Genomic DNA, 70,528 nt, shown 5'->3' with positions numbered 1-70,528 from the left:
GAGTCCGGCACCGTCTGGTGTGTGGTCGGACGTACTGAGGGATCTGCTAGAGCGAGCGGCTATCTCAGAAGAGCACTTCACGTTGATGGGTACGGTGATTGAAAGGATTTTGTCCACCGAAAGCCGGTTGCATGAAGCCTTTATGAGTCTACTAACGGGTTTTGAGGTACGCGAAATGATGTACATTTTTGACAGTACAGCACATTTTTAGATGTGCCATGTGTAGATAGTAGCCCCTGAGACTCTGGGTGCTGTCGAAGACGACGGCGCACAGAGGATCATAGTCCCAGGAATAATCGTGCCGCCTTAATATGTAGGTGGCGGAGGGTCCGGTGGCCAGCCAGACTGATGAGTTTGCCGAGCTAAAGCGGCAGCTTGACGTGGCAGATGCCGACATCGTACTTGTCAACAAGGGGCTTGACGAGGCACAGGGTATGTGATTCCTTCGGCGACACATGGAAGAGGAGCATGATGCCAATATCTATAACATGTGTGTGAATGCAGATGGAGCTGCGGCCGTGGAGAACCTTCGAGCGGAACTTGCCCGAGCCAAAGAACAAGCCAAGAAAAGCGATGCGGCTGCCCTAAAGGCAGTTAAGGAGCTGAAAGCCGAACAGGCTGCTCACTGCCAAAGCAAGGAGGAGATAGCCAGGATGGCTGTGGAATTGAAGAATGCCGCTGACCGTTACGAGCGTCTTGAAAAGGAAGATCGAGCGAATAGGACAGACCTGGAGAAGGCCACGATGGCGACCAAAGACACCCGCTCTGCAATGAGAGCGATGAAGGAGGAGCTACGTCAAGCCGGGGATATCGTGGCTGGGAAGCCCTTTATGCTGCGGATGAAGTTCGGAGATTGATACGTCTCCAACGTATCTATAATTTTTGATTGCCCCATGCTATATTATCTACTGTTTTGGACTATATTGGGCTTTATTTTCCACTTTTATATTATTTTTGGGACTAACCTATTAACCGGAGGCCCAGCCCAGAATTGCTGTTTTTTGCCTATTTCAGTGTTTCAAAGAAACGGAATATCAAACGGAGTCCAAACGGAATAAAACCTCCGGGAACGTGATTTTCTCACCGAACGTGATCCAGGAGACTTGGAACCCTGCTCTAAGGAACAAAAGAGGCGGTCACGAGGGTGGGGGGCGCGCCCCCCTGCCTCGTGGGCCCCTCGGTGCTCCTCCGGCGTACTTCTTCCTCCTATATATACACACATACCCCCAAACGATCAGAACAGGAGCCAAAAACCTAATTCCACCGCCGCAACTTTCTGTATCCATGAGATCCCATCTTGGGGCCTATTCCAGAGCTCCGCCAGAAGAGGGCCGTCATCACGGAGGGCTTCTACATCATCCTAGCCTCTCCGATGAAGTGCGAGTAGTGTACCTCAGATCTTCGGGTCCATAGTTTGTAGCTAGATGGCTTCTTCTCTCTCTTTGAATCTCAATACAAAGTTCTCCCCCTCTCTTGTGGAGATCTATTCGATGTAATCTTGTTTTTGTGGTGTGTTTGTTGAGACTGATGAATTGTGGGTTTATGATCAAGTCTATCTATGAATAATATTTGGATCTTCTCTGAATTCTTTTATGTACGATTGGTTATCTTTGCAAGTCTCTTCGAATTATCCGTTTGGTTTGGCCAACTAGATTGGTAGTTCTTGCCATGGGAGAAGTGCTTAGCTTTGGGTTCGATCTTGCGGTGTCCTTACCCAGTGACAGAAGGGGCAGCAAGGCACATATTGCATCGTTGCCATCGAGGATAACAAGATGGGGTTTATTTCATATTCCATGAATTTATCTCTCTACATCATGTCATCTTGCTTAAGGCATTACTCTGTTTTTAACTTAATACTCTAGATGCATGCTGGATAGCGGTCGATGAGTGGAGTAATAGTAGTAGATGCAGAATCGTTTCAGTCTACTTGTCACGAACGTGATGCCTATATACATGATCATGCCTAGATATTCTCATAACTATGCTCAATTCTGTCAATTGCTCAACAGTAATTTGTTCACCCACCGTAGAATACTTATGCTCTTGAGAGAAGCCACTAGTGAAACCTATGGCCCCCGGGTCTATTCTCATCATATCAATCTCCATCACTTTAATCTTGCTTTGCTTTTTTACTTTGCCTTTACTTTTTACTTTGCATCTTTATACCAAAAATACCAAAAATATTATATCTATCAGATCTCACTCTCGTAAGTGACCGTGAAGGGATTGACAACCCCTAATCGCGTTGGTTGCGAGTAGCTATCGTTTTGTGCAGGTACGAGGGACTTGAGCGTGGCCTCCTATTGGATTGATACCTTGGTTCTCAAAAACTGAGGGAAATACTTACGCTACTCTGCTGCATCATCCCTTTCTCTTCGGGGAAAACCAACGCAAGTTCAAGACGTAGCAGAGATCCTAGGTACGCCCCTTTGGACCGGCTGTGGAGTTCTGCGGACGCATATCTGGACTTAGCGGCGAGTGCTGCCGATGCGGCCGAATACTTCCGAGATCAAAAAGATCGCGAAGTGGAAAAGTTGTTCTAGTCACAATTTAACGTTCTAGAGCGTCTGCTTCCATTGACTGATCGGTTGACCGAATGGGCCGAGCTGAATAGGTTGTCCGGACTCGCCATGAGGACTGTTGTGGATCATCTGTGGCCGGAAAGGCCAAAGCCGAACAGTTATTTTAGTTTGGTGCAGCAGTTCCTTGGTGCAGTGCCGCACATCAACGCGATGAAGAGGTCTGCGTGCGTAGAGGGTGCGCGGATGGCCCTTGCCCGTGTGAAGACATACTGGGCAGAGATGGAGGCCACCGCCATTGCAGCCCAAGATTCGAACGAGAGCCGAGTACCAGCTGAGCACTACTTTCGAGAAGTTCTTGAGGGCGCTCGTTCAATAGAAGCGCAGTGCTCGAAGAATATTATGTTCTAATGACATGTGTTCCCATTGAAAAACAATGTTTTACTGAATTGTAAAGGCTATTTTATACTTGTGGCTAAAAGAATTATAATACCTCCTGTGCGGCCGTTTATGTATATATGTATATAACCTGAAAGATGGCAGTCGTCGGATTCAGCCCCCACGCATATAATGCGGGGGTGCTCGCAGAAGACGCATGTTCACACTTGATCCAACGTCTTGGTCCATTAAGGAGGTGATAGCGCAGCGAACTAGGCAATCGGACTATAATGCTTTAACACTTTCACTTAGCCAGAGGAGTTTGACAGTGGGGCTACCATATAGCCCCTAGTGGCTCCACGCTCATCCGAATTCAGGGCGCGTACATGCCTGGCCGGGAAACGGCCCTTCGTTAAGGCGGAGGAATCCCGAAGATTCCGCTAGGTCATCGAGTGGTTGACCAGTCTCACACTATATCATGACAGTCAGTTTTCGGCTTTCTCTACTAAGGTGCTCGTCCGGATGAACCAGGGCACAATCGCAGTAGTTCTCCTGGTGCCGCCTTAGCCGATAGAGCAGAACGTAAGGCAGCAAAACACAAGAGCCGGGCAAACCCAACATTTGACCAAAGACATGATTCGGAGCTGATGCATATAAGGCCAAACTCGCGACGCCGAACACTCCCTAAGGTATTCGGTCTTTATGATGTAAACCGGGCTAAACAGTGCCCTTTGTAATAAGCCCCTGGTGTCCAGGTACGTGCAATATTCTGACGTGGACACATGCCAATACATCAGCATCCTTCTCAATTGTACTGAGAATTCGGGGGATGTGTATCAACAAGAGACAGTAAAAAAGGTTTACGCAGGGTCTTAATCTAAAAAGAATCTTTGGAACGGGTCCCTACTGCACGTCTGCGCCTGTGTCTCCGTTGTACCGTATCCTAGACGGGTGTAGCACAATGGTCATCTATAAAAGAGAGGAACTTAGCTGAAAAGTTGTCGTGCAAAAGGTAAGTTATACTAAATAAACCATGTACAGTTCAAGATGAGTAAAGTTGAGCCTAATTGTCACTTGTTTACACACGCTGAGGCCCTTGTATTGTTATAGGGGTATAGCCATCAAACCTGTATCAATTATATATAGCTACACCGGACTCATCTAACCGCGTCCGTGGTCTTAACGACCTGCCAGATGCTCTAGTTGGTGAGGCCGTTTAGTGTGCGGCTGCCAAGGCAGCCGCACGGTCTTCCACGCGCAAGGAGCGCTCAATATTTCCATTTACTGTAATGATGCCACGTGGACCGGGCATCTTAAGCATGAGGGAAGCGTAATGCGGTATTGCGTTAAAGCGAGCGAAAGCTTCGCGTCCGAGTAGTGCTTGATAGCCACTTTGGAACGGAGCAATGTGGAAGGTTAACTTTTCGTTGCAGAAGTTATCGGGAAAGCCGAATATAACCTCTAGTATGTAACACCCTCGATGCGACTATATCTCCCACGTGTCGAGGCACGACTTAGAGGCATAATCGCATTGAAGGCATATGTCGCAAGTTAGGCAATCTTCACAACATCCCATGTAATATGAATAATAAAGGGGAGATAACATAGTTGGCTTACACTCGCCACGTCAAACAAGTACATAAATAACATTACATCATCCAAACACTCATGGCCCGACTACGGCGCCAAAATAAAAGAGAACCCAACAAGCGACACGGTCCCAATCACCTCCAACTGGGCACCACTACTGATCATCGGGAAAGGAAACATAGTAACGTTGAGAGTCTTCGTCGAACTCCCACTTGAGCTCATACGCGTCTCCTGGAGCGGAATCAACAGGCCCTGCATCTGGTGTAATAGTAATCTGTGAGCCACAGGGACTCAGCAATCTCGCACCCTCGCGATCAGGACTATTTAAGCTTATAGGTATGGCAAGGTAAAAATATGTGGAGCTGCAGCAAGCGACTAGCAAGTATGGTGGCTAACTTATTCGCAAAAGAGAGCGAGAAGAGGAGGCAAAGCGCGTGCGAGAAACTAGAGAGCAGCCTGCGCAAACATTACTCCAACACCGTGTCCACTTCCCGGACTCCGCCGAGAAGAGGCCATCACGGTAACACACTCAGTGGATTCATTTTAATTAAGTTAAGGTTCAAGTTATCTACAATCGGACATTAACAAATTCCCATCTGCCCATAACCGCGGGCACGGCTTTTGAAAGTTCAAATCCCTGCAGGGGAGTCCCAACTTAGCCCATGACAAGCTCTCACGGTCAATGAAGGAATAAACCTCCTCCCAAGACGTTCCGATCAGACTCGGTATCTCGGTAATTCAAGACACTTCGACAGGTTAAAACAAGACCAGCAACACCGCCGGAATGTGCCGACAAATCCCGATAGGAGCTGCACATATCTCTTTCTCAGGGCACACTCAGATTGTCTTAGGTACGGGTAGGCCAGCCCAGAGTTGCCTCTGGTGGCCACCGGTAGCTGACAGGTGGACCAACACTCAGAGGAGCACTGGCCCGGGGGGGTTAAAATAATGATGACCCTTGAGTCTGCAGAACCCAAGGGAAAGAAAAGGCTAGGTGGCAAATGGTAAAACCAAGGTTGGGCATTGCTGGAAAACCTTTAATCAAGGCGAACTATCAAGGGGTTCCCATTATAACCCAACCGCGTAAGGAACGCAAAATCCGGGAACATAACACCGATATGACGGAAACTAGGGCGGCAAGAGTGGAACAAAACACTAGGCGAGAGGCCGAGCCTTCCACCCTTTACCAAGTATATAGATGCATTAAGATAACAAGATAATATAATGATATCCCAACAAGTAAATAAATGTTCCAAAAAGGAACGGCCTCCAATCTTCACCTGCAACTAGCAACGCTATAAGAGGGGCTGAGCAAAGCGGTAACATAGCCAATCAACGTTTTGCTAGGACATGGTGGGTTAGAGGTTTGACATGGCAATTTGGGAGGCTTGCAAGCAAGTGGTAGGCATCGTAGCATTGGCATAGCAAAAGGGCGAGCAAACTAGCATAACAAAGATAGTAGTGATTTCGAGGGTATGATCATCTTGCCTGCACAGTTGTCAGAGTTGACTGGATCCTCGAAAGCAAACTCAACGGGCTCCTCGTTAGCGAACTTGTCTCCCAGCTCTACCCAAACAATACAAACAAGCAACAAGGATACAATCAACCACGTGCAAACTCAAATAACGCAATGCAAAGATGGTATGCTAAGCGTGATGCGATGCGGGATGCGAAATGCAAGATATGACAGGAAATGCATGAACCTGGACTCAACTTGGAAAACCAAGTGTGCCACTGGAAAGATGAGATGAAATCGCTTGAAAACAATATAAAGAACGCCGGAATCGGAGTTACGGTTTGGAAATGGCAAGCGATACAAAAATGACACCGGTCTGCGATTTACAGCAAGTAGGCATCTAAATGTAATGAGATGAACATGCTACAGCAACCGAACATGACAACAAAATACATGGCAGGTATGCACACAAATGCTTAACAAAAGTCTATCACTAAGCTACGGCCAAATCATCCACTAACAGGTTCAAACAAGCATGGCAAAAATGCATCTGGAAAACAGATTTCAGACTTAGTGAAATTAACACTTGCCTGGAATTTCAGATCAGGTAGCACCCTTTGGAGCATGAAAACTACATGCTACAGGACCTGAACATGGCAAAGTAAAGCATGGCATGGAGCTACTCAAAGAGCTTAACAAAAGTCCCTTAGTGACCTTGAGCCAAAAGGGATCAGAAAATACAATTGCAAGCATGTGAACATAGCAAAAACATAATCAGTTTTCAGACTTAGTGAAAACTGACACATGCTGAAATATAACTCAAGTAGGCATGTTTACGAGCTCGATGCACTCACTACAGAGCAAGTCATGGCAAGACAAGCATACACCCATCAAGAAGGCACAAAATGCAAGCTAGACATGGCAAGAACAATAGCATAGCATGCACGGATCAACTACAACACCATCGGCAAAATTGCAAACAAGTTGACAATCTGCCCAGATTCACAAAGTAGCAAAAGTGGAGCTCGATTGACTCAAGCTAGGGTGCTCCATAATTGCAAACAAAGACATGGATGGATATAGAACTACAATATTAACAAAACATCCTTAATGATCATCCTCAAAAGAGGCACGGATCACTAGGAAACAACATGAACATATGGCATCATGAGATAAACAGCTCCAGGACTTAGTGAAATTACTAAGTCCCTGAAAACAGACTTAGCAAGTGCACCACTTTGCAAGCTTGCACAAGTCACCACACACATCACAAAAATACATGGGTTGCACCTCTGGAAAGATGACAAAACCCTTAACAAAACACATGTAGAGCATCAGGGCATATCATGCACACATTAATCATGGCAAAAATGACAAAAGTGCTAAACGGAGTAACAGATCTGGCAATTAACTCAAGTAGCCCTCTTCTAACAGCATTTTGGGCATCAAGATGAGCTCAAATGAAAATGATGCAATGGAACGAAATGATGTACTCTCTGAGATGAACATTATGATATGCTATATGCATGAATCGGAGCTACGGATACAAAGTTACGGAGCCGTGAACATGAGCACTTGGACTGAGAATTTCGGGACTTAGACAAAAAAAATCAACCTCTAGGGTTTTTTGGATCTAGATCTCGCCAAAAAAATCAACCTCTAGGGTTTTTTGGATCTAGATCTCGCGCACGGAAATCGAGGAACTCCGGCGAGGAACTGTAGCTGCCGGAGAGGAGGAGGTTGTTGGCGACGAGGGGGAGGCCGGACGGTGGCGGCCGGCGGGCACGGACGCCGGTGGCCGGGGGCGGCGGCGCAGGGCGCGGTGGCGGCGACTGGTGGTTGCGCCGGCGGGCGGAGTTGGCGGGGCCGGCGAGGAGCTCCGGGCGGCGGTGGCGGCGCGGCGCCGGCGCGGTGGCGGTGCGGAGGCGGCGAGCGGCGCGCGGGGGAAGACGAGGCGGGCGGCGGCGCGGCGCTCTGGCCTGAGCGGCGGAGGAGGAGGGCCCGCTCCGGGCCTGGCGGGCCGGCGGGAGTGGCGGCGGCGGGCGATGTGGGCGCGCCCGGGCGGACGAATCCCGGGGCGCCACGTGGCGGCGGAGAGGCGGGCCGGACAATGTCCGTCGGCAGGTTTTCGTCCGGCGCGGCGCGGGGACGATTTCTAGGGTTTCGGAGGTAGGAGGAGATCCGAAAATCGGGGGGGTGTTTAAATAGGCATAGAGGGAGCTAGGAGAGTCCAAATGAGGTGCGGTTTTCGGCCACGCGATCGTGATCGAACGCTCTAGATGATGGATCAGAGTTTGGTGGGTTTTAGGCCAAATTGGAGGGGTGTTGGGCTGCAACACACACGAGGCCTTTTCGGTCCATCGGTTAACCGTTGGAGTATCAAACGAAGTCCAAATGGTACGAAACTTGACACGCGGTCTACCGGTAGTAAACCAAGGCCGCTTGGCAAGTCTCGGTCCAATCCGGAAATGTTTAGTCCCCACACACGAAAGAAGGCTAGAAATGACCACCGGAGGAGAACGAAGCGCCGGAATGCAAAACGGACAACGGGGAAAATGCTCGAATGCATGAGACGAACACGTATGCAAATGCAATGCACATAATGACATGATATGAGAAGCATGACAACGACAACAACACACGGAGACAAAACCCGAACCCGAGGGAATAAATATAACTTAACGCCGGAAAAGGCAAGAGTTGGAGTACAAATTGGGAAAATTACATCCGGGGTGTTGCAACACTTCACCACTACGAAAGGATCTCGTCCCGAGATCTAGGACTGAAAGAACACCGGGTACTCAGAACGGAGGTGATCCTCGCGTTCCCAGGTAGCTTCGCGGTCGGAATGGTGTGACCACTTGACTTTGAGAAATTTGATTGACTTGTTGCGAGTCTTGCGTTCAGTCTCTTCGAGAATAGCAAGTGGGTGCTCACGATAGGAAAGATCTTCTTGGAGCTCAATGTCCTCGAAGTTGACGGTGCGGTCAGGAGTCTTGAAGCACTTTCGAAGCTGAGAGACATGGAACACGTCATGAACATTTGCAAAGTTTGAAGGAAGCTCGAGTTGATAGGCGAGGTCGCCTCTCTTGCTGACAATCTTGAAAGGTCCCACGTATCTAGGGGCAAGCTTCCCTTTGATACCGAAGCGACGAGTACCTTTCATAGGAGAGACGCAGAGGTAAACATGATCTCTGATCTCGAAAGCCAAATCACGGTGCTTACTATCATAGTAGCTCTTCTGACGGGATTGGGCTGCTTTGAGGTTATCATGAATGACTTTGCACATTTCTTCTGCTTCTGTGATTAAGTCATTACCCAAAAGCTGACGTTCACCGGTTTCAGACCAGTTGAGAGGGGTACGGCACTTCCTGCCATACAGAATTTCAAAAGGGGCCTTGCCCGAACTTGCTTGAAAACTGTTGTTGTAGGAGAATTCAGCATAAGGAAGACAATCCTCCCACTTCATGCCGAAAGAGATCACACAAGCCCTGAGCATATCTTCAAGAATCTGGTTGACACGCTCGACTTGACCGCTAGTTTGAGGATGGAAAGCTGTGCTGAAGCGGATGATCATGCCCATGGACTTCTGAAAAGAATCCCAAAACTTCGAGGTAAAGATGCTGCCACGTCTTAAGAGATCACTTGAGGAATACCGTGCAGAGAGACAATTCGAGAGGTATAGAGTTCCGCCAATTGAGCTGCAGTGATCGACTCTTTGATAGGCAGAAAATGAGCCACTTTGGAGAGTTTGTCGATGACAACGAATATAGCATCATTGCCACGCTTGGACTTTGGAAACCCAGTCACGAAGTCCATTTCAATGTGGTCAAACTTCCATTCTGGAATGGCAAGTGGTTGGAGGAGACCTGCTGGCCTTTGGTGTTCTGCCTTCACTCTTCTGCAGACATCACATTCATTCACGAATTGAGCGATCTTGCGCTTCATTCGAGTCCACCAATAAGCTTGCTTAAGGTCCTGATACATCTTCGTGCTCCCAGGGTGGATGGAGAGGAGAGAATTGTGAGCCTCGTTCATGATCACTTTACAGAGGTCACCTTTGGGTACCATAATACGATCCTCGAAGAAGAGAGTATCCTTGTCATCAAGGCGGAAGCACTTGTACTTGGACTGACTCTTGGCAATCCCAATCTTCACCTTTTTCACCATAGCATCAAGAAGCTGGGCTTGGCGAATCTGGTCTTCCAAGGTAGGAGAGACTAGAAGGTTGGCGAGGAAACCTTGAGGAACAACTTGCAGATTAAGTTTGCGGAAAGCTTCACAAAGCTCGGGTTGATAAGGCTTAAGAATTAGGCTGTTGCAGTAAGCTTTCCTGCTCAAAGAGTCAGCAATCACATTGGCCTTGCCTGGAGTATACTCAATACTCGGATTATACTCTTGAATCATTTCGACCCATCGAGTTTGCCTGGGGTTGAGATTAGGCTGAGTGAAGATGTACTTGAGACTCTTGTGATCAGTGAAAATGTCCACTTTTCTTCCCAATAGAAGATGTCTCCAAGTCAAAAGAGCATGCACAACTGCCGCCAACTCGAGATCATGAGTGGGGTAGTTTTTCTCATTAGGCTTCAACTGACGAGATGTATAAGCAACAACTTTCTTCTCTTGCATCAATACTGCGCCAAGACCTTCGAGAGAGGCATCACAAAAGACCTCGTACGGCTTGGATTCATCAGGCGGAGTTAGAACTGGAGCAGTGATCAATTTCTCTTTCAAAGTGTTGAAAGCAATGTCACACTCCGGAGACCAAACGTACTTGACGTGCTTCTGGAGAAGATTAGAGAGAGGCTTCGCGATCTTAGAAAAGTTTTCAACGAATCTTCAGCAATAGCTTGCGAGACCGAGAAAACTGCGGAGTTGCTTCACGTTCTGAGGAGGTTCCCAATTCACAATTGCAGACACCTTCTCAGGATTCACGGCAATGCCCTTAGCAGAGATGATATGACCAAGATAAAGCACTTCATCAAGCCAAAATTCACACTTGGAGAACTTGGCGTAGAACTAATGTTCTCTGAGCTTATCAAGAACCAAACGCAAGTGCTTGGCATGATCTTCCTTATTCTTGGAGAAAACCAGAATGTCATCAGATAGACCAAAACGAAGTCATTGGTGTAGGCGTTGAAGATGAAGTTCATCATGCGAGAGAACGTCGGAGGAGCGTTGACGAGGCCAAAAGACATGACAGTGTATTCATATGAACCAAAGCTTGTCCTGAAAGCCGTCTTGGGAATATCTTGCTCACGAATTCGAATCTGATGATAACCCATACGGAGATCAATCTTGGAGAATACTTGGGCACCTTTGAGTTGTTCAAACAGCTCATTGATGTTGGGAAGTGGGTATTTGTTCTTGATGGTCTTCTTGTTCACTGGACGGTAATCAACACAAAGTCGGTCCGTTCCATCCTTCTTCTTCACAAAAAGAACACCACAGCCCCACGGAGAAGAACTAGGCCGGATGAGACCCATTTTCTCTTGAATAACGAGTTGCTTCTTCAGCTCCTTCAACTCTTCAGGTCCGAGCTTGTAAGGACGCTTGCACACCGGTTCCGTGCCAGGCTCAAGATCAATAACGAATTCAACTGGCCGGTGCGGAGGCATTCCTGGAAGCTCTTCTGGAAAGACGTCTTGATATTCGCAAACGACTGGAATTTGCGAGATGGCATCGAGTTCACCCTTCTCATTAAGAGAAAACAGACGGATGGTATTATCCCGAGCGGCAAAGACAATTACATCCTCAGATGAATGAGTCAATTGAATCTGCCTGGCTGCACAATCAAGCTGAGTCTTGTGCTTAGAAAGCCAATCCATTCCGAGAATAAGATCAATATCCGAGTCACCAAGAACCGTAGGAGAAGATAGAAACTTGTAGTCTCCCAAAGTGATAGTAACATCTGGAGCAATGGAGTTAGCATGCATGTGCTTACCGGGAGAGACAACTGCTAAAGGACTAGGCAAAATTTGCAAAGGCAAACCATGCTTAGATGAAAACGGTCTCGAGATGAAACAATGCGATGCACCCGTGTCAAAAAGAACTTTTGCAGGAACATCGTTAACAGGAAGGTTACCCATGATCACATCTGACGAGTCCTCTGCCTGAGCTGCATTCATCAAATTGACCTTGGCGTGCTTGGGGTTATGCTTGACCACAGCTGTACTTGCCGATCTGACAGGAGGAGGAGGAGGAAGACGCCTCTGGTTGAAACACTTGTTGGCATAGTGACCCTTCTGTTGGCACTTGTTGCACGTGACCTCTGAAAGCGGACGGTGATACGGAGCACTCGATCTAGGAGCTTGAGACGAAGTCTTGTTCTGAAAGCCAGGGTTGGGTGGGTGGGAAGAACCACTGCCACCTTTGCTCTTCTGCTGATACGGCTGACGGAACGGAGGAGGAGGAAGCCAATACTTCTGCTGCTTGGCCACTTGAGTAGAGGAAGAAGGAGTAACATCTCTGACTCGCTTCTTGGAAGCATCACACCTCAACTGAGCAGCCTCTTGCTTCAGTGCCATGTTGTAGAACTCATCGTATCTCAAGGGCTCGAAAAGAACAAGAGCTAGCTGAATTTCTTCTCTGAGACCACCCCTGAACTGGTATATCATGCTCTTCTCATCAGGGACGTCCTGCTTGGCAAAGCGGGCGAGCTTCTGGAACAACTTAGACAAAAAAAATTCGGGACTTAGACTGAGAATTACGGATGCAAAGTTACAGAGCTACGGATGCAAAGTTACGGAGCCGCGAACATGAGCACTTGGACTGAGAATTTCGGGACTTAGACAAAAAAATCAACCTCTAGGGTTTTTTGGATCTAGATCTCATGCACGGAAATCGAGGAACTCCGGCGAGGAACTGTAGCTGCCGGAGAGGAGGAGGTTGCCGGCGACGAGGGGGAGGCCGGACGGCGGCGGCCGGCGGGCACGGACGCCGGTGGCCGGGGACGGCGGCGGCCGGCGGGCACGGACGCCGGTGGCCGGGGGCGGCGGCGCAGGGAGCGGTGGCGTCGGCTGGTGGTGGCGCCGGCGGGCGGAGGCAGCGGGGCCGGTGAGGAGCTCCGAGCGGCGATGGCGCACGTCGGCGGCGCGGCGCCGGCGCGGTGGCGGTGCGGAGGCGGCGAGCGGCGCGCGGGGGAAGACGAGGCGGGCGGCGGCGCGGCGCTCTGGCCCGAGCGGCGGAGGAGGAGGGCCCGCTCCGGGCCTGGCGGGCCGGCTGGAGTGGCGGCGGCGGGCGATGTGGGCGCGCCTGGGCGGACGAATCCCGGGGCGCCACGTGGCGGCGGAGAGGTGGGCCGGACAATGTCCGTCGGCAGGTTTTCGTCCGGCGCGGTGCGGGGACGATTTCTAGGGTTTCGGAGGTAGGAGGAGATCCGAAGATCGGGGGGGGGGGGGGTTTAAATAGGCATAGAGGGAGCTAGGAGAGTCCAAATGAGGTGCGGTTTTCGGCCACGCGATCATGATTGAACGCTCTAGATGATGGATCAGAGTTTGGTGGGTTTTGGGCCAAATTGGAGGGGTGTTGGGCTGCAACACACACGAGGCCTTTTCGGTCCCTCGGTTAACCGTTGGAGTATCAAACAAAGTCCAAATGGTACGAAACTTGACAGGAGGTCTATCGGTAGTAAACCAAGGCCGCTTGGCAAGTCTCGGTCCAATCCGGAAATGTTTAATCCCCACACATGAAAGAAGGCTAGAAATGACCACCGGAGGAGAACGAAGCGCCGGAATGCAAAACGGACAACGGGGAAAATGCTCGAATGCATGAGACGAACACGTATGCAAATGCAATGCACATAATGACATGATATGAGAAGCATGACAACGACAACAACACGCGGAGACAAAACCCGAACCCGAGGGAATAAATATAACTTAACACCGGAAAAGGCAAGAGTTGGAGTACAAATTGGGAAAGTTACATCCGGGGTGTTACATAGTAGCAGGGAGCCCGTGCAATGGGCTTCTAGGCCTGGCGTTACTCCTTTAAAGGTAGTATTGCTATGTCTGATTTTTGTTGGGTCTATCCCCATTTTGCGGACTGTGTCCTGATATATCAGGTTTAAACTACTGCCGCCATCCATCAGGACTCGTGTGAAGTGGTATCCGTCAATTATCGGGTCTAACACCAAGGCAGCCCATCCCGCATGCCGGATACTTGCCGAGTAATCCCGATGGTCAAAGGTGATCGGTTGGGACGACCGGTGGCAGAACTCCGCGGTGATAGGCCCTGGGGCATGTGTCTCTAGGAGTGCCTCTTTGTTTCTCCCCTTCATCACGTGTAACACGTTTACTGTTTTGACTTCTGGTGGGAATTTCTTCTGTTCCCTAGTGCTTTGCTTGCGAGGCTCGTCCTCGTCTTCACTTGGTGTATCCTGCCCCTTGTGTTCGGTGTTGAGCTTGCCAGACTGCTTGAAGACCCAACATTCTCTATGGGTATGATTTGCAGGTTTATCGAGGGGGCTGTGGATCTGACATATTTTGTCCAGAATCTTGTTTAGGCTGGACAGTTCGTCTCTGTTGCCTTTGGAAGGCAGCTTTTGCTGACCTGGCCGAGAGCTTCTGAATCCGGCGTTTACCGCCGTGCTCTTCAGGCTGTCTTCTTTATTCCGGCGATTGTTTTTGCTGCGTCGTGGCTTCCCGTTTCCGTCCCTGACTTCAGATGTAATTGGGTCACTGGTGCTACATCGGACTAGCCAGCTGTCCTCGCCCGCGCAAAAGCGGGTCATGAGGCTTGTTAATGCTGCCATTGTTCTTGGCTTTTCTTGGCCGAGGTGTCTGGCAAGCCATTCATCTCGAACGCTGTGCTTGAAAGCTGCTAAGGCTTCGGCGTCCGGACAGTCGACCTTTTGGTTCTTTTTAGTGAGAAACCTGTTCCAAAGCTTTTGGGCTGACTCTCCGGGCTGTTGAGTTATGTGACTTAAATCGTCTGCATCCGGTGGTCGGACATAGGTCCCTTGAAAATTTTCCCGAAAAGTGTCCTCGGGCTCTTCCCAGCTTCCAATGGAGTTTTCGGGGAGGCTTTTAAGCCAGTGCCGAGCTGGTCCTTTGAGCTTGAGGAGTAAGTACTTGATGGCATGGAGATCGTCTCCTCGAGCCATGTGGATATGGAGGATGTAGTCCTCAATCCAGACCCCAGGGTCTGTCGTTCCGTCGTATGCCTCTATGTTTACGGGTTTGAATCCCTCTGGAAATCTATGGTCCAGCACCTCATCGGTGAAACATAGGGGGTGTGCGGCACCCCTGTATTTGGGTGTACCGTGGTGTTCAGATTTTTGTTGTGTTGCATTGCTTGCTGGAGCGCGCTTGCTTGGCCCGTAGATGGATCTGGTTGCGCTGTCGTTTTGATGCGCGTCCTCACGTGGATCGCTTACTGGCTTGTGTGCGGCGTCGTTTGCCGCTCTATGTTGGCCACGAGGTCGTCTATCCGACCGGATGGCTGTTTTGTTTTTTGATTGCGGGGGCTCTAAGGCCTCATCATCGAATTCAGGTAGCAGCTTTCGCTTCGGGTAGCTCTTTGTGTGGCGACTGCCGCCGTACTTTGCTGTGGTGTTGAGTACTTTACTCCATCTAATTCTGAGTATGTCTTGTGCAACCCTGAGCCTTTGCTTCTGCTTTTTCAGACTCCTCGCAGTGGCAACAAGCCTTTGATGGGGATTCTGTTGCTCTGGGTGCCTGTCCAGTGTGATGTCATCCGGACTGCTATCTTTGCCGGAGACGGGTTGTTCGGTTTGATTCTCTGTGTTGCTGTGGTCGGACGGTGGTTGAATGCCGTGTTCGTCGTCCGCTGGCTCACCCTGCTTTATTGCTGGGTCTATATGATCGTTGTTTCTGCTGAGGCGGGATTTGGAGCGGCGCTCACGCCGCCGCTTTGTCTGCTTCTCGAGGGATCGATCCTTCGCTGCATCCTTCTGTTCCTCGTCGTCGTTTTCTTTGGGTGTGTCCACCATGTATACATCATATGATGAAGTGGGCGTCCAGTGCCTTGTGGGTAGTGGCTCCTGTTCATCTCCTGCATCGTCGTCCATACCGTCGATGTCTTCGGAGTCGAAGTCGAGCATGAAGGTCAAATCATCGACAATGGCTACTAAGTGGGTGGTGGGTGGGCGGCGAATTTCTTCGTCATCCGCATCCCAATCCTGCCGGACATAGTTCGGCCAGGACTCTCCTGACAAGGAGAGAGACTTTAATGAATTCAGTATGCGCCGAAGGGCGAGTGCTGAAAGATATCCGCGGAGGTGAACTCCATGATCGGCGCCCAGTCGGATTCGATAGGCATGGGCGCAGGCGGTTCGGAGTCCGTGGCCGGGGAAGAGTCCGACAGTTCGGCGTCATGGCTCCCGTGAAGGGTAAGGTCGGTATTTGGCTCGATCACCACTGAAGATGCGGCCTCCGTGACGGGGTCTATCCACCCGTCCTTGGATGGCGCAATGGGCTACGAATTGAGGGTCGGAACGGTCACCGGTGCGATCTCCCGAACATTGTCCGATGGTAGAGCTAAATCATGCTCATCATGACCGTGCGGCGCACTCGGCAAGGGCTCGAATCTGCCGAAGATCAAGTCTCCGCGGATGTCGGCCGTGTGGTTTATGCTTCCAAACCTGACCTGGTGGCCAGGGGCGTAACTCTCGATCTGCTCCAGATGGCCAAGCGAGTTGGCCCGCAGTGCGGAGCCGCCGAATACAAAGATCTGTCCGGGGAGGAAAGTCTCACCCTGGACTACATCGCTATCGATGATTGAAGGGGCCATCCAGCCTAACGATGATGACACATAGGAACTCTCAATGAAAGCACCAATGTCGGTGTCAAAACCGGCGGATCTCGGGTAGGGGGTCCCGAACTGTGCGTCTAAGGCGGATGGTAACAGGAGGCAGGGGACACGATGTTTACCCAGGTTGGGCCCTCTTGATGGAGGTAATACCCTACGTCCTGCTTGATTGTTCTTGATAATATGGGTAATACAAGAGTTGATCTACCACGAGATCATAGAGGCTAAACCCTAGAAGCTAGCCTATGGTATGATTGTTGTTCTTGGTCCTACGGACTAAACCCTCCGGTTTATATAGACACGGGAGGGGGCTAGGGTTACACAGAGTTGGTTACAAGGAAGGAGATCTACATATCCATATTGCCAAGCTTTCCTTGCATGCCAAGGAGAGTCCCATCCGGACACGGGACGAAGTCTTCAATCTTGTATCTTCATAGTCCAACAGTCCGGCCAAAGGATATAGTCCGGTTGTCCGGATACCCCCTAATCCAGGACTCCCTCAAACGTTGATAGAATTTCTCTTGATGTTGATTCTTTGAAACTTAGATCTATTCCACCTAAGCATGATATCAATGAGTCTCTCAAAGCCATGAAAATTTCCATTGATGAGTGCAAAGAAAGAACCGCTAGGATGCGTGCTAAGAAAGATTGCTTTGTGAAAGTGTGTTATTCTAGTTTCTATGAAAATAAAGATGAATATCTAAAAGTTATTGATGTGTCTCCTATTAAATATTTGTTTTGCAATATGAATCTTGATAATGATGGGACCGAAGATGAGTCACCTTTACCTAGAAGGCGTTCCAAAAATTCGGAGTTTTTAGATCTTGATGCAAAAATTGATAAAAGTGGGATTGAAGAGGTCAAAACTTTAAATAGCAATGAACCCATTATCTTGGATTTCAAGGAATTTAATTATGATAATTTCTCTTTGATAGATTGTATTTCCTTGTTGCAATCCGTACTAAATTCTCCTCATGCTTATAGTCAAAATAAAGCTTTTACTAAACATATCATTGATGCTTTGATGCAATCTTATGAAGAAAAACTTGAGTTGGAAGTTTCTATCCCTAGAAAACTTTATGATGAGTGGGAACCTACAATAAAAATTAAAATTAAAGATCATGAGTGTTATGCTTTGTGTGATTTGGGTGCTAGTGTTTCCACGATTCCGAAAACTTTATGTGATTTGCTAGGTTTTCGTGATTTTGATGATTGTTCTCTAAACTTGCACCTTGCGGACTCCACTATTAAGAAACCTATGGGAAGAATTAATGGTGTTCTTATTGTTGCAAATAGGAACTATATGCCCGTAGATTTCATTGTTCTTGATATAGATTGCAATCCTTCATGTCCGATTATTCTAGGTAGACCTTTCCTTAAAACGATTGATGCAATTATTGATATGAAGGAAGGGAATATCAAATTCAAATTTCCATTAAAGAAAGGCATGGAACACTTTCCTAGGAAGAAAATTAAATTACCATATGAATCTATTATGAGAGCCACTAATGGATTGCCTACCAAAGATGGCAATACCTAGATCTATCTTCGCTTTTATGCCTAGCTAGGGGCGTTAAACAATAGCGCTTGTTGGGAGGCAACCCAATTTTATTTTTATTCCTTGATTTTTGCTCCTGTTTAGTAATAAATAATTTATCTAGCCTCTGTTTTGGTTGTGTTTTTTTGTGTTTAATGAGTGTTTGTGTTAAGTAGAACCGTTGGGAAGACTTGGGGAAAGTCTTTTTGATCTTGCTGTAAAAAACAGAAACTTTAGCGCTCACGAAAATTGCTTCCATTTTTATTTGGAGAGTGCTATTTAGTTAATTCTTTTTGCAGATGATTAATAGATAAATTCTCACGTCCAGAAATTTATTTTATAATTTTTGGGTTCCAGAAGTTGCGTTAGCTACAGATTACTACAGATTGTTCTGTTTTTGACAGATTCTGTTTTTCGTGTGTTGTTTGCTTATTTTAATGAATCTATGGCTAGCAAAAGAGTTTATAAACCATAGAGAATTTGGAATATAGTATGTTTAACACCAATATAAATAAAGAATGATTTCAGTACAGTACCTTGAAGTGGTGTTTTGTTTTCTTTCGCTAACAGAGCTCACAAGATTTTCTATTTTGAGTTTTGTGTTGTGAAGTTTTCAAGTTTTGGGTAAAAGTCTTCATGGATTATGGAACAAGGAGTGGCAAGAGCCTAAGCTTGGGGATGCCCATGGCACCCCAAGGTAAAATTCAAGGACACCAAAAAACCTAAGCTTGGGGATGCCCCGGAAGGCATCCCCTCTTTCATCTTCGTCTATCGGTAACTTTACTTGGAGCTATATTTTTATTCACCACATGATATGTGTTTTTCTTGGAGCGTCTTGTATGCTTTGAGTCTTTGATTTTTAGTTTACCATAATCATCCTTGCTGTACACACCTTTTGAGAGAGACTCACATGATTTGAAATTTATTAGAATACTCTATGTGCTTCACTTATATCTTTTGAGCTATATAGTTTTTTCTCTAGTGCTTCACTTATATATTTTAGAGCACGGTGGTGGATTTGTTTTATAGAAACTATTTATCTCTCATGCTTCACTTATATTATTTTGAGAGTCCTTTAGAACAACATGGAAATTTGCTTTAATATAAAAACTTTCATAGAAGTGCATTGAATACCATGAGAAGTTTGATACTTGATAATTGTTTTGAGATATGGAGATGGTGATATTAGAGTCATGCTAGTTGAGTAGTTGTGAATTTGAGAAATACTTGTGTTGAAGTTTGTGATTCCCGTAGCATGCACGTATGGTGAACCGTTATGTGATGAAGTCGGAGCATGATCTATTTATTTATTATCTTCCTTATGAGTGGCAGTCGGGGCGAGCGATGGTCTTTTCCTACCAATCTATCCCCCTAGGAGCATGTGCGTAATACTTTGTTTCGATAACTAATAGATTTTTGCAATTGTGGCAAAGCCACCGTTCATAATTCTTCATACATGTCACTCATGCATCATTGCACATCCCGGTACACCGCCGGAGGCATTCACATAGAGTCATATTTTATTCTAAGTATTGAGTTGTAATTCTTGAGTTGCAAGTAAATAAAGTGTGATGATCATCATTATTAGAGCATTATCCCGGTGAGGAAAGGATGATGGAGACTATGATTCCCCCACAAGTCGGCATGAGACTCCGGACGAAAAATTAAAAAAAGAAAAAAAAGAAAAGAGGCAAAAAAAAAGAAGGCCCGAATAAAAAAATGAGAGAAAAAGAGAGAAGGGACAATGCTACTATCCTTTTTCCACACTTGTGCTTCAAAGTAGCACCATGATCTTCATGATAGAGAGTCTCCTATGATATCACTTTCATATACTATTGGAAAATTTTCATTATAGAACTTCGCTTGTATATTCCAATGATGGGCTTCCTAAAAATGCCCTAGGTCTTCTTGAGCAAGCAAGTTGGATGCACACCCACTTAGTTTCTTTTGTTGAGCTTTCGTATACTTGTAGCTCTAGTGCATCCGTTGCATCACAATCCCTACTCACTCACATTGATATCTATTGATGGGCATCTCCATAGCCCGTTGATACGCCTAGTTGATGTGAGACTATATTCTCCCTTTTGTCTTCTCCACAACCACCATTCTATTCCACATATAGTGCTATATCCATGACTCACGCTCATATATTGCGTGAAGATTGAAAAAGTTTGAGAACATCAAAAGTATGAAACGATTGCTTGGCTTGTCATCGGGGTTGTGCATGATTTAAATATTTTGTGTGGTGAAGATAGAGCATAGCCAGACTATATTATTTTGTAGGGATAACTTTCTTTGGCCATGTTATTTTGAGAAGACATGATTGCTTAGTTAGTATGCTTGAAGTATTATTACTTCTATGTCAATATTAAACTTTTATCTTGAATCTTTCGGATCTGAACATTCATGCCACAATAAAGAGAAATTACATTGAGAAATATGTTAGAAAGCATTCCACATCAAAAATTCTTCTTTTATCATTTACCTACTCGAGGACGAGCAGGAATTAAGCTTTGGGATGCTTGATACGTCTCCAACGTATCTATAATTTTTGATTGCTCCATGCTATTATATTATCTATTTTGGATGTTAATGGGCTTTATTTACACTTTTATATATCATTTTTGGGACTAACCTACTAACCGGAGGCCCAACCCAAATTGTTGTTTTTTGCCTATTTTAGGATTTCGAAGAAAAGGAATATCAAACGGAGTCCAAACGGAATGAAATCTTCGGGAACGTGATTTTCTCAACAAACGTGATCCAGGAGACTTGGAGTGGGCATCAAGAAACGATCGAGGAGGGCACGAGGCAGGGGGCGTGCCTACCCCCTGGGCGCGCCCTCCACCCTCGTGGGCCCCTTGATGCTCCACCGACGTACTTCCTCCTCCTATATATATCCACGTACCCCCAAACATCCAGGAGCACCACGAAAACCTAATTCCACCGCTGCAACCTTCTGTATCTGAGATATCCCATCTCGAGGCCTTTTCCGGAGCTTCGCCGGATGGGGCATTGATCACGAAGGGCCTCTACATCAACTCCATGGCCTCTCCGGTGATGTGTGAGTAGTTTACTTCAGACCTTCGGGTCCATATTTATTAGCTAGAAGACTTCTTCTCTCTCTTTGGATCTCAATACAAAGTTCTCCTCGATCTCCTTGGAGATCGATTCGATGTAATCTTCTTTTGCGGTGTGTTTGTCGAGATCCGATGAATTGTGGGTTTATGATCAAGTTTATCTATGAACAATATTTGAATCTCCTCTGAATTCTTTTATGTATGATTGGTTTATCTTTGCAAGTCTCTTCGAATTATCATTTTGGTTTGGCCTACTAGATTGATCTTTCTTGCAATGGGAGAAGTGCTTAGCTTTGGGTTCAATCTTGCGGTGTCCTTTCCCAGTGACAACAGGGGCAACAAGGCACGTATTGTATTGTTGCCATCGAGGATAAAAAGATGGGGTTTATATCATATTGCATGAGTTTATCCCTCTACATCATGTCATATTACTTAAAGCATTACTCTGTTCTTATGAACTTAATACTCTAGATGCATGCTGGATAGCGGTCGATGTGTGGAGTAATAATAGTAGATGCAGAATCGTTTCGGTCTACTTGTCGCGAACGTGATGCCTATATATATGATCATACCTAGATATTCTCATAACTATGCTCAATTCTATCAATTGCTCGACAGTAATTCGTTTACCCACCGTAATACTTATGCTCTTGAGAGAAGCCACTAGTGAAACCTATGGCCCCCGGGTCTATCTTCCATCATATTAATCTTCCAACACTTAGTTATTTCCTTTGCCGTTTATTTTACTTTGCATCTTTATTTCTCTTTATCATAAAAATACCAAAAATATTATATTATCATATCTATCAGATCTCACTCTTGTAAGTGACCGTGAAGGGATTGACAACCCATTTATCGCGTTGGTTGCGAGGTTCTTATTTGTTTGTGTAGGTGCGTGGGACTCGAGCATGATCTCCTACTGGATTGATACCTTGGTTCTCAAAAACTGAGGGAAATACTTACGCTACTTTGCTGCATCATCCTTTCCTCTTCAAGGGAAAACCAACACAGTGCTCAAGAGGTAGCAGTGGCGAGCCATTGTTCATCGACGAGCTCACCCAAAGAGTGGAAGCACAAAAGAAGAGGAAGAGCATTCGCACGGGTTCATATACACGAGATGAGGACAAGTTGATTTACCAAGCTTGGATGGTGATTAGCCAAGATCCGAGGACCGGCGCGCAACAAAAGGGCATTGTTTTTTGGACGAGAGTCCATAAAACATTCCATGAAAGGAAGATGTTTGAGCCCTACCAAATTACAAGCAACCGTGGCATCGACTCGATTCAAAAGAGGTGGTTGTTCATCCAAGAAGAGTGCAACAAGTATTGCGCCGCATTTGAGAGCGTTGAAGCACAACCCGTGAGTGGTCTCGGCGTTGGGTACATGGTATGCTCTCCTCTTCCTAGCCCTTTCCTTACTACGGCCATGACACTTCGGCCGTGTATATGTTTGCATGTTCAATTGTTGTTGATCATGTCGTGTAGGCATTTCAATCTTTGGAGGCATTCAAGGCCCGGCACAATGACAAGCCATTCACTCTTACGCATTGTTGGACGATCATCAACAATTGCCTTAAGTTCAAGGACCAATACCGTGAACTACAAAGGAAGAGAGGACTGAAGACGGCCAAGTTCACTGGAGGTGGAGATGGCGAGGCGTTGAAGAGGCCGAGGGGCAAGACCAACTCCAAGGTTGATGACATACGTGATGCCTCATCCATGTCATTGCATGACACTTTGCATGGCATGATGTCTCAAAAGGATGTGAGGGACGAGAAGAAGCGCAAAGCAAGGACGAGCAAATGAACCAATACCTAGACCTTTAAAGAAAGAAGCTTGAGATGGAGGAGGTGGCCAAGAGGAGGAAGATCGACATGGAGGAGGCGGCCCGACAAAGGTAGCTCAACATGGAGGAGGCGGCCCGGCAAAGGCAGCTCGACATCGAGGCCGACAACGTCAAGGCCAGGCAGAGGCGGCTCGACATCGAGGCCACCAATGCCGCCACCAAAGCGAAGGAGGTGGCCCTTGCGATCATGAGCGTGGACTTGTCGAAGATGAGTGAGAAGACGAGGGCCTGGTTCGAGGCCAAGCGGAAGGAAATGCTCGACGCCGAAGGCCTGAACTAGGTCGTCCGATCGGCCGTGGCCGTTCTTTTTTGGAGGTTGGCATGGGTGTCGCCCGCCCGCTGGGCCGCTGGCAGTGTGCCGGCGAGAAAACATTCATTTTGGAGGCCGGGTGTGTTGCCGGCCGCTGGCTGTGTTGCCGGCAAGGACAACTATTTATTTTGGAGGCTGGCTGTGTTGCCGGCCGCTGGCTGATGCTGGCGATGGACGTGTAGGCCGCTGGCTCTGTTGCCGGCGTGATGAACTGAGCCGCTGGCCTGATGAACTAGGGCTTGGCATTTGAAAGTTGTTCCTTTTTTTAAATTAGACACAGACAGGATGAGGCAAACGGATGCGGCCGCGCGCTGGACGCACGACCACCGCATCCCAGGACACGCCCGGACACGACCCCGTTGCCCTACCCAAACGGACAGAATTCGAACAAAACAGACGTCCGTTTGGGGTCGCGCGGTGAAGTTGGCCTAATAATCATTATTATGGTAATTTTAGGTTAAACAAAAAAAAAATCACTCTAACAGTGTCGTCCGACTTCATCTTGCCATAATTTATAGAGTGCGCTTTATATCAAGCCCATGAGGCTTCGTATTTGGAGACTCCGGTGTTGCTTGAAGCACGCTTCATCCATCAACTGCTTGTGCGGGGGAAAGCTTCACCTCCCTTCGCAGTCTTTCATGTGGTCATCTTCTCTGCTCGCCAGTAACGCGGACGACCATGTCACCGGGAAGGATGGCAATTAATAGCAATCATCACGTGTCAATTGTTTTTGGCACCCCCAGCACATTTTCCCGGCACCCACTCGCTGGCGTGGCCATAAAAGAACCGTCCCTTTGCCGAATAGCTCACAACCTTCACTTTCAACACCGCTGCACTAGCCACTTTGTTCCTCCTTGTCGTCATGTCGCTTCCCTTGCGACTGGACTAGTTGCCGGGAGGAGAAGCGAATAGGATATCTAGGCAAGTACCACCGTCTAAGGCTAGGTTAAATCTATTTTTTCTGAAAAGGATTTAAATCTATTATATGTTTAGGAGAAGTACAAAACATCTCAAACATGATAAAAATTACATCAGTGTTCCTAGACAACTGAATGACCACTGCCACAGTCAGAACAAGCTGTCAACGCGTCGATGTCGCCGCTCTCCTAATGGAGCCGGCTTAACCTTCTCGGTGACAACTGAGAAGTCTTCGCACATGTGCCACTAAAGACCGGCGCCTTGGAGCCACAGTCGTCGCCATTAAACCCTTGAATAGACTTGAAGCACCTAACATCAAATCTCGTCATCAGGCACGTATGACGAGAAACTCTAACCTTGTTGTCCTAAGAAAACGGCGGGAAACTATGTCGGAGCTCCATCGATTGCGTCTAGATGGACAGATTTGAGGAGGATCGAAGTCCGAAAAACAAACCCGAAAAAGAAGCGTCGCTATCCAACCGAGCGCCACATCTATGAAGACTAAGAAACCCTAACCTAAACTATTAGCCGGAGCTGAGGCACCGAGATTCCCCTCCCTGCCACCGATCGCCGGAGCGGCGGACAGAGGGGAGGCCAATACATGGACTCATTAATGAGGCTTGAAAGGGAAAGTTTGCTCTAGCACGAAGGAGAAGGAAAGAAAATGCTTCACGGGGCAGAGTGCTGGGTTATTTACTCGCATGGAAGTACTTTATGGATGACATTTGCTCAACAACACACGCACCATAGATAACCCAACCACCTGCTGCTGTTCAGACTTGCGCATGGATGGTGCGATGTGGCACGTCGTGCAAATTCCGGCTGGCAAGTGTTCGGACTTGCGCATGGATGGTGCGATGTGGCACGTCGTGCAAATTTCAGCTGGCAAGTGTCGTCTGCATAGCACTGCTCTTACTTGTATGGCTAGGTTGAAACTGTGTTTGCATGTGGTGCCAATAACAGACACAAACACATCTAAAAAAATACACTAACACTACTACTCGTATGAGATAGTATTGGTTGTTTCAGTTCACCATGTGTTGGAACTTCCGTGACATGAACACCTTGGGCAATCCCTTGTTCAGCCTTCCAAGTATCACTTGCATCTGTCATGCCACCCCCCCCCCCCCCCCCCCCCCCCCCCCCCCCCCACCCCCCCCCCCCCCCCCCCCCCCCAAAGTGCCACCCTAGGGCCACTTTCTATGCGCCGACATCGTAAAAGGGGCAAAAACAACCTACCCAATACCTCATACTAGCGCCGGCAAACCCAGCCCAGACCCAATGCGCTGGAGGGCTTCTGGGGCGCCGGTGGAGGCAACGGCCAATTCTACTCCTCCACGCATTCTTTTTCCTGGCCCACCCAAGCACTTTGTGTCCAGCGATTCTTCTGAGGACGCCAACGACTGGGAACACAGGTTCATGGAAACGCCGGCGGAAGCGTTTTGCCCCCCAAGACGTGCTATTTTCGGTCCGGCGATTGTTCTGGGGGGCTCCAACGGCTGGAGATGCCCTAAAGAAATACTAGTTAGACTCGAAAATACCCCACGGAATCTCCTTCTAGGCGCACCCATGTTAAAAGATAATTTTAAAATAGCAAAAAAAGTCAAATAATTTTGAAACATTTTTCAGTGTGAACATGGTCCAGTGTTATACTAACATGTAAAGTTTCACCAAGAAGTGGTCTTCTGCGCGAAAGAAAATGAATTCGGTTCTATATAAAAATTACTCTCTTCGTAAAGAAATATAAGAACGTTTAGATCACACGATTATATTTCTTTACAAAGAGAGTACTGTTTAAGGTTTTTGAAGTTGCAATTTTGTTCTTTTCCCCAAAAGAGCACGGAAGTCATTTCTTCGTCAAACTTCATACATAAGTAGAACACTTGATGATGTTTGTCACAATAAGTTATAGAATTGTTTGTTTTAAACATGTTTCAAAATTAATATGGCTTAGCGAGTGCGCTGGACCCATGTCCCAAAGACCTGTATCGTGGTTAGACTCATTTTTTTTGGGCGAAGAATGCCAACAACACATCCGGAGACTGTTTGCACTCTCATCTCTACAATTGCAACTATGATTCTTTTTTTCTTTTTTGAAAAACTCAAATCTATTCACAAACATCGTGGCAGTATAAAAGAACACGAACAATAATTACATTCATATTCATAGACCATCTAAGGACAACTATAAGTACTGGAGCGAGCCGAATTCGTGTCGCCGTCGTCACCACTCCCTCAGCGGAATCGGACAAACCTCGTTATACTAGACAGTCGGAGTCTTCGTGCTAAGACCTTAAAGGACCAGCGCACCAGAACAAAAATCGTCGCTGATGGAGAATCGTAGATCGGAAGGATCCAACTATAGACACATGAACATAGACGAATAAGACCAGATCCACGCAAATCCAACGAAGACAAACACCAACCGAAATCTTGTGAAATCCACCAAAGACACACCTCCACACGCCCTCCGATGACACGGACGCACCACCGGAACGGGGCTAAGCGGAGAAAACCCCTATTCCATCTCCAATGAGTCGTCGTCGCCTCGCCTTCCTAAACAGGACACAAACCCTAAGCAGACAAAAAAAAACACCTAAAATCCAAGCATGAGCCCTTCAGCCGGCAAGGACCGAGATCCACCGCGTTTCGATGACCCTAAGGCTACAAGAGATGAGGTAGATCGACGACAGCGCCAGTAGGAGGCAAGAAACTCTAAACGCCTATGAGTATTTCTTTCTTTATCGGGAAGAAAGAATCATTTGTGTATAATTACAATTAGGATTGACTTGCTAATTACAAGCTGCAAAGGTTTAAATTCTAAAATTCCTTTATATAACCTTTGCAAAATAGGGGAAATTAGGAAGACCTATTCCAAATATGTGATTGCAAATGTGAATTGTGTCTATATGTTTTAGGCTCTATATATATACCTTCCTCATACGGTTTTATGGTGTCTTCCTTTTAAAAGGATTTCATCATAGTTTTTGTTCCTTCGATTTTTCTTTTATGGGGACTTGTTTGATATTTTATGCTTTTACTCATAAATTCTTTTTTTCTTCCTAAGAGTGATACCCCCTCCGTCCCATAGTGTAAGACGTTATTACTTTCCTATAGTTTAAAGGAAAATAAATCATTAATTGGCAATGCTACGCGTCCGTTAAGTGATAAACCGATAAAATCAGCCACCTCGACAACCGTCGAATGCCGCCCAAAACAGCCGTCCGATCTATCGTCCCAGCCAATTGGGACCCTTGAACAACTAGCTTGTTACGCTCATGGCTTTACAATAAGGACCTTGTTGCAAAGGTCCACCGAGATAGCACCACTACCTCGCCATGGCTTGAGCGCCTTAACCATGGAGCATCGCCGCCCGCTGGAGTTGTCGCGCCTCCTCCGACCCAGAACCCCGAGCAGCTACCTCTACTCCAGCACGCCGACAACGAACTCTCACACCAGGCAGTCCTCTGGCGATTTCTGCAATCGAAGCTATGTTTCTGAAACTCGTACACTCTAACGCGCGGCGCTTTCTGCAACCGGGGCTATGTTTCTGAAACAATACCTCTGTTGCAGAAGAGAAAATATTTTGAAACAATATAAATTTTCTTTTTTTTTAAACAAGACCTCTGTTGTAAAAACTTTCTGAAACTAGACCTTATTATGAAAAGAAAAACTTCACCACCAAACCCTTTTTTTCTTTCTGAAAACAAGATCTCTATTGCAGGAAACTTCTGAAACAAGACGCTTGTTACAAAAACAACTAGCTGCACGGCAGCACGGGACATGTAGTCAGCGCGAGTGCTCGATCAAAATCAATCTAACGGCTATGCAGGCGGCGGATGTTGTGTGTGCATCCGCCCGCTTAAGGATAGCGTTTTTTGCCAAAAGAACCTCATTATTTTTGTTTTCTTTACAGCTATGGCACGCACGTAATTTTAGAAACTTATATTTACCGTGTGATGCAGATAAATGTGTTCTTTATTCTGTTTTAATAACTGCAGGAAGCATGTTTTTTTTTCCTAGTCCTTATTGATTTGATTTGGAACTCCGCGAATCGATGATGACTCAGAGTACACCAGACTGCCGCTGCTACCTGCCTTCCTTCCTTCCTCTTCTTCCTTCCGCCGCCCGCCTCCTCCCCCTCGCCCACCCGCCATGGCCCATCACCACCTCCTCCCTTTACTCCTCCTCCTCCTCCTGCCCCTCTTCGCCTCCGCCGCGGCCACCGGCGACGAGGCGCACCTCTCCGCGGTGATCGGCGACACAGGCCTGGCCTTCGCCAAGGACGTGCTGATCGGCGAGGCGGTGCGGTCGCTCACCCCGCTCCGCCTCCCCGGGGCGGAGAAGGCCTTCCGCGTGCCCTTCCTCGGCGGCATCCGCGCCGCCGTCTCCAACATCACGCTCTTCCACCTCGACGTGGGGGATGACTCCGTCGTCCGCCTCGGCGACTCGGCCCTCGTCGTCGTCGCCTCCGGCATTACCGCCAACATCAGCATGGCCTGGAGCTACTCCTACTACTCCTGGTACTTCCCCGTGGAGATCTCCGACAGAGGCACCGCTTCGATCCTGGTAATCGACTAATTTCCTTTGGCTATTGCGGGCCAGAAGGGGGCGGGATTTGGTGTCGAATGTGCTAGATTTGGTTTGCCATTGTCGTGAAATTCGGTGTGAACTCTGGTTGATTTATTTTGACGGCATCATTGAATTTGTATGCTAGCACTAGTTTGACACCAGAACATAAGCGCCCGGGCTTGGATATTTCTAACTTCTAACGGTGGTTATGTGAATTGTGCGAGTTCCGTGCTTAAGAACCGCGACCTTTAGTAGTACTTTTGTATGCCTTATGAGTTTGAGTTTACCTAACTGTCTAGTGTATTGAAGTGTGAGTTAGTTCCTGACAATCTCTTCAATTTGATGGCTCAAAGAATGGACAGCAGGGGTATAGTGTAAGAATTGTACTTTAAGGGTGAGGATACTCATTGATACAGCAATTACAAGCTGGAGACCAGTACTATCCTACTGGCTCTGTTTTGTTTCTGGTTGTTACATACCATTCGTTTTTCTTTAATTGCTTGAAGAATATTGTGAAGTCTATGTTATCTTTTGGAAACAATAAAAACTTGATCATAAACATCTGAAAATCAAATCATTGAGTGTGGCGAAACACTACACATCATTGTCCCTTTACTGATTTTTCTCGACAGTTAAAGTTATGCTTGAGGAATAAGTCTAATAACTATCATCAACATCATGGTCTTAAAATCTGAAATAACTAGTCAAATGATAGGTAATGCTTCATATTATATTCAAGATATGCTCTCTATATGACTTATGAATTATGATGATATCCTATTATTGCATCATGTAAACTAGGAGCTTCCTAGTCAACTAAGATTCTAAGGTTACTTTCTATTCTATCTTTAGTTGTTGTTTATCTGTTCAGCTAATGAGAAGAAGCAACTCATGAATTTTCCACGTGTGTAAGGTTCAAGGAATGGAAGTTGGGATAACCATGGAAATCAAGAATTACAATGGAAGTTTGGCTCTGAACGCCACGCAATGTGGTTGTTCTGTGAAGGACCTGGTGATATCTCTGGATGGTGGAGCATCTTGGTTTTATCAAGGGTATGTTCTCCTTGTGTATCACTTTAAAAATAAATGCTAAAAAATAAAATACAAGTGGTAGTACTTGAGGATTTAGAGTTTATGAAATGATGTCCCGTGGTGCAAAAAGTGCATAATTTTGTGAGACTAAGACAAACATACGTGATATTTTAAGTGAGCCATGATTTAGTTCAAGTTTTGTACATCTTTTGTGACTATAAAACAAATGAAATGTGATAGGAGCTAGGGTTCTTCCCGGTCTTGGACGTAGGTTGTAGGGGAACGAGGGAGGCGGGCGAGGGCTGGAGCGCGGCGGCCGGCGCGTGGCGCCGTCCTTGCGTGGTGCGGCGGCGGCGAAGACAGGAGGCGGCTAGGGTGTCTTATTGCTTAAATCTCAAAATAGTCTTACAACTTGTATATATAACCATGACATGAAATAAAAACTAAGATAACTTGCGGGCTAAGCTTGCCCGGTGGGCCTCCTACGGCCGTAGGTCCGGCCGGTCATAACATCTCTCCCCGCCTGCGCAAACAGCTCGTCCTCGAGCTGAAAGTCGGGGTAGTGTTGGCGGAACTCCTCGCGCTGCTCCCAAGTAGCGTCCTCCTCTGAAAGTCCAGCCCACTGATTCAACACGTACCAGGAGCCGCGACGCAGCTGCGCCTTCAATGCCTTCTCCGACTCAGGAAGTAGACGCCCGTCGGTGACCGGCGGCAGTGCGGGAGGAACCGTGGGTGGCTCTCCACGGAAGGGTTTGAGCAAACCCACATGGAAGACATCATGGATCCGCGCACCTGCCGGAAGCTGAAGACGGTAAGCCACTTTCCCAATGCGTTCCAGGATAGCAAAGGGACCGACATAGCGAGGACCCAACTTCCTCTTCGCGCGGGGGTCCAGGGACTGCGTACAGCGATGAAGTAGACGCAGCCACACCCAATCCCCACCGCGAACTCCGCCTCGCGATGGTTGTCGTCGTAGTAGTGTGTGGCCAACTGCTAGGCCTGAAGGAGGCGTTGCCGGACTTCTGCCAGCATCTCGTCACGGTTGCCCAGAAGAGCACCGGCCGCCTTGGTCCGTGCCAGGGCCGGATCAACAGGAAGAATCGGCGGGGGCGGCCGGCCATAAACCACCTCAAAAGGCATAGCACGGAGGGCGGAGTGATAAGAGGTGTTGTAGCAGTACTCCGCCCACGATAGCCAGTCCACCCATGCGCGAGGGCGATCACCTGTAACACAACGCAAATACATGGCAATCACCTTGTTAACGACCTCGGATTGGCCGTCCGTCTGAGGGTGGAAGGCTGTGCTCAGGCGGAGCTTAACGCCTGCCAGCCGGAAAAGGTCGCGCCACATGTGTCCCGTGAACACGGGGTCCCGATCACTGACGATCGAAGATGGGAACCCGTGGAGACGGACAATACCGTCGAAAAAGGCCCGAGCGACAGACGCCGCCGTGTAAGGATGACCGAGCGCGATGAAGTGGCCATACTTGGAGAAGCGATCGACCACCGTGAGAATGACGGACTTGCCGCCCACCTTGGGGAGGCCCTCGATGAAGTCCATGGAAATGTCCGCCCAGACCTGGGACGGCACCTCCAAAGGCTGGAGCAAGCCAACCGGTCGAAGAGTCTTCGTCTTGTTGCGTTGGCACGTCACACAAGACCGTACCCAGTCACGGACCAGGGCACGATGACCTGGAATGTAGAAGTCGGCGCGGAGACGATGGAGTGTCTTCTGCACACCCTCATGGCCTACCAAGTGGGCGAGGCGCAGCACCTGATGACGGAGATCGTCATGCGACGGAACAAAAACCCGGCGCCCATGGAGGAGCAGGCCATCAGCGAGGCGCCATGGCTCATCCAGCTCCCCCGCAGCCAGCTGCTGCTGAAGGAGGAGCGCGTCAGCCGCTGCTGCTGTCACCCGTCGGATGTCGGTGAAGAAGGCGAAGGAGGGCCCGGTGATGATGCAGCAGGCCGCCCCCTCAGCCGCACCGTCGGTAGTGTTGGCGTCACACCGAGACAGGGCGTCGGCGACGGTGTTAAGGTGACCCGGACGGTACTCGACAGTGAAGTCAAACCCAAAGAGTTTAATGATCCACTGGTGCTGCGGCACGGTCGAGAGCCTCTGATCTAGCATGAACTTGAGGCTGTAGTGGTCCGTACGGATCCGGAAGGAGCGACCCCAAAGATAGGGCCGCCAGTGACGCACCGCCTGTACCAAGCCAATGAGCTCGCGCTCATAGGCCGCCAGCTTTAGATGGCGAGCGGCAAAGGGCCGGCTGAAGAAGGCGAGGGGTCCATCGCCCTGATGAAGGACCGCACCGAACCCCGCACCGGAGGCGTCGCAGTCGACGGTGAACGGTAGGTCGAAATCAGGCATCTACAGGACGGGACCCGTCGCGAGGGCCCCCTTGAGGGCCTCGAACGCCGTGGTGGCCTCATCCCAAGAAAAGGCGTCGCGACGGAGAAGGCACGTGAGCGGGGCCGCGATGAAGCCAAACTCCCGGATGAATTTTCGGTAGTACCCTGCGAGGCCCAGAAATCCGCGGAGACTGCGGAATCGGCCAGGCAGCGACGGCCGCCACCTTATCGGCGTCCATGGCCACCCCCTCGGCCGAGATGACGTGGCCGAGGTAAGCGACAGAAGGCGTCCCGAACGAGCACTTCGAGCGCTTAAGATGATGGCGCGCCCGAAGCTCGTTGAAGACGATGGCCACATGCTGGAGGTGCTCTGCCCAAGAGGCGTTGTAGATAAGAATGTCATCAAAGAAAACGAGCACAAACCGACGTAAGTAGGGCTGGAGGACATTGTTCATCAGGGCCTGGAAGGTCGCCGGGGCGTTGGAGAGGCCAAAAGGCATCACCAAGAACTCGAAGTGGCTGTGATGAGTCCGAAATGCCGTCTTGGCGATGTTGTCTGGGTGCATGCGCACCCGATGGTACCCTGACCGAAGATCCAGCTTGGTGAAGAAGCGCGCCCCATGCAGTTCATCCAGGAGCTCATCGACCACCGGGATAGGAAACTTGTCCTTAAGTGTGAGAGCATTAAGAGCGCGGTAGTCGATGCAGAAACGCCACGTGCCGTCCGATTTGCGAATGAGGAGGACCGGCGCCGTGAATGGCGACGTGGAGATCTGGATAATGCTCGCGGCAAGCATGAGGGCACACTACCGCTCCAACTCGTCCTTCTGCAGCTGAGGGTACCGGTAGGGCCGTACTACCACCGGTGCTGAGCCCGGCAGGAGGTGAATACGGTGGTCGTAGACCCGGGCTGGTGGAAGGCCCTGCGGCTCCTCAAAGAGATCATGGTGCTGCTGCAGGAGGTGGTCCAACAGCGGATGCTCGGCCTCGGTGGTGTGGCCGCGGCCAGCTAGAGTGGGGGCGTCGCCGAGGTGCCTCTAATGCCCTCCCACCGGACGCGGCGGCCGAGACGCCAGAAGGTCATCGTCAGGGCGTCGAAGTCCCAAAGGATGGGACCGAGAGTCCGCAAGAAGTCGACGCCGAGGATGAAGTCGAAGCAGCCCAAGTCAATGTCGGCGCATGTGATGGTGAAGTGCTCGTCGCCGATAATGATGGGCACGTCTTGTGCTAGCCCATGGCAGCGGAGGCGGTCGCCATTAGCGACGGTGACCTGCAGCTGCTCCCCGCCTGTCGGCTGTAGCGCTAGGCGCCGCATGGTGGCCTCAGGCAAGAAGTTATGCGTGGAACCTGTGTCCAAGAGGGCCACCAGACGCTCGCCCTGGATCGTGAGCGGTAAAAGCATCATCCGTTCATCACGGATGCCGGCCAGCGCGTGGTGCGAGACGACGAGGGCCGTCGCCGGAGCGGGCGCGGGTGCAGGCGCTGGCTCTGTGGCGGCTGGGTCGCCGAGTCCATCACCGGGTGTGTCATCCTCGGTCTCGTCGGTCGTCTCCAAGTAGAAGAGGCGCGGGCAGACATGGCCCGGGGCATAGGGCGCATCACGGTTAAAGCAAAGCCCCAAGCGCCGGCGCTCGAGCTGCTCCGCCTGAGAGAGGCGCCGGAAAGGGCGCGTCGCGGCCGGGGTGGCTGCCGGTGATGCGATCGAAGGCGTGGGTGCTGGCGGGGGTGGGTGGGGAGGGTGCCGGCCCCCACGAGACGAGGGCGCCGGCGTCAAGGCCTGGGCGCGACGCTCGAATGCCCGAGCATAGTACATGGCCGTCTGGAGGTCTTGGGGCCCCTTCAGCTCGACGTCCACGCGGATGTGGTCGGGAAGGCCGCCGACAAAGAGTTCCGCCCGCTGTAGGGCCGTCACACCCGGCGCGTGACACGCCAAGGCCTGGAAGCGGTCGGCGAAGTCCTGCACCGTGGAGGTGAAGGGTAGGCGGCCCAACTCGGCCAGGCGGCTCCCGTGCATTGGCGGCCCGAAATGAAGGAGGCATAACTCGCGAAAGCGCTCCCATGGGGGCATGCCGCCCTTGTCTTGCTCGAGGGCGTAGTACCACGTCTGGGCTGCACCGCGGAGGTGGTAGGAAGCCAGCCAAGTGCGCTCCGACGCGGGCGTGCGCTGCCCACGGAAAAACTGGTCACACTGGTTGAGCCAGTTAAGCGGGTCCTCCGAGCCGTCATAGGTGGTGTAGTCGATCTTGGTGAACAGGGGCGGCGTCTGAGTCGTCGCGCCAGGGCCCATCGGCTCGGCGATGCGGAGAGCTGAGGACGGTGCCCGGTCAATGGTGGGGAGGCCGGCGTAGGCCCCGTGGAGCCAGACGAGGCCCCGAGCTGCAGCGTGGGCACCGACGGGTCCCCGGCCTCCGTGTAAACTGGCGGTGGCGACGTCCCGGTGATCCAGGCCGGAATCGGAGATGGTGACGGTGGGAACCGGACCTGCTGGATCGGGAGACCTCCCGGTGTGGACTGGCCTAGGCCGGAGTTGGGCGGCGGCGGTGGAATCTGGACCGGCGCAGCAGGCGCGGATGGCGCGGGCCAGGACGGCCACTGCGGGGCTGGGGCGGGCGCGGGAGGCGTGGGTGGTGCCGCGAGCGCCGGCGCAGGCCACTGTGGCCAGGAAGCAGCTGGCGCGGCCGGCGGCTGGAGCGCCGGGTAGCCCTCGGCGATTGCCGCGGGGACCGAGTACCAGGGCAGGGCCGGCGGTCCGGAGGGAACGGCCGGCGGCAGAGGCGGTGGCGGCCCGTACGGGCTGGCCAGGTAGAGTCGGATTCCCTGGACCGCGACGACCAGGTCGTTGAGGACACCGGCCATGGCCTCCGGGGAGTAGAGGGTCGGCATGGTAGATGGTGATTGCGGCGGATCCGTGGCGGGGGGGGAGGGGGGGCGACTGGCCGGTCGACGCGCCGGCGGTGGAATCCATCGGCGCCGAGGGAAGGCCCAGCGGGGCCGTGGCGATCGGCGATGGCACGGCGGCGGTGGTGGTGGTGATGACATGGTCGAAACAAAGCTAGCTGATACCAAGGTGATAGGAGCTAGGGTTCTTCCCGGTCTCGGACGTAGGTTGTAGGGGAACGAGGGAGGCGGGCGAGGGCTGGAGCGCGGCGGCCGGCGGCGTGGTGCCGTCCTTGCGCGGTGCGGTGGCGGCGAAGACAGGAGGTGGCTAGGGTTTGGGGTTTCCGGCTCCTCTGGGAGCCGGGCAATAGAAATAGTCTTATTGCTTAAATCTCAAAATAGTCTTACAACTTGTATATATAACCACGACGAGAAATAAAAACTAAGATAACTTGCGGGCTAAGCTTGCCCGGTGGGCCTCCTACGGCCGTAGGTCCGGCCGGTCATAACAAAATGTCATTCACAGGTTTGGTCAGCCTCCTTTATAAATACGAACATATCTGATCATTTTATTTGATGTTTTCTTTTTTTATAAATATAATCAAGCACGTCAAAGGCAAAGTTCTCCTAGTTTAATTATGTTTCCTCCTTGGCCTTCTTTTTTAAGGTTTATAAATGCTTTTGAAGACCATATTAGAGCTGCGGTTGAAAAGGTAATACCGGAAAATATTATTGACAGCACATCAAAACTGGATTCGTTGCTTCAAGGTCTTCCTAGGAGTGTTAGTCTGGACAATGTCACTGCTCTGAACATGACTTTTGTCAATGATCCACTATACGGGAATTCCACGATTGAGTTTGATATCAATGGATTGTTCGCTTCTGCAGTTGCTAAGACTAGCAATTTGCAGAAGCATCCCCAGCTTTCATTATCTTGTGGTGGAGCATCAAATATGCTTTTGCTTTCACTCGATGAAGATGTATTCAACTCGGCATTAGAGGTTTACTTCAAGGTAATTAAACATTTTTATTAATACGTCAAGAATGTTCCACCTTGTGGGTTTTACATTATCCCTTTTCCCCTTTCAGGCTGGTTCCATGCATTGGGTTGTAGACAAAGTTCCTGATCAATCTCTACTGAATACAGCAGGCTGGAAATTTATCATTCCTCGCTTATATTGGAACTATCCAAATGATGACATGGTCCTGAACATTTCAATGGCCTCATCCCCACTGATGAGGATTACATCTGAAAAGATTGGTGCTACCATTAATGCAGACATGATAATTGATGTTTTACATGGCACAGAGACGGTACCAGTTGCATGCATCTCTGTAGTAAGAAATCTCAAATTCTGAACTTTTATGATGTGCTTTTGTTGCTCCATTGCTCCAAGATGGGAGCGAAGAAATTTCAGATGTGTTTACCATCACTGGTTGCACTAACTTCTCTTAACTTCAGCATCACTATTTTGAAATTTCAAACCATATATTAATATTTCCAAGTAGGGTTCTAACAGCTGGAATGATTTGTTTCCTTGCAGATTGTTAGCGCGTCAGGTGTTGTGGAGGCATCAGGGAATAAAGTATATGGTACCGTTGGCTTAGATAATTTCTCTTTATCCTTGAAGTGGAGTAAAATCGGAAACTTCCATATGTCTTTGATTCAGGTATTCCACTGTCTTTATGCACATTTATTTTATTTATTTATTATCATTATTAAGGTGATTCGAATTATTCTGTTAGTTGACTTCTGGCTGCCTACTGCTCACATTTTATTTCCTATATAGCAACGGATAGGCATGTGCAGAACACCATTGCAAGTGCAGGCTTTTTCTACATCTATGATTTGTATATTAAATCATCACGGTTGTTTCATTTTCAGGGAGTGATACGGGTTTTCTTGAACACGGTATGCATGCCGTATCTGAACTCGCACCTGGGGAATGGATATATCTTACCTGTGGTTCATGGCTTCACTTTGAAAGACGTACATGTAGTTACTTCTGCCGAACAGTTGATGCTCTGTTCAGATATTACCTTCGCAAATGCAAGCCGCTTGGCGGCTTTGCCAGTTTTGTGATACCGGGTTGTACAGAGCCTGTAACTTCCATCCGAGCCACAAACTAGGCCCTGGGGGAAGAGACGACACTTGCACATATGTGTACATTATTGTTCATAGTCTCTTTGTTGAAATTATTCACATTCATTTGTACAAATTTGTTTCCACTTATCTAACACTCTCTCCGTCCCAAAATAAATGTCGCTGATTCAGTACAAAGTTGTACTAAATCAGCGACACTTATTTTACGACGGAGGGAGTACAATTCATTCTTGCATATTGATCTGTTGGAAATGAAGTAGTGTCCATGTCTGGTATGTGCACAGCTAGCCACATTAGGATTTAGAAATGTCATATATTCCTTATTGAATTTGTGTACTTTCTAGTACTCCCTCTATAAACTAATATAAGAGTGTTTAGATCACTACTTTAGTGATCTAAACGCTCTTATATTAGTTTACGGAGGGAGTACAAGTTTGAAGAATCTGTAAGCATGGTGCTACTGTACATTGTGGGAAGTTTTGCAGATCAAACGTATTGAATAGATTGATTTGGAAAGTGGTACCTTCGAACCATATCAATGGATTCAGAAAAGCAGGGCTTGAATTAATCCACCAACTTGTACGGTATTAGCTTGTCTTGGTCGTGTGAATCATGCAATGTGTTAGGGACTCTTTGGATTAAAAGAATTTTTTGGAGGATTCATTTCTTAGGATAGTTTTTTCTATAGAGCTTGCTTCGTTTGTACTCCTTTCGTTCCGAATTACTTGTTGCAAGTATGGATGTAGGATACATCCATACTTGGTGACGAGTAATTCAGAAAGGAGGGAGTAGGATTAAAACCTATAGAATTTTCTTGATGTTCTACTTCCGCGGTCTTGGTTTATTAGCCCCTTTTGTATTTTGAGTCAAATTTTGAGATGAGAGGGAGGTCAGGAAAAGGGGTATCTCTACTCCTAATGTCTCAGTTGGTAGTCCGCGTTCCGGATTTTATTTTCGTCTCACCTCACCCGGTCTTTTTTGGTACTTTTTTGATACTTTCTTCCACCTCCCGCTCAGCCGCGAAAAACCAAGAAAAAAACCCCAGCCAAATCCCCCACGCGCCTAACCTCCCGTAGAACCCATCTGTCACGAACGAAAACAAACCGATGAAAACAAACCGGCGAAGATTAACCAACGAAAAAAATCACTGACCAAACTCCCGCACGTACGACCGAGGTATCGTGGATTCGTGCCCTCGAGCGAGAAACAGTCGCCCGACTCTCTGCCCTCGTTCGCCCACCGCCGCCCTTCGTCCTTTGGCCGCCGCCCTCCAGATCCCTTCGCCTCCTTCCGACGCCGCCAGCCCCCGACCTCCTCCCCGGCTCCTGGCGCCGCCCGCCCCCCACATCTCACCTCCCAGGTAAAAAAAACCCGCCGCCCCTCCTCTCGATCCACCCCCTCCCGCTGCGACCTCTCTCTTCCCTCGTCTCCCGCTCCACCGCCGCCGCCCCATCTCCCGCTCCGCCATCGCCCTGCCTGACGGCACAGGGGAAACCCTAGATCACGCGCTCCACCACCCTATCTCCCTGCCCTTCGTCTCGCCGTCGCCGGAGGAGCGGCCGACGAAGCCCGCGTCACCTCTAAGGAAGGCGACGGTGGGGCCCTTCGTCCGTTTTCGTAGGCCATGGCTGCCTGAGCGGCCCGGAGGATGGACTGCGCGGTGTCTGCGCGTAGAGGTGCGGCGTATCCCGTGCAGGCGAGCTCGTCGCAGCGTGCGGGAGGGCGTGGCGCTGTGGCTGTGTGGTGGAGGGCGCCGTGGAGCAGGGCGTCGATCTGGAGGGCGTGGGCCGGAGCGCCCGTGCTCCGGGCCGCAAGGAGGCTCGCGGGCGCGTCGCCGGCGTGCGGCGCAGGGCGCCAGAGTTGATGCGGCCTCGGCCGTTGGTCTAGCGGCGCCCTGCTGCTCGAGTGGGCAGGCGGGCCGGCCAGATCTGGCTGTCTGTGGAGGCGGGCGTCCCTGCTGATGGCGCTGCTGGCCTCCAGAGGGCGGGCGTTCTTGGACGTGCTCCTTGGCGCGGCTGTGCGGGGCGTGCGGCTGCACGTGAGGGCTGGCGCGGATCTGGGCATGGCAGCGTGAAGTGGCCGTTTCTCTGGCTCGATCTACTGCTACGGTGTCCAGGCGACCGGAAGGAGATGGTCGGTGGTTGGAGGGGCTGTAGGCGCGCTGGTCTTACACGGTGAGGGTTGGCGAGGTGGGCTACTCGGTTCCACTGGTTGGATGGTTAAGGTTGCCGGTGAAAGCTGAACTCCGGCAGTGGCCGGAGTTGTCGATGGCGGCACCGGCAGGCTGTTTCCTTGCTAAAGGTATCAATGTTGCAGTCCTCACCTTCCACTGCCCCATGTCTCCCCCTGTGATTCACTGAAAACCTGATTCGATCCAGCTTGCTTGCTTTGTAGTGTATTGCGCAGCAGCCAGACATGCCCATCCGGCCGGAAAGGAATCGGCAAGCTGCAGATTGATCAAGCTAAGTAATTTTCTTATCTTTGTTTGCACGGCCAGATAGCACGCCTTCTTGCTGATTACTTCTTCCCGTACACTCACGTGAAACAACATAGATTCACTAATTGATTTCGGCCAGATGCGCTAATACAGAAAGTTAGAATTATTTGACCTATGAATTCATTATAAATGTACCGTGCTTTGTGCTGACAATGAGTTCAGAGCATCTAGCATTGCCGAAGTCATATCGGTTAACACACTAACACTGATCACCACCCTCACACAGGAAAATGCCTCTGCGATATTTGATAGTCCAGTCAAGAAACCAATATGTTCCGTCCTCCTCTATTTTGCAATAACTCGCTCGGTTTTCCTGATCCTTCGTGTCCTTTTCCTATCAAGGCTGGTAGTTATTCCTCTTCTTGATTGTTTTGTGTGTCGTCACAGGTGTCGTGGCTGGAGGCCACATGGACCCCACCTCCGCCGCAGGGGCAACGTGTATTTCCTCTTGCTTCACCGCCTTATAGCCAAGCAGACCAGGAGTGACCTCCTCTCCTACTACACCAGCGGCCTTCACTGGCTCTGGAGACATGCTGGCCATTGACGCTCCGACGCCGATGAGTAATCAGTTCCATCATTGACATATAACCTGACAAGGTAGTGGCACATGCTCTCCTCATCGTGATATGATCTAATTATTATTCTCTTGATCTTGATGTGTCGTTTGCTGCCTGTTTATCTTTACTTTAACTGCTCACTACAGAGTACGATTGTCGGTATATACTCTCATTCCATGATTTATCTTTACTTTAACTGCTCACTTCATCTCACAGTTGTTGGGCAGGATGGGTTCCGTTGGCGTTGTGGTCCAGACACAATAATTCTTTGAAGCAGCGCCGTAGTGGAATGATGTAAAAAAAGTGTGATGTGCCACAATTTGGATGAAATGATTTCTAGCTGCTATGAGGAACGAAGCTTAATCGGTGACTGCACTCTTTTTAACCAAGCTTCAGTCTAAGGTAAATGATACCACATATTATGCCTCCTCTTTTTAATCTTCTATTTCTCATGCTGAAGTGTTGCTATTAATACTTGTATGTTAATTTAGCTATTGGAATCCTTCGTCATCTTCCTGTTTGGTTTAGTAATTATTTGGGAGATAATCACTTTGGGGTTTCAGGCACCTTGGTATGCACATGGCAATGCAGAGCCCAAGAATATGATTCTGGACAGTAACCTGTAGTTTCATCAACCATACTTCTGGTCATACTATTGTACCTACAATCACTCTCATTCAATTTTTTTTAGAGGAACTGCATTTCACCGATCTGGACATTCAGTTAAGGAATTTGAAAGGTTCAGTTCATACATGATTGATATGTGCATTTAATTGCAAGGTCAAAACTTTTACTGAGATGCTTCTTTGCCCCATTACAAGTTACGAATGACACTTATTTTCAAGTTTGACGTCTAATTGCTCCCTTCTTGATGCATAATTTTCAGCAATCAAGGTTGGTCGCTACCTTACCCTGTCCTCGCATAGTTAATAGAAATCCAATTTAAGGTTCTATAATTAAATACAACGCCAAGAAGCACTACCGCGGGCATCATGTGTGCTTGAAACAAATCTTCTCTTTTTCTAAAAGAGTGGTATCAATTTGTTCGGAATTAGAATATTCCTCTTTTTGAAACACTCACATGTCTTTTGATTATTCTAACCTGGGACTAAGTACAGTTGGATGCAAGCTTGATATGTAAGTACGTCTTAGTTTAATTATTAGTCCTTGACCATGAGCAAGAATCTAGCTAGATGGGCTTTCATGTTACACATATATGCTTGTTACTGGTTTGCGAGCTAATATCTATTAATTAATTAGTTAATTCTTGAATTAACCTGTAATTTGCTAACTATTATTGGTTATCACCGTCCACCATCTTCGTTTGGTTGTAAGTTGTTGACCATTAGCAAGAAGCTAGCTAACTGTGTGTGCATGCCACACACGTGCACATATATCAGTTGTTGCGAGTTAAGATCATCTGCCAACTACCTTTATATGTAATTGTGTGCTGCATTCTCACTGCTTCCAGTAGATACTATCATTTCAGAGTTCACCTAAAATTTGCAATGTTCAAATTTTTGGGATCAAAAACACAACTTTTTTTAAATTTAAGCCAATATAAAGTGTGTGCAGGTTGACTTTTAAACCATTTTTGCTTACAAGAAGCTTATCAGTTGTAATGTTTAGCACCTACATAACCTGATGGTCATGTAGTGACTTGGGATTGGCGATTAAAGAAACATGGGTATCGAGCATATTAATGTGAGAAGTAGATATACAATATGTTATAAAGGAGAAGACAAGTAAATATTGAGTGTGAAAGATACGTATGATTTTTTTACTATCATATGAATTATTGAATTTAATCTGGTATTCAACGCCTCAAAATTAGATTTAATACATGCTACTACACCATTACTTATCTCTACTATTAAAGGAGAATTTGACAAGTAATCAAGCAAGTCAGCACTATCGTCGATGGAAGTTGTCGTGCGGAGATGGAAGTTGACAAGTAAGTTTCTCCATGAAGCTGATCTGATGTGAAGCTTGTGCCAGATAAAAGGTTAATTGAGTTCTCATCTCCAATATGTGTGCATTCTAACTATCCTTGTTGATTCAGTGGTTCCATGATGCTACATTTCACTTGTTTTTCACCTCTTGATGGTACTATGGACAGAAGGCGTTTGCTAATTTGCACATTAATTTTTTTTGATAAACTGTGCCAATATCACCTGCATTATGATTTTTAAATTATTGATCCCTGCTATAATGTAGCGTGCCCACATAACAAGTATTCCGCAATCTTCGCAAGCATGTATTTGTTTGTCTAACTGTAGGTGGAAGAACAAGATCCACTGTGTGTGCAACGGCAACAATAAATATCATGTCATTAGGTAGACTTCTGATAATTCTACTCTGCATTTTTTTTGCTTTAGTAGAAGTGTTCTGCCGCATTATTCTATGGGCCACAAATTTTCTACCATCCTTACATTAACTCAAGGTTGTGTCCTGGTGCTGACTTATTTGAGTTTTCTAATTGAGTTTGTTGTGCTATGCTGAATATCTTTGTCATGTAGGATGTTTTCTAATTTTTTTGTTATGTAAAAGTTTTCAGTTTGCATCTTAATGACACTGAGGTTACTCTATGAACACAGATCATGTCATTTGACTTCCCGGAGAACTACATATTCCTGGCTATTGGAAGGGTCAGGTCAGTACTGAGTTGATTGCCCAGAGAGTTGAGTTTGTACAGGAGGCTGATAAAAGAAGTCACTTGATGGATCTGCTCCATGTGCAAAGAGACAGTTCAGATCAAGGGAGGTAATATTTTGATTGTCCGTTATTTTTATTATTCAATCACTTACTCTGACGTTTTGTTGTTCTTTAGTTTCTCTTAAGATTAGTTGTGGAAGTACTCTGGAGGTGCTCCAAGTAGAGAAAGCAGATCTTTATTCCAAGTGATCATTTTTCTGCCGTCCTTTGCTGCAGCAAGCTCTCATACTTGTCTTAGTGGAGAGTGGAGACCAAAAGGGGTGCCGACTCACTGGAGAACTGGTTTTGTATGAATGGATTTTCAGCGACTTCAGTTCATGGTGATGGAAACCAGTAGGTTTATCCTTTTTTTTCTCCTTCAGAACCTCCCATTTTTGCTTGGAGCATATCTATTTCTGCTTGTTCTCTGGAATGATGTAATAATCGGTCAGTTGCTACCATCAAATGAATATTGCCAATTTACTATTCCTTTGGTTTGTTTGACAGACTATTGTAGCTTTCGTACTTTCCAGGTATTGCTATCACACATCAAATACTTATTTACTGATTTGCTCCAAAATTCCTGTTGTTTGAATCTTCTTACCTGTTGATGAATACTGGACGTTTGTTCTTATGAAACTAAAGATGTTTGTGTTATCAAGGGATGTTTTTTCTTGGCATATTGATGTACCAACTCTTACAGGAAAGAGATGCATCCACGGATGCCGCAGTTGACTGCATCTTCAACCTTGGGGAGATTAGTGATATTTGGCTATGTTAGAGGATCAATGATAGAGGAAAAAGTTATTAGGATAATAGAAGTTGTTAGGCTATTTTTCTTTGTACATGTGATTTTAATCCTGAGGTAGGAGGGTTTGTATGAGTGCAACTATCACCTCTCATGCAATGCTAAAAGGGGAAAGGAAAAAAATCAGAGGACTTTGTGATCTTTTATGTATATCATTGCAAAATTGTATGGGAAAATTGTTGAATTTGTCAAAACTTCGAGGATGGAATTGATGACGAATGTTGCAAGTCATTCTAAGTTAGGGATGATGGGTATGTGTATGGCAATGTGGCGAGCTTGGAGAAAACATATGACAATTTGTAGCTGGGTGGTAATGTAGAGCTTTTTTTTAGAGAAAAGGCGAAGGTCGAGCCCAACCTTTTCCAACATTGAAATAACAAAGCCATCAACCAGCCAGGATTACAAGAGGAATACAATACAACGAAAATAAAAGCGAAACGGAAGTAAACGATACAAGGTACAAAACAGAACAGACTCAACCGACCACCGCCGTGCCAACACTGGCAACCCAACAGGACCATGAGAAGGGAGCACCTCGCGCTTGCATCGTGTCGCTATCTGCATGCAGGGACCAAACATGGTCTGTTTCCACCTCCGTAAAGGGCCACTACACTTCACCCAGGCTCGATGGGTGCCGCACCGGGCGGCAAAGTGGATCCCTAGAACCCAGAGCCACGGTGCCCAAGCTATCAAAGGAGAATAGCATAAACGAACCCACAAGCAATGAGTAACCAACCACATTGGCACCGTCGTCGGCATCAGAAAGGCACCACGTCGGTCGAGAGTTGCTTATCGAAGGAACAATCCATGGGGCAGGCCAAAAGGGCCAACACCAAGCACCAACCGAAGTCAAGCAACAAGTTGCCAGAGATGAGAACAGGTCGACAACGCCACCACTATTCCCCCACCTCTAATAGATCCCGGGGGGCGCCTTCTGGAAGGAGCACGACACCATGATGCCATCGCCGTTCAAAGCAGGGGACCAAAGGCTTTCACCCACGCTAAGGGGGGGGGGATAGGGGAAGATCCTCACCAAAGCCTCCCGGCAGGGGGTCGACACCAAAAGGTCTCGACATCGATGTGGCCGCCACGTCGGCCAGAAGACTCCTCCGGATCCATGCCTTCCCACCAGGTCTGTGGAGCCAGCACACGGGGACAGTGAACACGGCGGCCAGGCATCGTAGCCAGCTTAGAACGGAGTAGATCGGGCCGCGGGCAGAGCAGAACCAGGACTCGGTGGAAGGCAGACCAGTTGCGGCTACCCACACAACTGATGACCGCGACCCCATGCCACCCGCACGACCGAGGGACAACCCATCTGCACACCCACCGGCACAACCTACCGCCCACACTATGCCGCGCACCACCGACTGGGGGTGCCGCCCTGGGAGCCGAGGCCCTCCACGTGAGGTGGAGCCGCCACCTTTTATCGGTGATGCGCGACCGTGCTAGAACCACCTCAGGCGGCGGAGGAGAGAAAGGAGGAGGGGGTGAGTGGAGGTGGCAGCTAGGGTTGGCTCCCGAGTCACCTCAGAAGAGACAACGCGGGGAGGGGGAGGCAATCCAAACAACTCACTTCTAGCTACAGTTGAAGCCAAGCAACTTGATATATTCATCTCTTAGTCCATGGGTTAGGGACGATGGGAATGACTGAAAATTTGGCAAACTAGGAGAAAACACAAGGCATATTTGGAGCGGGGTGACAACATAGCAAAGCAATAATACAATGGCCGAGGAGCTTAGTTGAGTGAGTCGTCATAAATCCTTTTGTCAGCCCGTGGCAACGCACGGGCATTAAACTAGTAGAATCAATGGCTCACTAGGGACATAGAAATGAGAAGCAACACGAAAGGCGTTGGCATCGACCGCGCAGAGAAGGTCGAATATTACAGTTCCTAAGCATGTGAGGCTTCAAGAGGACATAAGGATCAGATGGTCGTTGTGGAAATACGGCGCCGACTATACATACCTAGGCATGGGCTGCAGCCCGAGGCTAGGTTCGGGCTTCTACTTTCAGGCTTTGGGGGCGGGCTTCCAGTCTTAGTTGTTAAATGCATATTGAAATTCACACGTTTGGGCCGCGCTATGGGGCTTCGGGTTGTCGCTTGGCTGGGCTTGGGCTTGAGAAGAGAGTAACTTTCAAGCTTCCGCCGCTCCCGCAGATTGTCCTCACTTCTTCATGCTATCAAAGACCTCCAAATTGTCAGTGTATAATGAGACGATTGAATCATGCCCTTTGCGCAAGGGAAAGACCGAATCCGAGAGCCAGAGCTTCAGCCGTCACGACATCCACACACCAATCTACCTTTCCATTCCCTCCTGCAATGAATTGCCTTTCATCCCTCAGAACCGCCCCAACAGTGCCCCTAAGCAGATCTTGATCAAAAGATATATTAACATTAGGTTTGACAAAAAACCCGAAGGCCTTATCCAGCCCTCTTTTTTCAAGATAGCCTTCAGAGAGGAGGCGATAACAAAATTAGTTGTAAGCATACAGATCCCATAGAAACCTGGTATGCACTCTGAACTATCTCCTCATGTACTATTTTGTCCTTTCCCACCATAACTACCAGGCAGTAATGGTAATAATCTATCGAGCATTTGAAAAACCAAAATGGACAAAATTTGATCTGGTAAAAAAAGTAGGAACTCCAGAACCGTCTTTCCAGCATGATCAACTTCGCAGGCTCTATTAATAATTCGTTCGTCCCTAACCGTTTGGATAGGGTGATGAACTTGTCTGTAGAGACTAAAGAGTTTTCTGCAACCAAGGAGCGAAGTAGTAAGGATCTTTATGTAAAATACATAACTTATCTCACATATGTTAGATGTAGATTAAACAGTTAGAAGTGTCTTGATGACATGCATACCACCATCACCAACGGCATTTATAACCTCCCATCATCCGCTGGCTGCCACGCTCCTACCGTTTCCGGCCGTCAGATTTCGTGGCCCGAACATTGCTGGCTGTCCGATCTATTTAGTAGCCCATCCGTAGGTCTAGATGCAGAACCTTCTCTGATCTCTGTCCCCATCGCGCGGTCGCGCCGCTCAAACCCTCCGGAATCCTCGTCGCCACTCCCCTGTGGCCCTGTCCCCCACTCTAACCTGGCGCCAAGCGAGCCTTTCAAACTCCCCGTTGCCTTCCAGAACCTTCGAGAAGCGTCCCCCTCCGTCGCGCCATGGGCTGCGGGCGGAAGCGGCCTCGGGGGGGCGGGGAGCTGGGACGGGTGGCGGAGATCGTGATGGTGCTGGCGGTGGCCGGGGAGGTGCGGGGCGGCAGGGCGCCCACGGCGGCGGAGCGGGCGCTCGTGGCGGAGGCGCGGGGGCGGCTCGCAGCGTCGGTGGCGGCCGTGGAGGTACGGCCCAAGGAGCTGTACCCGAGGGAGGCCGTGCGCACGCTCGTGGAGGACCTCGGGCTCGGCCGCGCCAGGGATCCCGCCGCCATGGACTACCGCCCCCGCAGGGCCTCGATCGCCGAGAGGATCCTTCTCACCAAGCGCAAGGTTTGACACCCTCCCTTGATTCAGCCCATTTGTTGGGTCCTAACTAAGCCTGTTCGGTGGATCCACTCAGAGGCATTGCTCTCTGCTTCTCTCTGTTCAGTGGAGAGCCAGGCACCCTGTAAAAAAACAGCAGCAAGCCACACGTAGTATAAGATTAATCACATAGTCCTACTATCGTTGATTAGTAGTACGACCTAGTAGCCATTAGCCAAGCAAACAAAGAAAAAGAAGAACGAAAAGTGCAGAAAACAGAGAAGGGACGAGAGGCGCGGAGGTACCTGCTGCCTGGGTGAAGGAAGAAGGCGTCTGCCAGCATGGAGGGAGGAGGCGGAGGGGATCGTGGTGGCAGTATCGCGTGGAGGAAGATGGGGATGGCAGCGACCGGTCAGTGCAGGCGATGGCAGTGGCAACGAGTGCAGGCGATACTTGAGGATACAGCGTATCACCATATACAATGACAGATGTAAATGATTTTAGTTATATGTGTGTTGCATCAACCATCAAATGACAAAAATGTGAATAGTTTTCTTATTTTATAAGGAAGTATTTCAGTTTACACAATATGGCCAGTTCAATTTTCTTAGTGGTCATGATAGCTTTTAGCTTTGGGGGTCAAATTTCTTCTGTTTCACTAATCAGCATATTAATATGCTGTAATGTAGTTCGATATGTTGGTGCATATATGCTAACCGAAATTTTAAGCATCTTCAATGATTTCTCTTTTGTCTTTCCTTTTGTGAAATAGATGGAACAAGTCAAGGAATCTCTAGTACGTCCAACCACGAATGTTCCTCAGACAACACCCTCAAGTGCAACCGCTATATTCCAGGATGGAGCTTCCAAGTCCGCCGCTGGATGGAACCTGTCAGCTGCTGGGTCATTCCCTGCCTCAACCCCAACCCCAGTAACCATGTCTTCTTCTATCTTGAAGCAGTCCCGACCAAATGAAACACCAGCGGGAGTATCTTCTTCCAAATCAGGTAACCTTCCTTCAATTGTTTCTCTACCACTGGTTGGTTCTGCAAATATTGAAGTGGAAAAGGCTGTTAATTGTCCTAATTTCAGACAAAGAGGAGGTAATGTGTCGTTGCATCCATGTTTGCCTTACACTATCCACTTTATTCATTTTCGTAACTTTTTAATTAAATGTTCTTCCTATTCTCAAGACGGCTGGTGCTTATGTTTAACGCTTGAACCTGGTCTAGCTCCTAACTTCACTCAAATAAATAGCAATATCTTACATTCCATGCAGAAAGATAAATATGTTCCTTAAGAAGCTCATCCTTTACATCCAGGAATAGTTAGTTCCACTAGTATGCATTTTTTGTTGGTGTGCATCAATCTACATTTTAGCTTAACTAGTACCGCAGGCACTCTGTATACCCTGGTTACAGAATCAGCTAATGTGAAGTTATATGCAGAAACTACACAGCACTAGATTTCACAACAGCATTATTACTATGTTACCAATGTTCTATTATTCATAATATAAATTCACAAACACTTCCACCCTATCTTGCATCCTTTATTCATAATATAAACTTTTTCTAGAAGATATTCACACCATGCAATTCTGGTATGTTTGATTTTGAGTGAGATGCATTCCTTTGAATCTGCTTACTCAAAAAGTAATTTTGTCTATGTCACCTTTGTTGCAGCAACTATTGGCCAGACAAATAAATCAGCTCATCTTACTGCTACTAGGTCCAGCCAAAGCACAGTTCAGAGTTCTAGTGCAGGGAAATCTCATGAAAAGAAGGCACCTTCGGCTCAACCTGTCAACAGGAACATTGTTATTGGAGATCATGTTCCTCCGGGAGCAGCAGCATTTATTCAACAGGAACCCTGCTTCTCCAAGCACAACGCGATAGCAAAAAATGTTCAACTGGTTCTGCACCAACCTGCCAACCATCCTAGCTGGACGGTACCATCAACTGAGTATATGCATGCTCGGGTGGACTGTCAAATATGTAAAACATTTATCACTGATGTGGAGAGTTTACTTGTTTGTGATGCTTGCGAGAGGGGTGTACACTTAAAATGCCTTCAGCAGGATGGGAACGAAGGCCTGTCAATTGCAGATTGGTATTGTCCAACCTGTGTAGCGTATAGTAAGGGCAAACCTCTGCCTCCAAAATATGGCAAGGTTACAAGAACAATTGTTGCATCAAAGGCTAGAGGTGTAACTTTGCAGAGAGCATCAGAAAACCCACGCACAAAAGATGAGAGTGAAAAAGTGGCAGGAAACGGAAGTTTCATCAAGCAGAACTCCAGTGAACCTGGTAGGTCTGTACGTAACAGTGACATGTTGGCCTTAGACACTGTTAGTTCAAAAGCACAATTGGGCTCTGCTTCTGAATTTCAAAAGGAAAACACTAAACATACTGACACTCTGTCTAAACAAAAGGAAGGACATGGCCCACCTTCAAGAAGCTTAGTTACAAAGACCATGGAATCCTCCAGTCAAATTGAAAGTAGTGGAGGATCAACATATAGTGCTGCTGGAAATCTGTCGGAGCAGTCTCATAAGCAAAGAGAGACAATTGAGTTACTTCCATGTGCTGTGAATTCAGTAAATGATTCCACACTGCAGGCTACTGCAATTTCTGACGGGGGAAATTCCGACCATTCCTTCATTGACTCATCTGAAATGTGTGGAATAGAAGGAAACTCTGACCAACTTCTGAACAAGGACGAACAAAGAACCAGCAGCGGTAGAACACCAGCAGATCAAAAACATCAAGAAGATGTAGCCGCTGATATTGGAATAGGGTGTCCTCAGGATGATGAAACAACAGAAGTTAATGCCATGTCAGAACATAACAATGTGTATCTGGTGACATCAAACATGGACTTATGTGCTAAGCATGAAGTTATGGCAGGTCCAAAGAGTGAAGCTGTAGGTTACAGCTCAGATCTTGGTGATGTGGATTGGGTTGGCGATGCCCTGAAAGTTGTGGGCAACATAACTTATTATAACTCCTGTATTGTTGATGGTATAACATACAATCTCCAAGATCATATTTTGATTGGTTCCAAAGATGGCAAGTCTGCTCCATCCAAGCTGCAGGTATCTTTCCATTTTTGTATTATTCCCTCAACTATAGCGTAAATTTAAACCTGTTTGCATGCTAGGATGTTGAAAGGTTAGCACTCCCCTCTTCGTATGTCAAACGCTGGTTATCGTAGAGTGTGTATTTTCTGTAAGACAGTCTTTTCTGCTATCTTTTGCAGTCACTGTGGGAAGAGCATGACTCCCAATCTAAGCTGGCTATGGTTAATACGTATTTCTTTGCTTCGGACATTCCAGAATCGGCTACCAAACCGTCTTCTCCTGAAGAGAATGAGGTGAGCCAAGTGTTTTGATGAAACTGCAAGTCAGAATTTGGGGTTAGATAGAAAATATTTAATCCACATGTGCCAAAAATCACAACCAACCTATGTTGTTGTAGATGCTAATAGTTTGTTCGTTTTCCTTTGTGGTGGTGTCTTCTTACAGGTATATGCTTCAAATAATCAAAAAACAGTAATGGTTTCTTCAATTTGTGGCCCATGTGATGTGTTGCATGTTGACAAGTTTAGAGAAGAGACTAATAGAAGAAATCAGGTGGTCAGTTCAGATAGTAAGCTACATCCAATTTTCTTTGGCAGGTTTGTTTCCAATCTTCTGATATACTATCTTGTATTATTATGATTAGTTAAAACTTGAAATCAGAAATTTATTGTAACTTTGTGTAGCACTGGAAATAAGTAATGTTCCTGTAGCTTTGCTTGGATTTAATAATTAGAACTACCCACACAAATAATAAGTCAATGACACAAAACAAAACAAGGTAGTGGTGGCTGAGTGGCATCTGTGGGACGAATCATTAAGCCAGCCCAGTTTTATAAACGGCTGGTTTTGGTTTGTTTCTCCTTATACATACCTTGATTCCTACTCATTTTGTAATTGCTCAGCTAATTGGAGAAGAAAGTTTCGTAATCTTCAAATGATAATTGTATATTTGTGACATCTTTTCTTGAAAAGAACACTGGAAGGTTGTAGTGCTGAACACATCATTTCCTACTTTGCCTGACTACTGTGCTGGTCGTTGAGTCGACTTCCACTATTGGTCATTTTGCAACCGTTTTGCTAGAAATGTTTAAGAACTTTGTCCCTATTATCCAGATTGCCGTTCATGATTCAATAGTCATAGAAGGAGTTGTACGAATAGGCTGCAGTGAGGGACAGAGTATTACTAGCACAAGTTGAGTGACAAATAGCATGTAACAATTCTCAATCATGCATTTATTTCCCCATAGTTCAACATGGAAGAAAATGAACCACCTAACTTGGAGGGCTGCCGAACCATGATTTATTTGTCGATCCAGAGCAGGGGTGCATCACATTTGTCGAATCTTGTATATTCTGCAAGATTTTGATTCTGCTAGCCAAGATTGGTTGGGTTCTTTTGTGATCCTGGATGGCAATATTGTACATCTGGATCATGCTCTTGACACTTGACTAGTAGTAATATAGGATACAGTAGTAGTTGAACTATGAAAGATCATTGTACGGACCTTAGTTCGCTCAATCACTGTTTTCGTGGCCATCGCCACCAACGCCTTAGGCGCAAACTCCCTGACAGATTGATCCTCGATCCATTGACTCTAGTATCTTATTGAGCCTGGGCCTTTTTACAGCCCTGCTCAGAGATGCGATTGGAGTCCATCTTATGCGTGAAATATTCTATGCTGGCCACACAGAAATGTTTCTGTTGAAGCCATTTTCTGAAACCCTATTGGAATCTTAAGGAGTCATATTATACATGAACTGGTTATTAATGATGGGTGTTAACACAGTTTCCAGTATTGTCTCGTATTCTCGTTCAGACGTAAAAAATTATTAGCCATTCCCAACAGAGGTAAGCTAATTATGTATCCAATTATTTTGCAGGTGGAAGTATGATGAATCCACAGGCAGTTTTGTTAGTGTTGATAGTTCGATGGGTTTCTGACATTCTTTTGAATCACAGTTCACAACTGTACATTGCCGGTCGTCTCTCGTTCCAGCCATTTTGCTGGATGTATATGTGAAGGATGAAGCTGAAGTGAGGTTTACATGCATGTTACTGTATTATAGAATGATGTGTACTGGTTCAGATCTTGCTGTGGGTTTGCCTCCTTGCTTCCTATCAAATTGAGCTATTTTCTGTGTTGTTGCAAAATTTAGACCCTTGATTTACTTGGTACCCTTAAAAATCATATCACCTTCTGCATTAGATGTCGATGGATGCTTGATGAGCCACCTGGCAGAGAAGTTGTTTTGCCATTTGATGCCCAAATTCAACGTTATGAGCAACTCTAGAATAGCCACCATATAGGATATGCAGCGTGCTTCATATGGATATGGAGGCCGTGGTAGATGTGCGCAAAAGTTGCCTTAATGCGGCCTCCATATCTTTTCATTTGAGGGATTAAAACACTATTTTGAGATATCATTGCATTACAAAGGTACATAGGGGTAGAAAAGTCAATTTGAGGGATTAAAACACTATTTTGAGATAACATTGCATTACAAAGGTGTTACATGGGTATTTGCGTAGAAGGTGATTGCATGGAAGTTATTGAGATCATGCAAAACGGAGGAAACTCACTTGGTCCGGCAGCGGCAATTTATGAAGAATGCTCGTTTTTAGCTCGTAATTTTATTTCAATAGAATTTTCTCATTGTTCTAGGGAGGCCAATATGGCAGCAGATTTGTTGGCTAGAAATTCGGAGGTCTCTAGAACCATTGTCTGGAAATCGGAGCCTCCGGATTTTCTAGTAGATGTATTGACAAACGATGTATCGATGTTTGCACATGAAATATAAACCGCCATAATGGCATTTCCCTAAAAAAAAAAGGTGTTACATGGGTGTAGAAAAGTCAATTAACAACATGTCCGTACTAATGCAAAGAATCATCCATTAGATTTATTACCTTGCAGAGTGGGAATCTTCAACATTTTATTCAGGTATAAAAATGGCTGGTAATCAAACCAGAAAATAGCAGGCCTTGAATGAAGCAAACTGTATCAACAACCATCACCACTCGAGGATATGCATTCCAAGCAATGGCCAAATATAGCCTTATCACAAAACTCTGAAAACAAATGGCTCCATGTGACACAAGAAACAGTTTGCTAAAGACCTCCTTTCATCTCCTAGATTTGTGTAGCCACCCCAGCGATCTTGTATCTATGCAACCAGGCAACACCTCCATCTCCATGTTGGTCGTAATTACAGTATAGTGTATTTACACAAGATGTCTTCTCCCAGGACCAGGCAGTTAGTGAGTTTCTGCAGAAGGGTTCGTCAGGAGATCCAGCGCACGCTTCAGGTGCTCCACGGCAATTGACACGTCGTCGAATGCAAGAGCGCCGACGGCAAATCTTGCTGCCTTGTGAGCCTCAGCGATCTTCTCGACCGCCGGCTGGTAATTGCTGTCATACGCGTATTGGCTAGCTGGTGGCGCAGCGGGAGGGGTAACCTGGTGTGTAGCATCAACACTCGGATGGTACTGCGTTGGTGCAGGATGATTTGATGCCGGAGGAGTGTATGATGGAGCAGTTGGCACACCACCATCACTAGCAGGATGGAATGAAGGTTGATGGGTTGTGACAGAAGGTAGTGTGCTGTCCTGGAAGCTCGGGTAAGACTGGAAATTAGGGTAGTTGTATGGAGCAGGTGGGGTTTCTGTAGCGTAGTAGTTTTGAGAGGTGTGCTGGGGTTCAATTGTGTAGGGTGGTTGGTGGTATGTCTGAGGATAAGCTGAAACCTCTGGCTTATCATTGCTCTGAGGATTGTAGCCATCGTCCGAAGGTTGATCTGCTCTTGTGTACGGGGGTGGTGAGTAATTGGATGGTGGTTTATGGACCTCATTTGTAGGGTAGTCTGTGCTTGTGTACGAGGGAGATGAATAATTGGGGTGTGGGGTGTGGACATCATGAGGAGGGTAATCTGTTCCTTGGTATGAGGGAGAGGAATAAGATGAATGTGGCGGGGGTGAAAACTGGGACTGTGGAGATGAGAACTCGGACGGTGGAGGTGGTGGTGAAAAATGTGCCTGGGCAGAGACATGATCATTGAACTTCTCTGCACCTTGTCGAGAAGATATATTTCCTGGCTGGACAGCAGAAAAGCTATCCCTCCTGCTAAAATCCTGTATACAGGAAGATGATAAAATTAAGAAAACTAAAACTTCTTCAACAATCCCTAAAAAAAGATTCTTCAACAAAGACGAAAAAGTAAATAAAGACTAGCCAAATGACCTTGTCTATAGGATGAGGTGATGCTTCATTTCCATTCTGCCGGCTACCAAAAGACTGGCTTCGCCCCATATCCTGATTAATAGACCAAAAATAAGTGACTGTTAATCAGTGAATGTGAAATCTACACAGCAGTACTGTTGCACGTCTGCTATTATTTTTACATGCTGTGAGACATGCACCTTAATTCAACAAAACGATGGAGCATGAAGAAAAGGTACCAAGTAAACTTTTGCACCTTTTACAGTGTGAGAATGCAAAGTACACGATGGTTACAGAAGCCATTTTACTGAGCAATCACATCCTGTTTGAAAGATAATCAAACATATAGGCAACAATATTGAAGTCCATTGTAGCCCACCACAAATCAATCAAACATGCAAAGTAACAAGATGAAGAAACCAACTATTGAATTTTCTTTTCTTTTTTTACTTTGCATAAGGTTGCCATTTTCTCTCCCCTTAGTAACAATCTTAGCAATGATGAAAACTGATTGTAACTTCGAAAGTGGAAAACATAGGTAGCACCCGGCCTTGTTGGTAAGGTTCAGGAGGGTTGTCGACATATTTTTTGGGAAATGGTACAAGGCTTGGGGCATGTCTGGTTTCCAGCCACAGTTTGCCACGCCTAGCAATATTCAAACAAAATATTTCATGTGTGTATCTTCCAGAGTAGAACCGCAGAATGATCTGTTTGTTGAATGGATAATTATTGTTCACAAATGATAATTGTGTGTGCTTGTCTGCTTGAGTTCTAAGAGTTCTCAAAACTGAACACTGGGAGTGGTACTTATTGAAGACAAACTGGACTGAAGTGATAAAAACAAGGACGCAGTGTCATACAGGCTAGCAATACACACAAAAACTGCCCCTCAAACAGGCAACCATGTAAGCAAACTAAAGCATTGTTCAGATCTGCCACTGATGTTGTTTAAGTGGTTCATCACAGATCACAATTGCTCAGTCGCCAATTCTCATGCATATGGGGGTGACCACTGTGCCACGTAAGTGTGGTGCTCCCTTTTGCTGTTTTGCACACAAAGAGGGAGAGAGGGATACAAGAGAAAGGCGGGAGAGTGCTGCTGCCTGGCATCAAATATGTTGGCACTGCCAAATGCTGCGAGAATAGCCAACTGGTGTAATTTCGCCCCTCCCCCCATGAATGAATTAGGCAATTACACTAACTCACATTTGTATTTGAGCAATAGTTAAGTTTTTCACACACTTCAACCTGCCTCGTGAGTTGTTGTTTTTCAAAATAATAATGCTGACTAACAAATTATTGATTCCGCAGCGTGTGAACAACCAAATGCATCATAGAAAAGCCAAATTTGCAAACAAATACTAGTATCTATCATTAATGAAAGGATTGCCGGAGTTAAGGAAGTTACATGATCAATTGTAGTGGTGCTGGCAGGTGCTTCATCTTTGTCCCCACCAGGAGGGCCAGCTTCAGGCTTTCGTCCTTCTTTGAGAGCTTTTCTAATTTCAGCAGCTTTCCAGATGGCATATTTCTGCTTCTGCTCAAGCTGTTAAAGGCCAGTTAAAGCATAAATACATACGCACATTCTGAAAGTTTCAACATCGCATAATAAAATTGTAGACATTAGCATATCAGGCTTAAATAAAGAGACACTTACATCAGGTTGAAGCTCGCCAAACTGACTGAGAATCTCAAAAAAGATGCTGGCAGCATAGAAGGTTTTTGCGGTGTTTCTGCAAAATGTGCAGATTTATTTCAAATGTGTTAGTGGGACTACAAATAGCTAATCCTGATATGATTGAAGCGGAATAAGAATTGTGCAGTTATAATACATGTCAGCTCGTCCAGCACGATCCTGTTTGTCTGCTTTAGCAAAGACACTTGATGCAAACCCCTCCAAATGAAGATGGTCATCAGGCCCCAAGGTCAAAGATTTCTTATCCTGGAGGATGGAGAACTTAATTAGGACAATAAATCTGAGAGAAATGAACTTACTAATCTATATATACTGGAGCAGATTAAGGGTGTGATAAAAAGGATTGTTACTTCAAAACAGGCAAGTGAGCAAGTGGCAACACTTACATCACAAGCCCAAAATCAATCCAAACACGGAGCACTACCGCAACATTTGGAACCAGTGGGTGGCATCAAAGTGGAAGATCCATTGGAGTTTGATGCCAATGGAAGATCAGCCCATATTGCTGAGTGGTTCCGTTACTTGATTACGAGAATCAGCATAAATTCAGGTGGAGTCGATTCCTAGGGTTCCGATGGAAACATGGGACTTCATAAATTATTCACTGCATTGCACTTGCATGCTAACAGCAAAATCACCATACCTCTCAAATGATAAATATCAGTATTCTTCTTAAAGGCAGTCACATAACTGGTTGCTAATCAAAACAAAATACATCGATGTTCTCGTTCCCAAACCCTTAATGCGACGAACGCAACAGATCCAAAGTAAACTACAGTCCACAACTGCTTAGTCCCCCCCCCCCTAAGAAAACAGGTAAAAGTGAAAGGGGACAGATGCTACGATACCTTCTCGAGCTGGTTGATGAGGGAGACGAGGATGGAGTTGGTCATCTTGGTGCGCTCCTTCTGCGGGATCACCAGCCCCTTCTCCATCGCGTACAACCGACCTGTTCAAACCAAAAGCAAATCCAAATCCAAATCTCAGACCGAACCCTAGCAATCAGCGGCGATCGCCGCAAGGCAGATAGACGGCGGGGCGTCGTCTCTCACAGTAGTAGGCGACGAGGGGCTCGTGCTTCTGCAGCTCGTCGGCGCGCTGCAGGTAGGGCAGCAGCCCCTTGGCCGGCTCCGTGCCGCTCCCCATCGGCCGCGGGGGACGTCTGCCTCGCTACAGGAGAGGGATGTCGCCGGAGGCGGAGGTGGGGATTGGGGGTTTGGGTTCGGGGAGGCGGCGATTTGGTTGGGTTTTGTTGGATTTGGGTAGGTTTTCTGCTCTGGGAGTCGTTGCTAGGATGCCGCAGCTTCGTCAGGAAGGAACCGTGGAGGTGGGAGGGAGGGAAGGAGAAGCTTCTTTCTGATCGTGGGGTGGGCCAGTGGGGGTGGTTTTTTACGCGAAGGTTCCTTGCGTTGCTGCGGATTTGCACCCCGCTCCTTCCGTGGTCTCACTCGCCGACCGTCTGATCCCGGTCCCGTGCCGTGAGGAACGGTCGGGGCAAATATGCCGTTAAGACGGGGCCGCCCTTGTTTGTTTTATCCTGCACTTCTTGTTTGGTTGGGCAGATCCACCAAAAATGCAAGAGTGTGTTTGGTTTTTGTTATGGGATAGAACGCAACGGATCGGTTCCGTCCCAAGAGGCCATATGTGTTTGATTCGCTGAACGAATCAGAGCCCACACGTTTCAGAAACGACATACTCTCTCCGTTCCTTTATATAAAGCGTATTTGTTTTTGCTAAAATTTTACAATATAAGGTGCATTTGTTTTAAATCCTCATAATTCTTTTATTATATCTGATGAAGCTATGTACTTAGGGTAGGGTCATGGACCTGTCCAGCATACCCTCTCCAAGGACATCTTTACAAAGAATTAGAAGCAGTTGAAGAGAAATCATCATCCACTCGACCGCGGAGATGCGCTCACTCGACCACCTTGAAGACACTCGACCACCAGAAGATGAGGAACCCTCCACTCTGCAACGGTTAGGACTTAAACCATAGCATTATGAGCATTTATGACATTTTACTGTAGACGTTACCAGTAATGCCTTTCCTTTATGAGCATTGAACCCTGAGTAATGGAGGGGAGCTGGGGTCCTGGCGCACTATATATAAGCCACCCCCCTCCTCTGGAACAGGGGTTCGCACTTTTTTGTAAACTCACACACACACATATAATTCAGTCGACTGCCCCAGGGCACCGAGACGTAGGGCTGTTACTTCCTCCGAGAAGGGCCTGAACTCGTAAAACTCGTGTGTACAACTACTCCATAGCTAGGATCTTGCCTCCTCATACCTACCCCCATTCTACTGTCAGTCTTAGATCCACGACAGTCGGCGCCCACCGTGGGGCAGGTGTCTTAGCGACTTATTGGAGAAGTTGCATTTTTTCGATCCCCATCATCATGGTTCCAGGCGGAAGTTTGGCTGAGGGCCGCGAGATCCGTCTCGGCGCGCTCGTGTTTGTCGCCGACGACTCCGCTTGGCTTCAGGAGGCACCACTCGACGTCGACGCGCTCCCCACCCGCGGGGTGGCGCACTTTCACGCGTGCGTCCGCGGCGTCCTCCTGCGGCAACCGTCGACCCAGTACCAGTCGACTCCAACGGCTTTCCCCTTCCCTGCGACCCGCCGGAGCAAGCGCACCGGTCGGTCGAGGATTCAACGGTGGGTGAAGCATGCGGTGGCCCGCCAGTCGGCCACCCCTCAAGTCACGGCGCTCGAGCCCGACGAGTCTCTCTACGGCCTGTTCGATCTGTCCACTGGCTCCGTAGAGACTGCATCCAAGTGCGGCAACAATGACTCGGCAGCGGAAGTCCTGATGGTCAATGGACCACGCGGCCCTCCTGGCTTCGATCGTGAAGACGGAGGTGACGGGAACGGCGATCCGTCGCGCGTTCACGAGGAGTACCACCCCGAGGCTCTCTCCTCGCAACAGAGAGAAGAACTTCGTCGCCGAAACATGGATGCCCTGCATACTCCAATAGTTGGAGAAACGCTCGAGGCCCAGGCCTTGGAACAAGCTCGCTTGGCCAATCTGGCTGAGCGCACTTGGCTGGAGAACCTACAGCGTGCACTCGACGATCGCGCTCGTCAACGTGCTCCTGAGTCCAGCCGACGCCAACTTTTTCCACCTCCGGCTCAGGTATAGCGGACACCAATCCAAAACCTAGCAGCTGCTGCCCGGATAGCAGAGTCGATTCAACCTTCCCAGTCAGAAGCTGGCCAAGGTCTGGCGCAGATCAGGGCCTTGCTCCGGGCAGCAGGAGAGCAGAATACGGCCGTGTCTCAGTCGCGGGATAGGATCCATAGCAGATCTGTGGTCGCAGATACGATCCAGTCGGCCCATAGCCCGAGATCGCCCCCGAGGCGTGAGGGACGTGGAGAGCGGCGTGATCAGTACAGAAACCAGGAGCGGTATGATCATCGAGCCGATCGCGATGGTCGCCGTCGAGTGCCCATGCCTCCTCCAAGGAGTGGGTCGTACGTGTCGCGGCCACAGGAAGACAGGCGCCCTAACAGCGTCGGAAGGGGTATTCCAGTCGACCCCAGAGAGCCAGGCTTTGATGCGAGATCTATTCTCGTACAAGGCTTGGTCGACAGAAACAGAGCTCACCGAGATGGCCATGACAGAGGCCCGCAAACCAACAATAGGGTGCATGTCTCTGGCCCAGAGTACTTCAGCAGAGCTATCAGAGCTGCAATGGTTCCCCCCAACTTCAGGTTGGCGACTGGAGTCAGTAAGTTCATCGGAGAGTCCAAGCCTGACACCTGGCTCGAAGACTACCGAGTGGCTGTCCAGATTGGTGGCGGCAATGATGAGGTGGCCATGAAACACCTTCCTCTGATGTTGGAGGGCTCGGCTAGGGCGTGACTGAATCAGTTGGCACCTGGCAGCATCTATACTTGGGAAGATCTCGCACGAGTGTTTGTCAGAACGTTTGAGGGTACTTGCAAGCGGCCAGCAGGTTTGACAGAATTACAGTGTTGCGTCCAGAAACCGAATGAAACTTTGAGAGATTATATCCAGAGGTGGATCACCCTGCACCACATGGTGGAAGATTTGTCTGATCATCAGGCAATTTGTGCTTTCAAGGAAGGCGTCAGGTACCAGGAGTTGAACCTGAAATTCGGTCGGACAGGAAACATGACTCTGACTCGGATGATGGAAATCGCCACCAAGTATGCCAATGGTGAAGAGGAGGAGCGACTGCGGAGCGACAAGCACAAAGAAGTCGCCCACAAAGCCGGAGGAGGAAACTCCAGTCGGAAACAAAAACGCAAGGCCGAACCAGGGTGAGGCCTTGGCTGTGATTCAAGGAAAGTTCAAGGGGAAGCCCAAAGGGCCGTGGAACCCCAAGAAAGTAAAAGATCAGGATGGAAATGACGTGTTGGATCTGTCGTGCCATATCCACACCAAAAAAGACGAAGAAGGTAATTTCATTTACCCGAAGCATACCACTCGACAGTGTCGACTCCTAATCCAGCAGTTCCGAGAGAAACAACTCAAGGAAAAGGAGAAGGAGGCAGACAAGGCTGAGAGTGAAGGAGAAGATGATGATGGTTATCCTCACGTGAATTCCACTCTGATGATTTTTGCTGATGTTGAAAACAAGAGTCGATTGAAAGTCATCAACAGAGAAGTGAACATGGTCGCGACACCCAGTTACTTGAAATGGTCGCAGACTGCCATTACATTCGACCAGTCTGATCATCCAGCGCACATCGCCACCCCTGGGAGGCAAGCGCTGGTGGTCGAGCCGGTGGTCGAAGGCACTCGACTGACAAAGGTCCTGATGGACGGTGGCAGTGGCCTGAACATTCTGTATGCAGAAACGTTGAAAGGAATGGGCATTCCGATGTCCAGACTCAGTGAAAGCCATATGAGTTTCCATGGGGTCATCCCGGGCAAGAAGGCTGCGTTCCTCGGTCAGATTGCACTCGACGTGGTTTTCGGTGATGCCAAAAATTACCGCAAATAAAAGTTGACGTTTGAAGTCGTGGATTTTCAGAGTGCGTATCATGCAATTCTGGGCAGGCCGGCTTATGCACGATTCATGGCTCGACCTTGTTACGTGTACCTCAAACTGAAGATGCCTGGTCCCAGAGGAGTGATCACTATCTCTGGTAATCGGAAAAAGGCGGAAGAGTGTTTCCAGAAGGGCTCAAAGATCGCCGATGCCCAGATGGCCGTGGCAGAATTGGAAGAATACCAGAAAAATGCAGACCCGAGTGCCTTGTTGCGAGCCAAGAAGCCAGCCACGGATTCAGCATTCCAGTCGTCTGGCGAGACGAAGTCTGTTCACATCCACCCGATGGACCCCAATGCAGCTCCAACCCACATTTCGACCACACTCGACTCCAAATATGAAGAAGCGCTTATCCAGTTCCTCCGTGAGAACTGGGACATCTTTGCATGGAAGCCTTCTAACATGCCAGGTGTTCCCAGGGGACTGGCTGAGCATCATTTGCGAGTCGACCCGAAAGTGAAACCAGTCAAAGAGCATCTCCGACGGTCCGCCGTCCAGAAAAGAAAAGCAATCGGCGAAGAGGTGGCTCGGCTTTTGGCGGCTGAGTTTATCCGAGAGATTTACCACTCCGAGTGGTTAGCCAATGTTGTCATGGTCCCAAAGAAAGATGACTCACTCCGCATGTGCATCGATTTCAAGCATATCAATTGGGCCTGCCCGAAAGATCACTTCCCTCTCCTTCGCATCGATTAGATAGTTGACTCGACTACTGGGTGCGAGCGTTTGTCCTTTTTGGATGCCTACTCCGGGTACCACCAGATCCGTCTGTACGGACCCGACGAAATAAAGACAGCCTTTATCACCCCGTTCGGGTGCTTCTGTTATGTCACAATGCCATTCGGCTTGAAGAACGCTGGAGCCACATTTATGCAAATGATTCAGAAGTGCCTGCTCACTCAGATCAGTTGGAATGTGGAGGCATACATGGATGACATTATGGTCAAGTCACGTAAAGGTTCCGACCTGCTGACCGACCTCGCTGAAACCTTTGCCAACCTTAGAAGGTATGATATCAAGCTCAATCCATCAAAGTGCACGTTTGGAGTTCCAGGCGGAAAGTTGCTCGGTTTTCTTGTTTCCGAACGAGGAATCGATGCTAACCCAGAGAAAGTAGGTGCTATACTCCGAATGAAACGCCCTGTGCGTGTGCATGATGTCCAGAAGCTTACTGGTTGCTTGGCCACCCTAAGTCGATTCATTTCTTGCCTCGGTGAAAAGGCGCTGCCTCTTTACCGACTGATGAAGAAATCAGATAAGTTCGAGTGGACTCCAGAAGCTGATACAGCATTTGCAGAGCTAAAAGCCCTGCTTTCCACCCAGCCGGTGCTTGCTGCTCCAATCAGCAAAGAGCCTCTTTTGCTTTATATAGCAGCCACTGGACAAGTCGTCAGTATAGTACTTACGGTTGAGCGGGAAGAAGAAGGAAAAGCGTACAAAGTTCAACGCCCAGTTTATTATATTTCCGAAGTCCTGACCCCGTCAAAGCAGAGATATCCTCGCTATCAGAAGCTTGTCTATGGAATTTACATGACCACGAAGAAGGTTGCACACTACTTCTCAGATCACTCTATTACAGTCGTCAGCGACGCTCCATTGTCAGAGATTCTGCACAACAGGGATGCAACTGGTCGAGTGGCAAAATGGGCAATTGAACTCCTTCCCTTGGATATCAAGTTTGAGGCAAAGAAAGCTATCAAGTCCCAAGCAATAGCAGATTTCCTCGCCGAGTGGATCGAACAGCAACTGCCGACTCAAGTTCACTCGGAGCACTGGACCATGTTCTTTGACGGATCCAAGATGTTGAACGGTTCTGGTGCTGGAGTAGTTCTGGTATCCCCCCGAGGAGACAAGTTCAGATATGTCCTCCAGATTCACTTTGATTCCTCCAACAATGAAGCAGAGTATGAAGCACTCCTGTATGGGTTGCACATGGCCATCTCACTCGGCGTCCGTCGCCTCATGGTCTATGGCGACTCAGATTTGGTAGTTAATCAAGTGATGAAGGAGTGGGACGTCAGAAGCCCAGCCATGACTGGTTACTGCAACGCGGTGAGAAAGCTTGAGAAGAAGTTCGAGGGGTTAGAACTCCACCACATCCCCCGATTGAAAAATCAAGCAGCCGATGAATTGGCAAAGATAGGTTCCAAGAGAGAAGCCATTCCCAGCAATGTGTTCTTGGAGCATATTCACACGCCGACAGTTCAGGAAGACCGTTTCACTGAAGAGCCCCCACAACCCAAGAGCGCCACGGATCTGACTGAAGTCGAGGTCCCAGCTGTGGTCGACCTAATCATGGAGGTTCTGGCCATTACTCCCGACTGGCCGGTGCCCTACATTGCGTACATCCTCAGGAAAGAGCTCCCAGAGGATGAAGAAGAAGCTCGACAGATTGTCCGCCGATCTAAAGCTTTTACTGTGATAAGAGGGCAGCTGTTCAGAGAAAGTGTGACTAGAGTCGGTCAGAAGTGCATAACACCAGAAGAAGGTCAAATGATCCTCAATGACATCCACTCGGGGACCTGTGGTCACCATGCGTCCTCTCGGGCCATCGTGGCTAAAGCATACCGAGCTGGATTCTATTGGCCACGAGCAAATGAGATGGCGAAAGATATAGTCGACATATGTGAAGGCTGTCAATTTTACTCCGATATGTCTCACAAGCCAGCGTCAGCCCTAAAGACCATTCCCTCGTCTGGCCCTTTGCTGTTTGGGGACTGGATATGGTTGGACCGCTGAGGACCGGCAAAAGCGGCTTCACTGACGTGCTCGTTGCAGTCGACAAGTTTACCAAATGGATCGAAGCCAAACCTATCAAGAACCTTGACGCTAGCACCGCTGTCAGTTTTATCAGAGAATTGACATTCAGATATGGAGTCCCGCACAACATCATCACAGACAACGGGTCGAACTTCGATTCCGATGAGTTCAGAATTTCCTGCGCCTCTTAGGGCACTCGAGTCGACTATGCTTCTGTTGCTCACCCGCAGTCAAACGGACAAGCAGAAAGAGCCAATGGCCTAATTCTCAAAGGACTGGAGCCCCGACTGATGTGTGATCTCAAACACGCAGCAGGTGCTTGGGTTGATGAACTTCCGCCAGTTCTGTGGGGTTTAAGGACAACTCCTAATCGGTCGACCGGAAGAACTCCTTTCTTCTTAGTTTATGGAGCCGAAGCCGTTCTGCCAAGTGACTTGCTCCACAACGCACCCCGAGTTGAACTCTTCTCCGAAGCAGAAGCAGAGCAGGCCTGGCAAGATTCAGTCGATCTCTTAGAGGAGGAAAGAGAGATGGCCTTGATCCGCTCGACCATTTATCAACAAGATTTGCGTCGATTCCACGCCAGGAATGTGAGGGGTCGGGCCTTTCAAGAAGGAGACTTGGTTCTTCGAGTGGATCAGCAGAAACCACACAAGCTCGCTCCAACTTGGGAAGGCCCCTTCATCATCACCAAAGTTCTCCACAACGGAGCATACCATCTTTACAGTATCGAGCATCAGAAAGACGAGCCACGGGCTTGGAACGCGGAGCTGCTCCGCCCCTTTTATACTTAAACACTCGTTTGAATAAAATGTAATAAGCAACACCTTTTGTAATTCGTTTATCAAAGACAAGAGCTTACGGTTCTCTCATTCGATTGTGTTGTTCTTATTTACTCCTGAAATCCCCCAGTGGGTGGGCTTAGTCGCGAATCCATTCTGCCTAAGTTCGAAAAAATCCTACCGAGTGGAGAGCAATCCTCCCACTCGGGGGCTTAGCTGCAGTCGAGCACTCGCCTAAGTTCTCTCACTAAGAGGCTTAACGGCAGTCCAGTACTCGCCTAAGTTTGAAAAAATCCTACCGAGTGGAGAGCAATCCTCCCACTCGGGGGCTTAGCTGCAGTCGAGCACTCGCCTAAGTTCTCTCACTAAGAGGCTTAACGGCAGTCCAGTACTCGCCTAAGTTTGAAAAAATCCTACCGAGTGGAGAGCAATCCTCCCACTCGGGGGCTTAGCTGCAGTCGAGCACTTGCCTAAGTTCTCTCACTAAGAGGCTTAACGGTAGTCCAGCACTCGCCTAAGTTTGAAAAAATCCTACCGAGTGGAGAGCAATCCTCCCACTCGGGGGCTTAGCTGCAGTCGAGCACTCGCCTAAGTTCTCTCACTAAGAGACTTAACGGCAGTCTAGCACTCGCCTAAGTTTGAAAAAATCCTACCGAGTGGAGAGCAATCCTCCCACTCGGGGGGCTTAGCTGCAGTCGAGCACTTGCCTAAGTTCTCTCACTAAGAGACTTAACAGCAGTCCAGCACTCGCCTAAGTTTGGAAAAATCCTACCGAGTAGAGAGCAGTCCTCCCACTCGGGGGGCTTAGTTGCAGTCGAGCACTCGCCTAAGTTCTCTCAATAAGAGACTTAACGGCAGTCCAGCACTCGCCTAAGTTTGAAAAAATCCTACCGAGTGGAGAGCAGTCCTCCCACTCGGGGGCTTAGCTGCAGTTGAGCACTCGCCTAAGTTCTCTCACTAAAGGGCTTAACGGCAGTCCAGCACTCGCCTAAGTTTGAAAAAACCCTACCGAGTGGAGAGCAGTCCTCCCACTTGGAGGCTTAGCTGCAGTCAAGCACTCGCCTAAGTTCTCTCACTAAGAGGCTTAACGGCAGTCCAGCACTTGGCTAAGTTTGGAAAAATCCTACCGAGTGGAGAGCAATCCTCCCACTCAGGGGCTTAGCTGCAGTCCAGTACTCACCTAAGTTTAAGACCCATTCCTATCCGCAAGGACGACGAGGTGCAGGTCGACTGCAACCTTCTCCTTCAGAGCTGCGACACAAATACAACGTCCACTCCATCCTTATCCGCAAGGACGACGAGGTGCAGGTCGACTGCAACCTTCTCCTTCGGAGCTGCGACACAAATACAACGTCCGCTCCATCCTTATCCGCAAGGACGACGAGGTGCAGGTCAACTGCCACCTTCTCCTTCGGAGCTGCGGCACAAATACAACGTCCGCTCCATCCCTATCTGCAAGGACGAAGAGGTGCAGCAAGCAAATTCCATCCGAAGGTAAACACAAGCACATTCGGAGATAAACCAAATTCAGATAAATACTAAAAGGTTCCAAGCAGCGAATCAAAGGTACTCGGGCACCAAGCCCGAAGGAGTTTAACGGTTACAGAAACCACTCCGCATTCCGAGGCAAATTTAAAGCGTATCCAAGTTTCATAAGATTGTTCACTCGGCCGGAGGAGGGCTGGCAGGCTCCACGAACGAGTCCAGATCGATCCCATCAGCGATCCGAGTAGCGGCAGCAATGGAAGTCTCCATGAAGGACTGGAAGTCGTGCTTTTTGATGTTAGCGACTTTGATCGCAGCCAGCTTGTCTTCACGAGCCTCCTTGCAATGGACTCGCACTAGGGACAGCGCCACATCAGCGCCACACCGGGCGGAGGATTTCTTCCATTCTTGCACTCGGTCAGAGATCTCGTTCAGTCGAGTCATCAGAGATTCCAGATCATTCTGAAGCGTCGCCCCCGGCCAAAGTGTCGGGTCGATTCGAGAGACAACCTCCTTCAGGCGTGTGAGGTAGCTTGTGGCGCTGGCGATACGGGATTCCAGTCGGAGCACGTTCATCGCAGTTTCGTCGCAGACCAGGGAAGCGATAGGGTCCAGACCCGTCTCGACCCTTCCAGTTTCTTCGTCAAAGTCTTAACAAAGTTCTGCGGCCAAAAGTCAGTTCAATCAACCGAGCAAAATCCGATGGCAAGCATCAACACAGTCGGATTAAAATAAATACCTCCCAGCACGAGATAAAGCTTCTTGGCGAGGGTCCTCAGATAAGCTTCTGTGTCGTTCCTCTTGCGGATTACAGACTCCAACTTTTCGTTCAGGACGACCTTATCCTTCTTCAGGCTGGTCACTTCGCGGTTAGCTTCATTAAGACAAGATGTCAGTCTAGTCACCTCTCCTTCAAGCGTTCCGACTGAAGCAAGCTTCTTGTCTGCGAGAACGGTTTTGTCTTGGGCTACTTTTTACGCGGCGGCGAGGTCCGAGTCCTTCTTGTCCAGAGCCAACTTCATTTTCTCTGCAAAAGAAATAATCGAATCAAAAAAGAGATCAAAGATATATATTGAAGTTCAGTCGGCAATCAGTTACCTTCCATACCAGCGGCCTCGTCTTGAGCTTTTTTCAGATTTTGCTGAGCCAATTCCAAGTCTAAGTTGAGTTGCCTTTGCTTCTCTTCGAGTTCGGCAAACTTGGAGATAAGAGTATAAGACTTCTGCAGGAGGCAAGAGACAGATCAATCAATAGGTTCAAAGGCAGTTCATTTTCGAGTGAATAAAACCTAAAGAAGTGGACAACAAGCTGTTCAGACCCTAGTCGACTGCCAGCAGTCGACCGCGGTCTCGGGGACTACACCTAGTGGGTGCACTTGGCGTTCCCCCATCGGTTCTGATCCCACTCGACCGGCCCGCCGGAGTCGAGTGCAAGGAGTAAAAAGAAGAGAGAAAGAACAATTGCGCCGTCAAGAAAGATTAACTCAGACCACAGTCGACTGCCAGCAGTCGATCGCGGTCTCGGGGAGTACACCCAGTGGGTGCACTTGGTGTGCCCCCACCGGTTCTGATCCCACTCGCCCAGACCGAGTGGAAGAGCGAAACTACCAAAAACGACAGCAACACCCAATGGGTGCTCTAATTCAACGCGAACAACAGGAGATTGTGCAGAAGAAGATTTTTCGAGAACAAAAATAGTCAGAAAGTCTACTCACCTGGACGTTGGCCCGAAGGGCGGCACTAGCGTCATAGGCAGCCTGACTGCTCTCGTGCACTATCTTCACCCGCTCCATCATCATATCAGCCTGTCGGATGGCTTCCGCAATCGCTTCCGACTGGTTTTCTGGGACGGGGTAGCTGGTGAAAAAATGTGCAGACGACCCAGGTGCGGCTGCTTGAGGCTCCGTGGTGTGGAGTTGGATAGTTGAAGGAACCACAGGCGCGGTCGACCATGTGGGATGCCCACTTGGCAAGGGTGCAGCGAACGTCACAGTGGCACTGCCCGCATCTTCAGCTTGACAGACGGGAGGCGTTGCAGTTGGTTCTTGTCGAGCCACCCTGCCAGCTGTTACCTTCTTGCTCTTCCTAGGCTTAAGAGCCACATCTTCGTAGTCGTCCAGAAGGTCAATGATGTTGGGTGGAGCTGCAAGACAGAACATTCGACCCCAAGTGAACCACTCGACCCTAAAAGGATCAAGAATCGAAATCGCAAGAGTTCATACCTGGGTTAGAGGTTACCGCATCCTCCATTTCCTCGTCCCGGTACTGGTATGAAGAGGTCCCTGACGTAGCAACACTGCAAAGGCCCGCATTCAATCGGTTACACCCAGTTAATCGAATCCACAGAAAGGACAAGTCAGATGGTTACCCGGAGATAGTAGGAACGGTCACTTTGATCCGAGGCAAAGCTTTGGGCGGTTTGGAAGAGATGGCTTTCGGCACTTTCGGTGCTGGAAGCGGCGCGACCTTGGAGTGCTTTGGAGGCTTCTCAGTCGGCGTCCGGGAAGACGTCCTGGGCCACTTCGAGGATTGCCTGATCGGCGCAGCCACCAAGTCCGGAGTGCGTGCCGAGTCATGAGTGAGCTTGGACCTCCTCTCCCTGCGAGGAGGCGAGTCGACTTCTTCCTCATCAGTCGACTCATCGCTCTCCTCGTCCTCCTCGGCTTCTGAATGCTCCTCGCCGCTCTCGCCCCCGCTCCCTTCTTCTTCAGCGCCGGGGTCCTGCACTCCGTTGGCATCGAGTACATTTCAATGAGGGCCTGAGAGGATAACAATCAAAAGACATTCAGTCGACCACAAACGGGACATCACATGGCGAATCGGAAAGATACTTGATAAAACAGAAATATACCTGCTTCGGCTGGCGCGAGTTGTCGAATGGAATCACCCTCCGGGATCCCGAGGGTTGTCTTTGTTGCCAGTGATTCCCCTCAACCAGTTCTCCAAGATATCCTCACTAACCTCCTCCGGGTGGATCCGAGTGGTATCCTCGAGCCCAGAGTACATCCACATCGGATGATCGCGCGCCTGAAGAGGTTGGATGCGTCGACCGAGAAAGACCTCCAGCAAATCCATCCCGGTCACTCCGTCACGGACAAGCTGGACGACCCGTTCAACCAGCTCCTTGACCTGCGCCTTCTCTTCTGGAACTACCTTCAAGGGAGCAGGCTTCTCCACTTGAGCCAAGGAAAAAGGAGGAAGTCCAGTCGACTGGCCAGGGGTTGGCTGATCCTTGCAGTAAAACCAAGTCGACTGCCAGCCCCGGACCGAGTCAGGAAGGATCATCGCTGGGAAAGTACTTTTGCTCCTCATCTGGATCCCCAGACCACCGCACATCTGGATCACCCGCGTCCTCTCGTCACTTGACTTGGCCTTTTTGACCGACTGGGAACGGCAAGTGAAGATGTGTTTGAAAAGCCCCCAGTGCGGTCGACAGCCCAAGAAGTTTTCGCACATGGACACGAAAGCGGCCAGATAGACTATGGTGTTCGGAGTGAAATGGTGGAGCTGAGCCCCAAAGAAGTTCAAAAAACCCCGGAAGAAAGGGTGGGGAGGCAGTGAGAATCCGCGATCTACGTGGGTTGCTAGGAGGACACACTCACCCTCTCTAGGCTGCGGCTCGGTTTCGTCCCCCGGGAGCCGAGCCGACTTGTGGGGGATCAATCCCCCCTCCACCAGGTCGTCGAGGTCGTCCTGCGTGATTGCCGAGCGGATCCAGTCGCCCTGGATCTAGCCCGCCGGCAGGCCGGACCTCGACGAGGATCCGCCCCGGCTGGCCCGCTTGCCCTTCGCCTTCGCGATCGCCTTCTTCGCGCGTTCCAGCGCCGCCGTCTTATCCTTCCCCATGGTGGCGGATCAAGCTCGAGCGGAGGTCCGGCGACGAGGCGGAAGCGAGAGTGGCAGAGAGATCGGGAGAAAGAGAAGAGAGAATGGGAGCGTGCGGAGCAGAGGCCTGGCCCGAGACCTTTTATAAGGCCTTCCCCCGAGTGGCTGACTGGTGGACCCAAGCGATCTAGACAAATCCTGCAACAGTCGCGTGCGCAGTACGTGGCGAAAAAGGTGGCGCGGGGATCGAGGAGACTTGCCTAATCCGTCCCGATA

General features: G+C 48.5%; 3 protein-coding genes across 25 annotated transcripts; 2 read left to right on the top strand and 1 right to left on the bottom strand.

Annotated features, from left to right (window-relative positions):
* Window positions 1-28,492: 28,492 nt before the first annotated feature.
* LOC125518759 (putative BPI/LBP family protein At1g04970) lies at window positions 28,493-44,145 on the top strand. Of its 21 annotated transcripts, none has more exons than XM_048683635.1 (12): window positions 28,493-28,975; window positions 29,892-30,031; window positions 35,912-36,257; window positions 36,334-36,582; window positions 36,789-36,914; window positions 37,130-39,649; window positions 39,743-40,442; window positions 40,619-40,804; window positions 42,282-42,356; window positions 42,682-42,738; window positions 43,000-43,165; window positions 43,334-43,676. In XM_048683635.1, exons 1-6 carry the CDS (start codon window positions 28,562-28,564, stop codon window positions 37,325-37,327), a joined length of 1,473 nt encoding a protein of 490 aa, XP_048539592.1. In that variant the 5' UTR covers window positions 28,493-28,561; the 3' UTR covers window positions 37,328-39,649; window positions 39,743-40,442; window positions 40,619-40,804; window positions 42,282-42,356; window positions 42,682-42,738; window positions 43,000-43,165; window positions 43,334-43,676. The 21 variants fall into 21 exon arrangements, with proteins under 21 accessions (XP_048539592.1, XP_048539591.1, XP_048539573.1 ...); XM_048683634.1 differs by having other exon boundaries at window positions 42,282-42,407; XM_048683616.1 differs by adding an exon at window positions 43,800-44,145 and having other exon boundaries at window positions 40,619-42,738; window positions 43,334-43,450.
* A 2,520-nt stretch (window positions 44,146-46,665) lies between these two features.
* LOC125524399 lies at window positions 46,666-52,553 on the top strand. 3 transcript variants are annotated; one of them, XM_048689453.1, is made up of 6 exons: window positions 46,687-47,410; window positions 48,156-48,486; window positions 49,069-50,480; window positions 50,645-50,758; window positions 50,910-51,061; window positions 52,347-52,553. In XM_048689453.1, exons 1-6 carry the CDS (start codon window positions 47,087-47,089, stop codon window positions 52,405-52,407), a joined length of 2,394 nt encoding a protein of 797 aa, XP_048545410.1. In that variant the 5' UTR covers window positions 46,687-47,086; the 3' UTR covers window positions 52,408-52,553. The 3 variants fall into 3 exon arrangements, with proteins under 3 accessions (XP_048545412.1, XP_048545410.1, XP_048545411.1); XM_048689454.1 differs by having other exon boundaries at window positions 46,702-47,410; window positions 48,156-48,390; XM_048689455.1 differs by lacking the exons at window positions 50,910-51,061; window positions 52,347-52,553 and having other exon boundaries at window positions 46,666-47,410; window positions 49,069-50,556.
* A 785-nt stretch (window positions 52,554-53,338) lies between these two features.
* LOC125524400 (protein HOMOLOG OF MAMMALIAN LYST-INTERACTING PROTEIN 5) lies at window positions 53,339-57,716 on the bottom strand. The gene is made up of 7 exons (XM_048689456.1): window positions 57,431-57,716; window positions 57,227-57,327; window positions 56,515-56,624; window positions 56,340-56,415; window positions 56,091-56,228; window positions 54,704-54,775; window positions 53,339-54,594 (listed from the first exon to the last, which is right to left on the bottom strand). Exons 1-7 carry the CDS (start codon window positions 57,522-57,524, stop codon window positions 53,722-53,724), a joined length of 1,464 nt encoding a protein of 487 aa, XP_048545413.1. The 5' UTR covers window positions 57,525-57,716; the 3' UTR covers window positions 53,339-53,721.
* Window positions 57,717-70,528: the final 12,812 nt, after the last annotated feature.

This window comes from Triticum urartu, chromosome 7 (assembly GCF_003073215.2).
Source record: "Triticum urartu cultivar G1812 chromosome 7, Tu2.1, whole genome shotgun sequence".
Lineage (NCBI taxonomy): Eukaryota > Viridiplantae > Streptophyta > Magnoliopsida > Poales > Poaceae > Triticum > Triticum urartu.
Note: the sequence above shows the minus strand (reverse complement) of the source record. Positions and strands in the feature narration are given on the sequence as shown.

Coding starts and splice junctions, on each gene's coding strand:
- LOC125524399 (XM_048689453.1), top strand. CDS start 47,087: ATGGGCTGCGGGCGGAAGCGGCCTCGGGGGGGCGGGGAGCTGGGACGG. Junction 48,487..49,068: donor TAATTTCAGACAAAGAGGAG/GTAATGTGTCGT, acceptor CCTTTGTTGCAG/CAACTATTGGCCAGACAAAT. Junction 50,481..50,644: donor CTGCTCCATCCAAGCTGCAG/GTATCTTTCCAT, acceptor TATCTTTTGCAG/TCACTGTGGGAAGAGCATGA.
- LOC125524400 (XM_048689456.1), bottom strand. CDS start 57,524: ATGGGGAGCGGCACGGAGCCGGCCAAGGGGCTGCTGCCCTACCTGCAG. Junction 57,328..57,430: donor GCCCCTCGTCGCCTACTACT/GTGAGAGACGAC, acceptor TGGTTTGAACAG/GTCGGTTGTACGCGATGGAG. Junction 54,776..56,090: donor GCACCACTACAATTGATCAT/GTAACTTCCTTA, acceptor TCTATTAATCAG/GATATGGGGCGAAGCCAGTC.
- LOC125518759 (XM_048683616.1), top strand. CDS start 28,562: ATGGCCCATCACCACCTCCTCCCTTTACTCCTCCTCCTCCTCCTGCCC. Junction 36,258..36,333: donor CATTAGAGGTTTACTTCAAG/GTAATTAAACAT, acceptor TTCCCCTTTCAG/GCTGGTTCCATGCATTGGGT. Junction 36,583..36,788: donor CAGTTGCATGCATCTCTGTA/GTAAGAAATCTC, acceptor GTTTCCTTGCAG/ATTGTTAGCGCGTCAGGTGT.